This window comes from Cricetulus griseus, chromosome 6 (assembly GCF_003668045.3).
Source record: "Cricetulus griseus strain 17A/GY chromosome 6, alternate assembly CriGri-PICRH-1.0, whole genome shotgun sequence".
Lineage (NCBI taxonomy): Eukaryota > Metazoa > Chordata > Mammalia > Rodentia > Cricetidae > Cricetulus > Cricetulus griseus.
The window spans coordinates 103,247,393-103,306,038 of NC_048599.1; the positions used below are offsets into that span (position 1 = coordinate 103,247,393).

General features: G+C 41.9%; 1 protein-coding gene across 3 annotated transcripts; it reads right to left on the bottom strand.

Annotated features, from left to right (window-relative positions):
* Positions 1–24,209: 24,209 nt before the first annotated feature.
* On the bottom strand, positions 24,210–53,850 carry Pdk1 (pyruvate dehydrogenase kinase 1). Of its 3 annotated transcripts, none has more exons than XM_027420192.1 (11): positions 53,565–53,760; positions 51,844–51,985; positions 46,661–46,732; positions 43,838–44,022; positions 43,495–43,584; positions 41,633–41,710; positions 40,181–40,257; positions 38,592–38,690; positions 32,888–32,998; positions 30,745–30,858; positions 24,210–27,823 (listed from the first exon to the last, which is right to left on the bottom strand). In XM_027420192.1, exons 1-11 carry the CDS (start codon positions 53,758–53,760, stop codon positions 27,683–27,685), a joined length of 1,305 nt encoding a protein of 434 aa, XP_027275993.1. In that variant the 3' UTR covers positions 24,210–27,682. The 3 variants fall into 3 exon arrangements, with proteins under 3 accessions (XP_027275993.1, XP_027275994.1, XP_035302221.1); XM_027420193.2 differs by lacking the exon at positions 53,565–53,760 and adding an exon at positions 53,115–53,546 and having other exon boundaries at positions 27,683–27,823; XM_035446330.1 differs by having other exon boundaries at positions 27,687–27,823; positions 32,806–32,998; positions 53,565–53,850.
* Positions 53,851–58,646: the final 4,796 nt, after the last annotated feature.

Sequence of the window (58,646 nt, forward strand, 5' to 3'; positions counted from 1 at the left end):
CACCAGAGGCATGCATCCTCTCTGGGATCACATGCGACTCTCCTCTTTACTACATTTCTCAGAATCCTCCTCAACTCCTAGCCCTACCTATTTTGCTTCCCTATTGGCCAACAGTGCTTTATTTATTAACCAATAAGACAAACATATACACTGAAGGACTTCCCCCATTAGAAATTCCCAATAGAAATGGAGAAGATTGCCTTGGCAAATCTCCAATCTCAGTGGCTGTGATGACAACCCCTCTAGTAGCACTGTCCTCTCAAATGGTCTAAGCTGTTCTTCCTTGGGGTTCTGTGTGTATATCCATCCTCTCCTAGTAATGGAGTCCCACCATGCCTAAAACATGCTTCTGTGCATACTAAGGGCCATTAACAACTGCAAGTATTGAACAGCATCAGCTCTTATTATGGGCTGTGCAACGCTGTCTCTTAAATGTTTCTCTGTTTTAACCACAGCCATGTTGAAAATGGCCCTCTAGGAGAAAGGGGCCTGGTGTAATGATAAGTCCTTCCGCCAAGCTGCCTGAGCCCCGCTGCCATGTGGGCGCCCGAAATAACACACAGTCTTATATTAATTACAATGCTGCTGGCCAATGACTAGGATTTCTTATCTGCTCTCTCTGTCTTAAGTATCAACCATAATTATTAATCTATATGTTTTATAAAGACTTATCTGATCAAGGATTCTGGCAGCATACGTCCTCTCTTGTCGGGCTCCCATGGTGGCTCCCAGAGAAGAGAGGAGGAGGAAGAGAGCAATTTCCTGCTTGTCCCTGCTTATATTCTGAGTCTGCCTGCTATGTCACTTCCTGCCTGGATCACAAGACTGCTCTTTACCACATTTCCCAGAATCCTCTTTGACTCTTAGTCCCACCTAACTTGCTTCCCTATTGGCCAACAGTATTTTATTCAACAACCAATAAGATAAACATACACAGAAGAACTTCCCCCATCAAGCCTGATTTGTAATCATTGCTAATTTCTGTGCTATAAATGCTCCCATTGTGACTAACTTAAGGCTGTCCAGAGGTTTAATAGCTGGCTTTAACAGTTGCAACTCCCAGTATTACAAGCTGAGTCCCACATACCACCTAGTACCATTCTTACAGTTCATGGGCTCATGTATTATCATTGCCATGTCCATTTCACAGACAAGAAAAACCAAAGGCTAAGTGACCCAGGAAACTGTAGAGCCAGGTATTTAGGCCTGGGTTCTGTGTGACTAAAGCTCAGTTGAAACAGTAAATAAAACTTAAGTGTAACCAGTCAGAAACCCTCAGCTAACATCTCCCTGTGGATTTCCACTTTAACTGCTGTTGTGAATCAAACTCAGCACCTTGCACATCCTAGGTAAGCATTTTACTACCAACCCCCACACCCCAATTTCAAATACATATGTACACACACACACACACACACACACACACACACACACACACACTCATGAGCAAACACACACACACATCCACACACAGACACAAACATACACATGAACACATACATCATACACACATGCATGCATGCACACACATTGTTTTAACTTGCTTCTGCAAACACCTGTGAAAGTTTTCCTCTCCCCGAGCCCCAGCGGAACCCTGAGCCTCTTGTCATCGCCGCAGCCTACTTTGTGAATCACTTTCCACTCAAATAAATGCTTCAAAATTTAATGTGCCTAAATTTATTTCTTATTTATTTACGTTTTAATTAATCTTTAGTTAGTGTCTAACAGTCCCCTCACTGGTCCCCTTTCTTCCCTAAAACAATCCCCCTTCTGCCCTCTTGTCATATATATTTGGATCCTGCATTTTAGGGAAACAACATGCTTTGTCTTTCTTTTCTGCCATTACTCTCTTCTGTGTCCACTTACCCTTCCCTTTAAAACACCTCTCCCCACATATATAATATATAGTTCCCTTCCTACTTCTCTTTCTCTCTCTCTCTCTCTCTCTCTCTCTCTCTCTCTCTCTCTCTCACACACACACACACACACACACACACACACAGACACACACACACATACACACACTTTTTTTCACAAGAACCAATAAAATTTGCAGACATCTACTGAACACCTACAACAAGCAGGTACTTTCATTTTAAGTAAGTTCACAACCTCCCTGGAAAACAGATCCTGTTGGTATTCTCTCTTTACAGGCAAGAAACTCAGGCACAGACGTTACATTACTCAAAGGTTACACAACTTGTCCAATCTTAACTGCTGTGTTACCCCATACAGTCTCTACACTCCCCACACCACCACCATGCTGCCTGATTCAACAGTCAGCAGCTAACCTGTGTTGTCATTCTTGGAGTTTGTTTTTATTGTTGTTGTTGTTTGGGGTTTTCCTGGCACATTTTGTCTTTTCCTACCCTAACAACAATCTCTTGATTTGTCTTATCTAAAGAAGGGGTCTCTGTATTATCTCTGAGCTGATCCCCCAACCTTGCCTTGGCTGTAAAACTATCTGAAATGAACCACCCTTCATGGGTGACTCTCAGAGAACTGAATAATAGGACCTAAAGACTCCATTTCCATATAATTGGGAATAGAAAAGTTTCCCATGCATCTACGTGGGTGGCCAACTGGCCTCTAACATTTATGGAGCCTGGAGCAAGAATGCTAATGGAGGCTCACAAAATCGTTTGTCTACATGGAATTATAAATCAAAGCTAGTAAATGTTTGCAATAGAGTTTGTTTTTCCTACCTCATTTGGAGGCCAAGTTTGAATCTGGAATCATTGAACCCCTCAGAGTTCCTCTCAGTGAGGCAGGGAAAATTGGTCCAAACCTACCCATAGTCCCTTTCCTCTCACCCCTGCCGAGTCTAGTCTTTCCACGCATGAATGCAAACATTCCACCACAAACAGTCCCCCTCTCAAGCAAAAAGCTGCTCTAGCTACATCTTGGGTAGACACACAGGGGCCATAGCCTGTCCCTAGGAAGATAGACCTAAGGAGGAAGACTTCAAACCCTGCGTGTAAACTAGGTATTTAGGAAGGAAATTCCAGGGCTCAGAGGTGGGAAGGGATACCTTGAGACTGGAAGAGCATCATGGCCCAAGCCTCCAAAGCACAGAGCTTAACACCCAGGCCCATCTTGTACAATACTCCTGCCGTGGCCATGGCAGGCGCATAGCACCATGAGCACGCTCTCCCAGAGGAATAGCTTGGAACCTGTTCATTTGAGTTATTCAAGTATTTGACAAACAGTGAAAACTATATGATGCAGGCATCTCACATTAATGTTCTAATTACATCATTATGAGGTGATCGCTTCCTAATGGCTGAAAGTCACATGTTCAGACCCTGATGACTAGACTAGTGTGACAGCTAATGGAATCATTTGGCTAATGAGTTATAATAAATGTGACGTGATTCTCCAATGCTCTCCTATTTACGATCTGAGTTACCTGGAGCTTTTTCCTCCCATAGATTCAATCTTGAATATGCAAATTACTAGAATAATTTTCTTTATTTAGTTCACCGAGTGTGAAAGCAGATGATTTCCTAAAATTTAAGGTTTAACATTTCAACTTTCTAGATTCTGGCAGAAAAAGAAAGGGGAACAAGACAGTGACTTGGTACAGACATCAAGAGCCTGAGCAGAGAGCCCTAAGAGCTCAGGACACACCTAACCAGCCACTGTGCTGGGAGGACTCGGTGGGTACAGCAGGCCTGGCTTGCTTTCTCTAGTATGAAAGTTCTGGAATCTCCTAATGTGCCAACTCACCTGGAGGGCTTGTTTAAAAGACTACAGAATGCTGAATCTCCCATGGAGTTTCTTTTAGTAGGTCTGATTTGGGATCTGAGGCTGCATTTTTATACAGTTCCCAGAGGATGTCGATGCCACTAGTCTGTGGGATTTTGTTACTTTGGGAAGTTCTGCCTTAGGGTTCTCATAGTCATTCCTGCTGTATCCACAACTTAGCTCTAGTCCGTAAATGCTCGCCCTTCCACCTTCCTGAAAACATAATTGACAGCATGTTTCTGCACCATGAACCCACACTAGACATTAAAATCAATAGTAAAACTAAACTGTGCAAGGAGGGATAGAGGGAGGGAGGGTGAGAAGATACATGCACTTTCCCAAGGCAATGACACATTTCAAAGGTCTCAGATCCTAACATCTGCTTATCCTCCTCCTACAAACACCCTATCCACAGCCACCAGGTGTCTAGTTTGCACACAGTTCTAACTTCACTTGCTCTGGTTCTTATATGACCACTTCTCTTATTTCTACCCACTTAGTAGGAAACTGATGACCCAGTCACTTCACATTTGGCCTGAACTATTGAAAAAGAAGAGACCACTCCTGGTGTGGGAGCAGAGAGGCCAGGATGAAAGAAGAGATGGGAAGTGATAAGGATTGAGTTCATGGGGAGCACAGGAAATAAAATCATGTCATCTGTCCTCAGACAAGGTCTTTCCAATGTACAAATGAATGGCTGTAGGATGTACCTGACGTGAACAAAGGTGACTAGCAATAGTTTTATAAGTACATTACAGCTAGATATCAAAGTTTTATAGTAAGATTTGAGCATTAATATTGCTTAGTTTTGTGCTACATCTTGTACTGAACTCTTGTGGATAAAAATAGTCATTGCACAGATGTTGGTTCTATGATTTATTCCATCAAAGAAATAATATTTTTACATGTCAACATTTCTGATAAGATTCAGTAAGTGGTTTTTGTTGTTTAGAGACAGGGTCTCGTATGTAGCCATTGGTTGGGGTGGAACTCACAGAGATCCGCCTTCCTCTGCTTCTCAGGTGCTAGAATTAAAGGTGTGCAGCACCATACTGTCCTGGAATAATCTTTTTGTGTACACTGTGAAGATGTGTCACTCAGATTGGTTTAATAAAAGGCTAAATGTCCAATTAGCTAGGCAGATTTGGGGGGCACAGAGGAGGCTGGGAAGAAAGAAGGGCAGAGACGCACAGAGATGGAGAACAAGCAAGACAGGCAGGAGGAGAGGTAACAGCCATGATGCGGCAGCACACAGATTAATAGAAATGGGTTAATTGAAGTTATAAGAGCTAGTCGGGAACTAGCCTAGGCTATAGGCTGAGGTTTCATAATTAATATGTCTCCATGTCACTATTGGGGAGCCAGTGGTCCCTACGAAAAAGTTCCACTATAACTACACCAATTCAGTAAGTGATTTCTAGAAACAGTTTTTTCTCTTGTACTCACTCCATTGAAAGGAAACGATTATGTCTTTGGAAATACCTGTAAACAAGACTGTGAAGTGGCAGCAGGAAGTTTTTATTTATTTCATTATTTGTATATTTGGCTTTTATTTTTGGTTTATATAAGTGAGTAGCATCCCCCAAGGCAATCCATATGTGGTTATAAAATATTATTTTCTTCACAAATTAATGTTTCTAGTAAAAATGGTACTTTGGACCATGGCTATCTGTGGAATTTCTTCCTCTAGATCATGCTTAAAAGTTTTCACACAAGTTCCTTGCATGAAGGACTGTTTTGAAACAGAGTCTCATTATGCCACTCTCACTGGACACTGGCTATGTAGACCAGGCTAGCCTTGAAACTCACTTCTGAGTTTGAGTGCTGGGATTAGAGACATACACTACCACACCTGAAGCATGATTTTTCTTTTTATCCAATTAGCAATAGTGAAAACCAACCAAGCACAAGGAATCCTTTCCTATAACCTAATGTTGATTTCATCACCTTTCTGTCTTCTGTTTTAAAGAAAAATACCGACTATGCATATAGAAGCAAAAAAGAAAGCAGACCAGAAGTAAAGTACCAACTTGTAGATTTACTCATTAAAGTCTGTTAAATTATGTTTAAATTTAAATCTGTAGGAAAATATGAACTAAAGTGGATGAACACTGAAAATTGTCAACTGATACAAAGTTTCTAAGAACAATTAAGGAGTCCCTAGACCAAATGTCCCAACATTATTTATTTTTGACAAAAGGACAATTTTAAGTGGCTATGTCAGGCATGGGGTAACCTTTGGAAATGGTAAACACTGAACAACTATCTATGGATAGGAAATAGAACAAATGACCTGTGGAGGTGTGACCCTGGGGGAAAATCCCATCACAACAGTGAAAGACCCTTCATCAGCCAGTGTGCTCTGGGCAGAGCAACTGGTCACAGTAGGAACCAAGGGATGCCCGAAGACATCAGCAGAAGTTTCCTCTAGAGTTGTATTATGTAGAAATCTTTGAACTCAGGCCTAACTTGGATGTGTGAGCCCACCCTAAACTGTTCTGTCTCCAAATGGCCATGGGAGTCCTTCAGTGTCATTACAATTTCTATGCTATAGACTGAGCTGGTGCTTCCAGGAAACTGAAGGTCTGGAGTAGGAGGGAGACTTGCTTTTCATTATTTGTCTTTGGTTGCATTTGATTTTTGTGTGGGGGGATCATTTTTATTTGATAGGCTACAGTAGACTTTCTTCTGTGTGTCCCCTTTGTAGTGAAAGACCCCCGAAGGGATACTTTCGTAGAGGGAGACCCACACACCCAGGAATCAGCGAGGCCACGAACTGGATGCAAAAAACAAGAGGCTTTATTGGAGACGCGGGTACCCGGGGCGACTTAGCCTTTGTGTGGCTAAGCGCCCCGAGCCAAGGGAAAGGGGTCCTTATATAGGGAAAAAGGCACAAGCTAGGAGCAGGGATTCTATTGGATAATTCTAATGAGGCATTGTACAGAGCTATTCCCATTGGTCAATGTATATGAGACGCTATACAGGGTTATTCAAATAAGGCAAAGTACAGAGTTATTCAAATGAGGTGAAACACAGAGTCTTTCAAATGAGGCGAAATACAGAATTATTTCTATTGGATGGTTCAAATGAGACACAGAGTCATTCCAGATCAGCATATTCTCAAGGTCTGGTGTCTGGTACAGCAGACTCAATTCCCCCCCCCTTTCCTGATGGCTGACCTTGGGGGCGGAGACCTTGGGACGGAGTGTTTCTCTTCGGGCGGGGCGGGGGCTCAGGGGCAGAGCTCCAGGCCGGCTCACTCGGTGTTTGTTCTCGTGCTGACCCACCTGGTGCTCGCCCTCGTGCCAGCCCACCCGGTGCTCGTTCTCGGGCTGGCCCACCTGGTGCTCATTCTCGGGCCGGCCCCACCCGGTGCTTGTTCTCGGGCCGGCCCCACCCGGTGCTTGTTCTCGGGCCGGGCGGGGAAAGGCCACCGGGGGTGGGGATCGGGGAAGCCGCCGACAGGAGGAAGAGGAGACAAACTTGAGAAAGAAAGGGCTAAGGGACAGGGGTCTTTCATAGTCTCAGGATTTTTAATTACATAGGTGATAGAATGTTGACACAGAGAGGTCAAGGCCTTTGAAAGAAGAGTTTGTTACCCAGTTTTCCAAGCAAGGGTATGCCATATTATTAAGGATCAACAACTGTGGCGGTCATATTATAAAATCTGCCCCATAAGCTCGAGATTTGAACACTCAGTCCCCAGATGGAGGCACTGTTTAAGGGAGTTATGATAGGAACCTTTAAGAGCTGTACGTTGCTTGAGGAAGTATGTCACTGGAGGAGGGCGTTGAGGACCTATACTCTCACCTTACATCCAGTTCATTCTCTCCTTCCGATGTATGGGTGGAAATGTGACCACTAAGCTTCTTGCTCCTGCTACCGTGCCTCCCTCACCATTATAGATCCCTCTGTGGAAATGTAAGCCAAAATAAACTTTTCCATAGCTGTCTTTGAGCATGATGCTTTATTACAGCCACAAAAGAGGTAATTTATACAACAGGGAAACCCTGGGTTTGGTAAAAAAAATAATAAAATAAAATAAAAAAAAAAAGCAAGCAAGCTTGCCCCATGTCCTGTACAGTCTGAGTGGTTCTGAAAGGGCTCTGGTGGCCTCTCTTTGTCATGTACCTGCCTCTGACATGATCTAGGACAAGCAAGGATATGGGGTTGATGTGTGAGAATTAGATAAATGGAGATGGTTGGGTCATATACGAGGTGCTCACCATGTTGGAGCTAGTGAACGCTGGATGGGACAGTCTCTTCCTAGATCTACAAGGCCCTAAATATCAGGGCATGAAAACTATAGAAGGTAAGAAAATAAAGCCAATATAGTAACTAGCTCTGTGATAAATAGATGCCAAGTAGACTAATACAGGATCTGAAAAGGTACAGTTGAAATAGAAAGGTAATCATTTTTGGTTCAATTAAATATGCAAAATATGCAGTTTTGTAAATTCTACTCTGTTGCTATGGAAATGTGATGGGGGATGCCCAACTTTCAGCAACTGTATCCACGAAAATCTTGAGAGATCTTGGGAAGGGATTCTAAACACAAAAGAACAGAGGCAAGCATGGCTTCTTTGTAGCAGCATTTTCTTGGGTGTGCTCTGTTTGCTAGAAGCAAGCAAAGGTTCTCGGTTCCTTTAAGAGAGGATTCCTAACTCAGTGTTATTGGCAAAAACACCCCATGGCTCTTTTTAGAGGCCCTGCTACCAAACACTTAAACGGTATATATGAGCAGCTGGCAGCATGCTTCTTGGTAGTGGCATGGACCTAGAAACTCTGCAGTGTTGTGGCAATAAGCATGGCTGGCACCAGTACTCCACTATGAAGCTACTCTCAGAAAGACAAGGAATAAGGCTTGGCCAGCTGCCGCTTTCATCTTAGTCATGCTGTTTATCAGATTAAAAGCTCGTGTGGTCAGAAAAAGATAGAGACATATAGTAAAGACTGATTCAGATGAAGAAAAAGCCCTAAAGGGTTTACAGTATGTTTAAAAATATATGTAGGCTTGGAAGAGAAAAAGGATAGAGATAGTCCTTTAAAAAGAAAGAGTAGCTGGGTGTGGTGGCATATACATTTAATCCCAGCACTCGGGAGGCAGAGGCAGGCAGATCTCTATGATTTCAAGGCTAGCCTGGTCTACAAAAAGAGTTCAAGGACAGCCAAAGTTATACAGGGAAACCCTGTCTCAGAAAGCCAAAAAGAGTAAAAGAAATAGAGTAATAAAAAGGAAAAAACACATAAAGATGGAAAATACACAAAGAGTCTGGATACTGTATGCTGTTGTGTTGTCTTTGAATTGTTTGATTGCTGAGGAAAAAGCAACAGCTGCTAAAAGACATTTGATTATAAATGCAACCAGATTAATCCAACCTATATATTTTGAAAATGCCTTGACTTCAAAATTTAAGTCTAAGAACATGTTACTTTGGAAAAGATTCTGCTTTTGTTTCCACAGAAGGTGAAAAGCTGTGGATTCCTTCCAGACTAATATGGTTTGATCAAGCAAGCCCCCCCACAAGCAGTGGCCCAGGTGATCAAACACCCAATACAGCTGAGATGATGCAGCCTCAGACTAGTACAGCCAGGATTTGGACAGGATTCTGGGTTTTCTTGGGATCCCCTTCGTATTGACAGCACCCCCAAACAGCAGGAAGCAGCTTGAAGAGAATGATGCCCACATTCCCAAATATTTCACCTAAATGGGGTTGGTTATAAATGGTTAATGATCACAACCAATCTCTTTCTAAAGAAAAAAAAGGGAATATAAGATAGAAATGAATATTTTACATTGATATGGATTTTGGTTTATTGATACAAATTTAAGGTCATTTTTCTATATGTATATTGCTACTCTTGTTTAGATATTGTGTTTATACAGCTCATTTAAAAATGTAATGTACAATTAAAAATGCAAATTTATAGTCACCTATAACAGTCAAATTTTATAGTTATGTTAATTATGTTTTTTAGATATACACAGATATATTTCAAATAGATAGGTGTTCTTCAAAACCTTTCAAAGACACACAGAATATGGCACTTAAAATTGTTTATTATGGTTTTTCATAACAATTAGACACAACTGCTCCTGGCACCACCAATTACGTCACAGAGGAAGATGGGCATCGAAGAAACATGTTATGGAGTTTGCCTTCAACAGAGCAGGAATACCCATTTGGACAAGAAACTGCTCTTGCCTGGACTGCTTGACAGCATGCTGTCCAAACTGAACAAGTAGGTTACAAAGAAAAGTGACTGCTGAACTTGCCAAAAGACAGAATGGTCCTTCAAGATTCCTGCGTCACAGAAAAGTCTGTGAGACACTGGGCCTATAGGCTGAATATGGATACCCCAACATTACAGAGGAACTTTGAGTGACTGTCCAGGCAGTGAGATATCTGTTAATTCTAGAGTTTATATATTTTCCTTCTGAGGTCTTTGATGGAGTTGGAGACAGATAATTATGGTTATGGTTTTCCTTAGTTATGATAAAAAGATGTTACACATAAAACTTTACACTCACAAAAATGAATAGATGATAGAATATTTTCTTTAAATGTTGCCAAATGTTAATGGACTAAATATTGTAATTATAATTCTGGCTTGATAACTGTTTTGTTATATATAATTTTACTATGCTAAAGTTAAAAACCTTCCTTTTATTTAGACAGAAAAGAAGAGATGATGGGCGATGTCCTTCTGAATTATATATATATATATATATATATATATATATATATGTATAGATATATAGATATATACATTTCTCTTATGATGATGAATAAAGCTGTTTCAGCCAACGGACAGGCAGGATGTAGACAGGCAGGAAGTATAGGTGGGGCTACCAGATTAGGAGAAGGCTGAGAAGAGGAACGCAGAGACACCAGAGAGACACCATGTAATTGCTGAGGGAGCAAGAGGTCCAGGAATTCACTGGTAAGCCAAGACTACATGGAGATACACAGATTAATAGAAATGAGTTAATAATTAAGAGAGAGCTAGCCAATAACAAGACTGAGCCATTGGCTAAACAGTTTGTAATTAATATAAGCTTCTGTGTATGTATTTTAGACTAAACAGCTGTGAGACCAGGCAGAACAGAAACTTCTGTCGACAGAAATGGGTATAATATAAATGTTCAGATAAGCTCTACATTTACATGTTACATATTGAATATGTTGTGATATTACTGGCTTGAACAATTACAAGATTTCAATAGTTTTGATATTGCAGTTATCCAAGCCTACATTTGCCAAAGGAAATACATGACAAATGAGCGCAGAAGACAGTTTGCCAGAGTCAGTTTTCTCCCTCCATAATGTGAGTTTCAGGGATCAAACATGGGTTATCAGGTTTGGCAGCAAGCTCCTTTACCCACTCAGCCATCTCTTTGGCCCAGAAGTCACATCCTTTTTATAGCCCAGTTTCAGACACCCACATCATTATACTCCAGAAACTCAGAATTCACAAATTCCTGTCTGATCCAAAGACAGTGAATCAAGATCCTTCTTGACCAGAGGAATGTGAGCCCTACAACAAGCACATGGGAGCAATAAATCAGACGCACAGCCTGTCACAATCAGCAGCCTGCTTTCACTCATCAAATAAGCTCCAAGTCCAGCACAGATTTGGAGCTCAATACTCTCCTTCATAAGTTGTGGACCTGCTGGGGTTACTTTCATAAATAAATAAATAAATGCAATGAGTGGCTAAGTGTTTAGTGCCATCTAGGTTGGAAATAAAGACCTCCCCTGACTCGGGGCTCTTGCTCTTTGAAGGTAGTTATCCGAACATGTGCTAAGGATAAGCTACGTTTCTACTGCATAAAAGGAACTCTGGCATGGCTAATTAACCAGGACTCTGGGTTGTGAGCAGCAGACTGAACGAACTCACGCTAGCATAAGTAGACAAGAACTCATTGTTTCAGGAATCTGAAATGTCCAGGGCTTACAAGGGATCTGATTACAGTTAGATGCTGGCATTCAAATATGTCGTCAGGTCTCTGTCCTCCCTTCTCATCCCTTGTTTCTGTTTCCCTCTGCACTGGTGGAGTCCCAAGGATGTGCTTTCCCTGATGTTACAAGGAATGGATCCCCAGCTTTTCCATTCAAAAGGTGTGTCGCATTGTTTAAGCATCTCACTTATAAACTCAGAGTCACTACCATGCATTGTGACCAAAAAAAAAAAAAAAAAAAAAAAAAAAAAAAAAAATCAGAGACTTCCTCCTGGAGTGGATTAACCAAGAGCAAGCTAGAGATTGAATTCCCCACTTCTCTCCTGTGTCTTCCATCTGTCCTCTGTCTGTCATGGGAGTCTGAATCTGTGCCTGCCTGGATGCTGTCTTGTTTTCCTCTGTACTGTGTGTCCCTAACAAAGGGCCTTTTCTCTGTGTTTACCGAGCATCACAGAAAGCATCACATGGGAAAGAATGAGGGATAATTTAAAGAAATCTTCAGGAGTTTTACAAGGGATTAAGTGACTGGCTCAAACTGACCCCAACTGACCCAGATAACAAACAAGCAAGCAAACATTATCAAGCAGTATCCATATGTTGTTTTCAATATTTATGGCAGATAATTGTTTTATAAGGCAGCTTCACCCATTTGCTGTTTCTAGCAAATGATTCTCATAGTACACCTACAGACACATATGCATTGCCCGCTGGGTCAGGAGCATGGAAGAATGCATAATTTAAGATTAAAACTATGCATTAGTTTAAGTTGTAAACATTCATTAAAGGGGCAATCCAAGGCGTAGTAATATTGTTCTCTTAAAGGCAAGTTAAACAGGCTGAGTATAAGGCAGTATAGTGGTCCTAAGTGACCTCAAGAGGTGCTATTAGCTGGGCTGTGAGGTCCAGCAAAAGTTCCAGTCTCTTAGAATGTAAGAGATGTCTCCATGATACTACATCACCACTGTGTGTTGTTTGTGGGTACCAGGAAAGCACTACCTAACATTCCTCCTCAAATCCCTAATAATTCCTGAAAAATGATTCTGAACTCAGGGGGTCAGGTGCCCTCCTCATGCCCCTGGCCAGTCACTTCCCACTGAGGAACTGTGATTGGTCAGCCCTGAAGACAAGGACGATCAGACCATGATAGGCAGCTGTGGGCATGGGAGCACGGATCCCTGAGTGGAACACAGAGGGCTCCAGCGACAGAAGGCAGGGCAAGTGGCTGCAAAGCCACAGCCACACACAAAGCTAACACAAGTTTGCCTCATCAAAATCTTGGCCACAATCTTGGGAGAGTGAAAAGCAAGAGAAATTAATTGAACCTCAAATTAGAAGCACCTGGTGGGCAGCTTCTGCGCTCTTCTGCCACCAAGTAGGATGACACAACCCTTTCTTTTCTTTCTTTTCTTTTCGTCCTTTTCTTTTCTTTCTCTCTTTCTTCCTTCCTTCCTTCCTTTCTTATTTATTTATTTACTTATTTATTTTTCAGAAACAAGGTTCCTTTCTTTGTGTAGCTCTGGCTGTTGTGGAACTCCCTTCACAGACCTCAAACTCACAGAGATGCCTCTGCCTCTGCCTCCTCTGCCTCTGCCTCTCTGCCTCTGCCTCTCTGCCTCTGCCTCTCTGCCTCTGCCTCTCTGCCTCTGCCTCTCTGCCTCTGCCTCTGCCTCTGCCTCTGCCTCTGCCTCTGCCTCTGCCTCTGCCTCTGCCTCTCTGCCTCTGCCTCTCTGCCTCTGCCTCTCTGCCTCTGCCTCTCTGCCTCTGCCTCTGCCTCTGTCTCTGCCTCTGCCTCTGCCTCTGCCTTAGTGTGGGGATTAAAGGCGTGCGCCACCACTGCCTGTGACACAACCATTCCATCCAACATTTTATAAATGTTTACATTTATCTTGTGTGTGAGCATGTTTCGTGGTGCCTATGCAGAGGTCAGAGGACAGCTTGTTCTGCAGGTGGGACTCAGATCATCAGGCATGGAAGTAGACACCTTTACCTGATGAGCCAGCCATCTTGCCTGTCCTAGGATGTCAAATTTTAATGCCAGTGTGTTTGATGGTATGTTATCTTTGGCTGGCGTTGTTTCATCTTTGTCTTTAGCCTAAACTGAGGTCTACAGTCTCCTGGGTGACAGCTAAGTTTAAAGGTTACACTTTTTGTTCTAAGGCTGCTTTCTCTTAAGTCACACAAGAAAAGTTAACCTCCTTAGTAACTGTTAGAACATGATTTACGAGCCCTTGCTTCAGGCTTTTATTACTATAAAGGATACATTTTATTAACACTGTTTCCATTAATATTGTCAGCCATGAGCCATAAAATTGATTCTGAATATATTCACAGGCCTTTAAAAATTTTTTCTGAATCACTGGTTTTTCTCTAAATCATGTAAAACGTTTTAGTAACAGAAGTGACAACTGACTTGGGTTCAGCTTTTCACCTTCCTTTCCTGAAGATTAATTTTTATGGTCAACTTGATGGGACTTAGAATCAGCTGGGGGACATCCCTGTGAGGTGTCTGTGAAGACGTTTTCAGAGAGGTGTGGACATGGAAGGAAGATCCACCTTGCGTATGGGTGTCATCGTTCCATGGACTGGTGTCCCTGAGTGAATAAAAAGGGGAGAGTGAGCCGAGCACCAGTAAGCACTTGTCTCTCCATTTCCTGAGCACAGGTGTGACCAGCAGCCTCAAGCTGCAGCCCCCACCCCTTCCTACCCACCATTGTGGACTCCACCAGCCAGCTAAGACAAGCCTTTCCTCCCCTAAGCTCATCTGTCTGGTGTTTCATCATGGCAATGAGAAAAGCAATGAAAACACCTTTCCTAGGATTAGAATCACTGTTGCTCAGAGGCGTGAATGTTCTTAGAACTTGTCTCTTCTCACTCCCTTTCTGAGTGTCTACAAGAAATGAGTCTTAGGTCCTGTTAAAATTATTACTACACAAAGGACTGGAGGTATCTGTTTTTCAAACAAATTCTAATGATTGGAAATTATCCCAATTTTTTCCCTTTGATTTCCCTACAGAATTAGCCTAAATAAGGCAGGTACCAAACTTCCTTCCTCATTCCCATGGGTTTTCTGGGATCTTTCTTCTCCAGGCTTCATGCTCCCTGTCTGTCTGCCTCTCCCTGTACATCACTGTGCCTCCTCTGAACACTGCTTTGACCTAATTCCAGTTTTTTGGACTGTCCACTGAGACAGACAGCCTCTCTTCTGGTTGACATTTTTACACCTTATTTCTAACGCTCTCAGAAGACAGACAAGTGGTTTGCTGAAGTTCAGACACTGTTTTGTCACTAACTTTTGTCTAGAAAAGACAAACTACAAAAAAAAGGAAGCAAGATAAGCTTTTGGTAGAACTGTGCTTTGGGTGGTCTGCCTGAAATTGAGATAGATGTTATGTCTGACAAAGGACATGTCCCATACCCAGTGCTATAAAACAAAGGTGTGTAAGTGGGACTTTGGGCCATTGTTAAGTGGGGAGCTATAGAATTCCTGGAGCCCATGTGGCTTGTTAATTTTAAAAGCGTATGTAGGAAATTACATTATTAAATATTAGGGAATTAAAAGAGTGTCATTTTCATGAAATGTTAGTGTTTCCATTGTTGTTCATGAAGCACATTGGGTATATCTGAAATTCCTTCTTTAATTAAAAGAGTGAAATTCTTTGGAATTTGGGGTGTTGAGAGTGCTGTCTGCACAATCTTGAGGACCTGAGTTTGAATCCTTAGAACCCATATAAAAGCCAGGAGTGGTCACATGTGTGCTTGTAACCATGGAGACAAGAGGATTCCTGGGGCTGAAAGACACTGTCTCAAGGGAATGCAGAGAGGGAAAGATCAGGGCACACCCGACATCTTCTTCGGGTCTCTGTATGTGAATCAGCACATATACTTACACACAAATGATGTGCGTACACACTGTGCACATCACACACACACACACACATACACACACACACACACACACACACACACACACACACCTTTGTCCAAAAGTCCTGTGTGGCCTATGAAAGAAAGCAAGTGGCTCAGAGAGCCCACCCAACACTGGATTAGCAAGGCTGGAGTAAAGAGGTTCTGTCTTGTAGCATGAGCCTCACCATATGTGACTTCAACAGTGCAGAAAGTGACAAGGCAAAAGAAACAGGGACTCGGTGTTTAAAAAAAAAAATATTTTCCCTGATTGTGATCTCAGGAACAAGCCAATCCCAAATCGCCTTCTTGTGGAAAGGACACCAAGCCACTGTATTGCCACATTTGTGATCATGTACTATATATAGTGAGGCTCTCATATGACATCAGGCACTGAAGAGCAAGCCAGGACCAGCTGAAATACAGTAATGTGACAAGTGACGGGCAGAGCCTACGGCATGAGGAAGGGTTGGGCCAGAACAAACACAAGTCCGTGATACAAAGAAGGCAATTAAATGAATAGGGTAGTGTCATCAGACATGTCAAAGAAATCAAACTGCAGCTACTGATTCCTTGTTGGGTCCCACTCCCACGAGCTCCTGCAGTAGAGTTCCAGGTGTCTTCCAGAGGTTACTGTACTGCACATTTTCTAACCTTTTTGATTTCTGTTCCCCATTTTTGAGCCTTTTCCATAACAATATTTCAGGAGATACTCAGGTTACTTGTTAAACATCCAGATGCCTTATTTCAATAGCCTCTGTCTAAGACAAACTATATATGAAAAAAAAAAGGGGAGAGGCGAGTTTCTCTGGCGCTCTCCCTGCCTACAATTTGCAGGATCCTCTTCCTTTGTACTTGAAAAATGCTGACCCTGTCTTTGATCATCTACTCTTTTTCCATTTTCCATGAGCCATCAAAGACTATTACAAGATTTCATTGCGTTCACCCCCAGGTCCCGTTAGTGTCCTTGGATGTAACTGTGGGGGGATAATATTTTGAGATGCTATCTGAGATTCCTTCTCTGAATTTCTTTTGCTCTTTGTCCTCAATTCATTTAATCAGTGCATCCATTGCCTTGGGGAAGGATGTTAGAGTAGAAAAGCAAAGAAAATGATTTTTTAAACATCTGAAGCATGTAACTTAGGACATTAAAAAAATATAACTTAGGCCTGGAGGGAAGTCAGGTCATAAAAATTATATGAGGGATAAATGGCTCTGAGTAGCATTGTCTGTTCTCTCTGATCCTGTTGCACCCCTGCCTCCCTTCCTCTTTCAACTCTGAGCATGAAAATTTACTCCCCCCATGCTGGAGGGAGATGCTCTAAGTCTCTTCGGAAATCCAAGCACAGACAAGAGTGCTGCTGAGAAAGGGTCAAGTCAAGGATTCCCTCGTATTCAGAAAGAAGGACATTGTAGCAATGTAAAAGTCCAGCAGTCCGAGACATCCTCACCCATCCCTGCAGAACCCCTTCCCCAGAGCCCTATAGTAGCACAGGAGTGAGTGAGAGAAGCCATGCAAACACCCTCATATATCCCTGCATTCTCCCTTCTGGTCAACACTGGTACTTCATCCTTGGCCAATGCAGATAGCCCCTGCCTGCTGGGAACACATTTGGCCATCTTCTTCCAAACAACTAAAGAGAATGCTGTCCTTGTTTCGAGGGTATTTCAAAAGTCTCTCTTAATCTCAGGCTCTGACTTTTCTTTCCCAGGCTTATGTTTATAACCTTTGTATCTCATGATGCTGAGTGATTCCAGGGGCCAATCAGGTTCAGGAGCACTGCCTGAGTGCTCAGACATCTCACTTAAAAAAGAGCTGGGGAGGGGCTGGAAAGATGGCTCAGAGGTTAAGAGCACTGACTGCTCTTCCAGAGGTCCTGAGTTCAATTCTCAGCAACCACATGGTGGCTCACAACCATCTGTTACGAGATCTGGTGCCCTCTTGTGGTATGCAGATATACGTGGAAGCAGAATGTTGTATACATAATACATAATAAATAAAATCTTAAAAAAAGGGGGGGCTGGGGATTGGAGAATTAGCTCAGTAGTGGAGTTGTTCTTCGCATCTATGGGATCCTGGGTCCCATCCTGAGCCCCCCCACCCCGACAGGGGTACTTGGCACCTTCTGAATTTTGTCTCATTGCACAGGCAGCTTAAGGAAGGAGAATTTACTTGTAGTGGTATGAAAAAAATATGGTCCCCAAAGCCAGTGGCACTATTAGGATGTGTGGCCTTGTTAAAGGAAGTATGTCTGTGGGAGCAGGCTTTGAGGTCTCTTTTACTCAAGCTTCCCTCAATGTAAAAGTCAGTCAGCTTTCTGTTGCCTGCAAGGTGTAGCGCTCTTAGCTCCAGCACCACATCTGCCCACACACTGCCCTGTTCCCTGATATGATGATATTGGACTGAACCTCTGAAACTGGAAACAAGTCACCCTCAACTAAATGTTTTCTTTATGGTCATGGTGTCTCTTCACAGCAATAGGAGCCTAACTTCGACACCTGTGCTCATGTTTTGATGGGACAATCCATCTTGAGGGAAGGCTTGGCAGCAACAGCTTGAGGCAGCTGGTCCCATGGCTCCACATCCAGGAAGCAGGGAGGGGTGAACACCGGTACTCAGCTTCTTTTCTCCTTCTCATGAACCCAGACCTCAGCCCGTGGAATGCAGCTGCCCACGTTCAGGGTAGCTCTTCTCATCTAGGTTAGCTCAGGCTTGACACTCCCTCACAGACATGCCCAGGTGTCTGTCTCCTAGGTGATTCTAGATGGTGTCAAGTTGACCAACAGAATCAACCATCAGTGGGAAGGCCTATGCTAAAAAGTATGTATCGAACAGCACTTAGTGTCCTGTTATACCAGCAATAATCTTCATAATTGCTTTCAAGTGAATATATTAATTCAATGAGCATAGTTGATACAATGAAAAACTATGGGTCCACTAACAGTGTATTATGGATTCCGACATGAAAAATGTTATTGAAAGGAAAGAGAATAAAATGTTAAAGCATACTGATAGACAAACAGGTTTTATGTTTTAAATGTTATTTTGAGACAGGGTCTTATTGTATAGTTCTAGCTGGCCTGGAATTCTGTAGATTAGGCTGGCCTCAAACTCACCAAGATCTGCCTGCCTCTGCACCCTAAGTGCTGGGATTAAAGCCTATGTTTTTTGTTTTGTTTTGTTTTTTAGAAGACGTATACTTGATAGATCTATAGGTTGGTAGACGGTAGTAGGCTAAGGGGGGAATAATTTGTTTCTACTTAACTCTCAAGAGCTATCTGAATTTTTTAATAATAGGAAAACATTGTTTTTATAAATGAGAAAGAAATGCAACTGTTACATAATCTATGTGTTATTTTCATCTGTTTTTCTGCTTGCTTTAAAGTGTACTCTACATGAGCACTAACATGGGAGACAGAACACGTGAGTGCCACTGCTATGCTTACTGCTAAGTAATTAATCCAAGTGTAGGCTAGGCAAGTGCTAACCCTGAGCTACATCCACAGTCCTCCACAAGAACGTGCCGCTTTTTAAACCATCCCAAGAACGCAAATGCACTTACACATTAAAAAGAACATACACAAATAATCAGATTACACAGCATACTGAAATGACCCTGATATGCAGCAACAACCTTCTACCTTCTAGTAATAAACCTACATTGCTTTTCCCTATCTGACCCTGTAACCACTAACCTGAACCTCGCATTTATCATCATTCAGCTTTTTAAAAATATTTGGGGGTTTTGTTGTTGTTGTTGTTGTTCATTTTTTGTTTTTGTTTTTGTTTTTCTCAAGACTGGGTTTCTTTGGGTAGCTTTGGAGCCTGACCTGAAATTTGCTCCATAGACCAGGTTGGCCTCGAACTCACAGAGATCCACCTGGGTTTAAAAGCATGCCACACCACAGCCCAGCCAGATTTGTCTTATTTTAAATTGTGTGTGTCTGTGTGTCTGTGTGTCCATCCATGAGTGTGGGTGCCAGCTGAGGTCAGAAGACCCCCTGGAGGTGGACTTAACACATGTCTGAGTCACTTGACATGGGTGCTGGAACAGAGCTCAGGTCCTCTAGAAGAGCACAAAGACGTCCTTAACTGCTGAGCCATCTCTCCAGGCCCAGACACCAACTGGAAGTAATGTGCCATAAAGTTCACAGCATAGGATGTAAGGAAAAAGGCCCAACACAACCAGAAAGATGCAAATTACAAGGGAATGCTTATGGTGACTTGCACTCAACACAAGAAAAACATGGATTCTGTGCAGGGGCCACTAATTTGCTCAATGGATAATTTAGATTTAAGGACAATATTGCAAACGAAAACAGCAGGGTAATCGTGTCTTCCAATGATAATGAGCATTTAAGAAAATACATTACCCACTTTATAAACCTAGTATCTAGGAATGCCTCCTCTTGCTTCTTTGGGTTGTTTGTGATCTAGGAACTTTTTAGAACATTGCCTTTATTTAATAGAGTGCATCTCTCTGCGCTTGAAGCAGTAGTCCTGAAGCCACAGTAAGTCAGATCCACTTCACTTAAATGCTCCTGAAATTAGCTCATTGAAAAGGTATAAAGTCTTTGCTTCTTTTCCTAACAAAACAATAGAACAGAATTCCCAATAATGGAATCTTTGTTCAGTAAGAAATGAAACCACTTGTGATGCAAGCCATGCAAACACAGGCTAGAGAGACTGCTCATCTGCCCAGGGAGGATGCTAACATGCCCAGAAAACAAAAGGCTGGCAGCTTTATCAGGACAAAGAGAGAGCCACACACATCATGAAGAAAGCACATTCGCACTCTTGGTGCTGAGGGGGCGGCAGGGTAACCGGAGAGCAGCAGCAATTACTAAGGAAAGCTAGTCGTAATTCAGCAGTCCCCTGGCAGTTGCTGGGAAGGAAAAAGTAGTCTTAAAGAACAAAGCATGCTTTCTCTGTATGGGCCTAGCAGAGTCAACTGGGAAATTTTTGTTTGTAATGATTTATTTTTATGTGAATGTATATGTGAATATACACTCCACATGTGTGCCAGTTCCCAAGAAGTCCAGAAGACTGTACCTGATCTCGAGCTGTTGTTACAGGTGCTTGAGGGCCATCCACTAGATGTGGGTGTAAAGAACCCAACTTGGGTCTTTTGGAAGAGCAGAAAGTAGTCTTAACTGGAAAGCATCTCTCCAGCTCCACTTTTGTTTTTGAGGTGCCTTGTATTAATGTCGCTGCTTCAGAAAATGCAGGTGTTAAGATAACACGGACTCTGAAAGATAAAAGTTGCATGTTCTTTATCATATGAAGACCTAGCCTGTGTTTATATGGCCGTACATAGCTGTCTGTGAATGTACATGTAGGGTATGAAACTAGAAAGGGAACCATTAATCAAAGTGCTAAGTGGGGCAGAGGGCAGAGGGGTCAAGGACACAAGAAACATGAACATGAAAAGGTTATGGGTGGATAGGTGGAAGGGTACAAGGTAGGTCAGGGATGGAGAAGTAGGGAAGAGAATCAAAAACAAATCTTGTTTGAAAATGCTATGGTGAAAACTTATACTGATTTAAAAAAAAACAAAGTACATGTTCTGTGGCAAAAAAAAAAAGTCTTGACTAATTTTAAAAAGTAACAGTAATCATTATAGATTTGGGACTTACATTTTGTTCATATAAATTTTGAATTATAAAATATGGTTATTAAAATATACAATTATCTCTGAGCCTCTGAATTTTCTAACTAAAAACAGAGCCCAACCAAGGAGAGACATTTAATCCCATAACTAGAAAAGCCATCTGAGTATGGGGCTTGCACACACACATGCATGTCAGTGTGTTTAACAGTGTGGTTTCACCCTTATGTTACCCTACTGTAGAAAAAGCCTGCAGTACTGTTTTCAGGACTAGGTCATGCTAGAAAACTGGCACGATAAAAAGAAAGAAAGAGACAAACAAAAAACCTGCTCAATGGTCCAGGGTTTACTTTGGGGGTGGGAAATGTTCTGGAAATAGGTAGAAGTACAGTTGTACTCCCTTGTGGATGTACTGGATGCTACCAAATCACACTTCAAACCACAGAAATCATCCCTGCAGGCCAGCCCGAGGGCTACAGGTAAAGGCACTTGCCACCAAACCTGAGAACTTGAGGTCAATCCTGGAACCCACAGTGGAGACAGAATTGACTCCTGAATGCTGTCTTCTGACCTCCACACACACGCCACGGCACGCATGCACATGCACCCAAATAAAATTAGATTGTAAACGATCCCTGAAAGTAGAATTTTTAAATTACACTTTTTGTTTGATTTGGATTACATTTTTAAGTAGTTGATTTCACATTATATAGGACTCATTTAGGGAAAAAAAGGGGGAACTACATCATCATCACCAACACCTGAACTCCATCCAGGACCAATGCTCCTCCTGTATCGGGAACCCTAAGCCTGCAACTGTACTGCCCCTGAAGTCAGAATTTCTAAAAGCACGGGAGTTTCCTTGTGCTGCCTGAGCAGATGTTTCTAATTGGCCACAGACAGGTTATTCTCTGTGCCCTAGAAGCCACCAAGCAGTCCCAGGGGAGCAAGACAGAGTTCTCTCAGACATCAAAGGCCCCTTGAAATATGTGAACCTCCTCAGGACAAGCATTCAGTCATTGGGAGGCATCGGGGATACTAAGACTGCGTGTACTGTGACTGCATGCGATTCCGTGTGTAGTGTGTGTATGTGGGTGTGCTCACCTGCGCATGCAAATATAGATGCCAGAAGTATCCTCCTCTATCACAGAGGTTCTCAACCTGTGGGCTGTGACCCCTTTGGGGTCACATATCAGATATTTACATTACAGTTCATAACAGTAGCAAAGTTACAGTTATGAGGTAGCAATGCAATAATTCTGTGGCTGAAGGTCACTACAACAGGAGGAACTGTATCAAAGGGTCGCAGCATTAGGAAGGCTGAGAACCACGGCTCTAGAACCTCCATTTTGTTTCTTGAGATGGTCTCTCACTGAACCTAGGGCTCTCAATCAGCTAGATGGAGTCAGCCCCAGGGATCCTCTGCATCTCTTCCCTCAGCACTGAGACTCCAGGGGTGCACTATGGCATGCAGCTTTCCTTTCTTTAAGGGCGAGTGCTGGGATACAAACTCAGGCTCTCACACTTGCACAGATGCACTCTACCCATCCACTCCCCGTGATTAAGTTCTAAGAGAGAAATCTTTGCACCTTTCACCACCCAGAAAGTGTGGGAGCAAGCTTGCATATTAACACATCCGATTCCTGCCATTGCTCATTAAACTCTAACACCCTCATTTCCAGCTGAAGGACACTAGGCCTGTGTTGTCTAATTGGCTGGCTTCCTCCTGAGCATCATATTCTAGTGGGATGTGACTAACCCTCAACTTGTCGAGTCTCAAGTACATGCTGTTCAAGAAGTGACCCCAAAATGTCATCCTTGGTGTTACCAGCAAAACAATATTTATACCTACATTTTCACCCAGCGAGTGTGTGCTTCTTTTGTACTGTGAAACATCTTCACAGCGCTGTCCACCACTCTTTTCATCTTCTTCGTATTTTATCTTTTCCTCATGTTGGTGACCATGCAGTTTGCTCTGCTTCCCAGCCCGTATTAAGGGATCTCTGAGAAAGGACAGTGCTATTACACACATTACCATTACATTACACACTGGGCAGATGTAAGTGCCTATCACAGACAAGGCATTCGGGGAGCCACAGAGAATAAAGACTTGACCAGTTCATATTAAACCAGTTATTTTCATGCTGTAATAGAAAAAAAAAAAACTTGCTTGCCTCTTCCATTCTACTTCGGATATAGTGTCATACTGCCTCAATTATAAAAATAAATTTTTGCACAAATAATTTCATCTGGTACTACAGTTACACACAGTCCGCTAGCTGCTAAACGCGTGGTATTCTTCCTATACACTGTTACAGTAAGAATGCCATCAGAGCATCCATCTCAGGCTCCTAGAACAAAACCAGAGAGAATACTGGACTGTTTTATGTTTGAGTCAAATTAAAATGTACTGTTCATATGCTATAAGGGAGCGATTCAATGTTTTTTAAACTTCTGATAAGCAAGTGGCAATATTTTGGCCACAGCTATAAATCCATCCACTGTCCCAGTAACAACTGCAGGAACTTCCAGAATCTTGGAAAGTAATTAGTGAGTATCCATTGCTAAGGTAAAACTCTCTCACTTAACAATGTAAAAGGCCAGTTGTCACTATTCACTGAGGTATTCCCATATAAGGTAGCAACTGCTTTTCTTTTCTTTTCTTTTCTTTTCTTTTGAGACGGGATCTCAAATATTCCAGATTGACCTGGAATTCATTATGTAGCCAAGGATGACCTTGAACTTCTGATCTTCTAGCTTCCACCTCCCCTGTAACCCAGATACTATAGGCACGTACCCCTGGGTTGCCAGCATATACCACCTATATGGCACTAGGGCTTAAATCCAGGGCCTTATGAATATAAGACAAGCACCTTATGTCCCTAGCGGAGTAAAAGCTTTAGAAAGCCAACAAAATAGACAATGTTGTCTTTTTCTATTAAAATCTATGATTAAAATTTGCTAAAGAAATATGAAGACTACAGAAAAAAAGTGGACAGTAAAATGTTTAATTCTTTCCAAACACAAAAGTAGAACAAATGATACAGTGGTTTATGAACGACGGGACTAAGTAAAATAGGAATGCATTCATTGCTGACATGAGAAAAACAACTTCACAAAGCATTAGTTGTATTATTTTTTGAGTGTCTTGGGTTTGACTGTGAGAAAATTAATAGTATTGAGACCAGATATTGATCAGCTATAATGAGTAGTTCCTCCAGTAAAAACCAAGTTTAACCCCAGCCACCTACCCTCTGAAGCTTCACATTCCTTTGTAAAACTAATGACATCAACTCAAAGTTTACTGGCTGGGGTTCCTCCCCAATTAACCAGAGCCACACAACTCTTTCCCTTCCCTCTGTAATTGTTATGGACTTTATTGGTTTTAAAACAAACAAAAACCACAGGGACTATGTAGCCCTGGCTGGCCCAAAACTCCCTATGCTGACCAGGCTGGCTCAAACTCATGTGAGTCACTTACAGGTGTGCCACCATCCTGGCTGGACCTTACTGATTTTAACAGTGACAGGAAGATGTGGTGCTTTTGTGCTATCAATGAAAAACAGAATGCGCTCTGCCTTGACTGTAAAAGTTCAGACACTCCATTATCATTAAGTAGAAGGTAGTGCTGGCTAAGCCCCTTCCTACAATTATTTCTACTGTGGAAGTTTATCCAAATTTATATATATAGCTTTGCAAAATTATACATCAGGTCTCCATCTATGCAGTACATTTCAATCATTGGCAGTGTATTAGATAATGAAAAACCTAGGGTAACTGAAACCACACAAACTTTACTTACTACCTGCTTCCCCGTTAGACTATACACATTGGAAACCTGCCTCAAACACCTCTATTAGAGATAGTTAAGAGAGTGCAAAATACCTAGCTATAACTGAAGTTTCGTTTTATTTTGTGTGGGGGATCCCACGTGCCAGTGCACATGTGGAGGTCCGAAGACAACTTATGGGGTAGTCGGTTCTTTCCTTCCGCCATGTGTGCTCTGAGGAAGGAACTAGGTTGCCAGGCTTGGTGGCCATTGCTTTTACCTGCTGGCACCTAGTTACAGTTCTTGAACGTTTATAGAATGTTGAATGTTGATGGTGAGACAGGCTGCTCTTTAAAAGACAGGAGTATATTTCTAAAATTCCTTAAGTGACTCAAGTTTATTTGAAAAGAGCTGATTCATGTTTCCAGTTTACTGTCACTGAGAAAACATCTTTTACTATGGTAGAATTCTGCTTCAATACATCCATGTAGAAACTGCACAGTGGAAGATATTGACCATTATTAAGTGTAAAGGCATCAAAACCAACTACCATTTTAAACTGCAGCTTGGGATATTCTTACAATCCCTTTCCTACAATGTACTGGCATACTCATTAACTGCCCAGGTTATGAAAACCACTTGCTATCCACTCCCTGACCATCAATCTATTTTTACACCCACACCACATAAAATAATTGCTGACAGACCAACCAGCTCATCTTGAGAATCTAAAAACCTTTTAGGTATCTTTAAAAGCAACTCTGAAAAAACTCCCCCCCCCCAATATTTTCACACACAATTTTCCATCCATTACCATGATAACAAAGCGAAAGGTGCTACACCTTAACAAGAGACTGAAGTAAAATAATTTTATTTTACTTCTTGTCTGAAAACATTTCTTAGCTCTTAAATGGGGGAGGGAGGAACTTCTAATTCTTTGGAGAAGGAAAAGTATTTCACAAGTAAAAATAGTACATTTATTGACAGTTGTACAAAAGATTCCAAAATATTTCATCATTGCAAGAAAATGTAATTTAAAGCTAATAAGTGTAATACACGGAATAAATGTCACTCATGAACATAGTCTATTATTTCTTACAAAGTCCTCAGTTAGGAACAGCGGGTATAAGGTATGTCTTTTCCAACATTTGGTTGTATTAGCTAAAAACCCTGGACCAACAGGACCTGAGTTTCAGGCCCCTCACCTCTCACATGAGGGTCCTGAATTGACCACCCTGGGCATCCTCAACCTACAAGTTTCTATCATTTGGTACAAGAATTCTATTTTGTACCACACTGCATGATTTGGATATATATATATATATATGGGATGAAGTAGTATTTGATAAATCCTATCAAGAGTGAGATGCTTTAACTCACAGCACTTTCCAAACCAAACCCCCAGATCCCTCCAGGTAAGTAGCCAAGCACATTTTCAAAGTATTTCTTCATCACTTAACAGATGCGGTAAGAACAACCATGACAGATGACAGTGATCAGCAGGGATAGCTCAGGCTATAGCTCCAAGTCTGTGTGACTTTGGGTTACTCAGAGTGAGAACCAAGGTTCCACAGCTCGTGTTTTGACACAAATAACGTCCTAATACCTCAAAGCATTTCCAAACTTTAAATTACCACACAGATACAAAGGGGTTTTGTAGCCAATCTAAGCTGACTTTTCTCTGATTTAGAAAAAGAAAAGAAATCTGGGTTTTAGAAAAATGCATGTTCCTCAGCCACCACTTAAAACCAAGGTGACTAAGGTCACCCTAGTCTCCCTGTTCCTGACTCTGCTTTCAATTGTACCAGGCCTGAGATTTAGATTATGTCTCCTAAAGTCTAGCAATCTGACCTGGAAACAGGAGAACCAAAACCTTCCTTCAGCCTCTGGATTCCTGGAGCAGGACCCAGAAAAACGAATTCTTTCAAAAGCTCCATCAGATAACCTTAACAGTCAGTCGGTTCAGTACGGGCACTTAGTGCTTTGCCCTGGTTCTTTCTCTGCTGCTACTTTGCTTGTTTGGGCATAAACATTTCTCTTATGCACCAGACACACCCTTCTCATTGCAGCACTCAGGATGCTAAGGATGGGTGTCGATTTCAAGGCCAGCTAGGGCTACAGAGAGACATTGTTCTTAAAGAAAATCCCTTGCACTGATCCTGAGTACACTACCTATGATGGGGACTTAGCTCAGCGGGAAATCAGACATTACAACCTTCTGCAATAAAAGAATGCCATGATAATTCATTTCAGCAGACAATGCGTGAAAGGTCCTATTGGTACCACTGGATTCTGCTTTCGTGGAAGATGAGAACACCATCTAATTAGCCGTTATCACCAACATGTGACAGAACTCCAAAAGCGAGCCACTAACCAGCTACTCCACATTCTTTATTTCCAGCAGAAATAAATGAGAACTTGAAAATCAATATTTAACTTCCTCCAGAAACCCAGAGACTTCACACTCAATAAATCTACCACACAGAGGGAAGTTGATACTATGAGTGTTTAAAAATATGTCCAATTAACCAAACATATCAGAATAAAGTTGGTATAATTGATCCTTTAGGAGCTTTAGCAACATGAATTGTGAAAATCACAAATGACATATTTGATATAATGTGGCTCCAAACACATCTCTTCCAAACTTAGCAAAACCACATTTGGATTTTCCAGGTGCCCCATGTGCATCTAAGAGCTTCGGAATGTGGTCATGTCTTTCGGCTCTCTGCTGGGGACACACCAGTCGTCAGCTTCATGGTTGGTTTTGTAATGCTTCCAGGCAGCTTTATTATACACGGGGAGTCTCTCGATGGATTCTGTTGACAGAGCCTGGGGTTGAAAAGAAGTTCTCTAAGTCAGGCATTTTAAGAATTCATTATCTGAGACAATATACGGTGGTAAACAATGACTACAGGTAAACAACATTCTACTGGCATCTTACCAATTAATTACTAACTGCATACTGTCTTCAGGGTGGACATATTTGAAACATGCTATTTACTGTATCTGTGGCACCAATGATACAGTGATTGGATTTGATGCTTCACATTCCCTAGCCAGCCAGTCTGGAAACATTTACCAAGGTAGAATAGACACTCTTGCAAAGTGCACGCCCAGCCAGGAGCAGCTACTTTAAAAAACTGGCTAAGTGTTAGAGCATAAAAATCAGGTATCTACCTTAATATAGTTTACAGATTTAATGAAAAGAAACCCAATCTTCTTCACTATGTAGTAACGTATTATTAAAAATGTTAATGCACAGGGATGGAGATGGCTCAGTGGTTAAAAGCACTTGTTCTTGTAGGGGACGGGGGTTCAGTTCCCAGCATCCACATGGTGGCTCACTACCATCTCTGACTCCAGTCCAAAATACCTGATGAGATCTGAGCTCCACATACATCAGGTAGGCATGTAGTACTCAGACATACATGTAGGCAAAACACTCATACACATAAAATAATCTTTTTAAAAAATTAAAAACTGAACATACCAATATTATCATCAATAAATATCAAGTTAAATCTAAGACATCTTGGCTTTTACATGAACAGTGCTTGCTCCTGTTTTTCCCCTCCCTGTGCCCAATGCTGGAGACTGAACACAGGTTCCGTGAAACAAGCTGTCTGTCACTGAGCAACATCCCAGCCCAAATTCTGGGCTTTCTTCTCCCACTATTAGAGTCAGTTTTGGTCACTGAACATTTATTTCTGTTTCCTGTACACAAACATTCATTCACCACTCTACAGCTTCCTGGAGACAACGGAAACCAGGGCTAACTACACTTCCTAGTACTGCCTTCACAGTAGGAATTTCCAGAATTTTGACAAAAGGCCACTGGTATTTCCCAAGAAATTGACAATCCAGAACCAGCAATTTCCTCCTGATGGTGCCGATAAGGTCTTTAATGTGACTAGGTGTGAAGACTCTATTAAAATGCTTGTATTCTAGCTTTTCCCAAATAGAAGAAATTTCTACCTGTGTGCTCTGAGTAGTCTAAACATATATCAAAATGTTATATTAGTGTTGAAAATACTGCACTGATATTGTCATATTTAAGTTCCTCACAATGACATGTTAAAAATACAAACAGGGCTATAAAGATTTAATCTTTTCAGGCCAACTTTTTTTTTTTTTTTTTTTCACAAAATTCTTACGCATAGCCTATAAAATAGGTGCCATCTAGTGGCCAGAACAAGAAACTAGAGCACCAACCATGTAACCTGTGCTTTTAAAATAGTATTACATTTATTTATTTGTGTATTTGTGTGGTTCAAGCAGGTAAAGATGCTTGCTATGAAGCCTAAAGACCTGGACTCCAGCAATGTCCTCTGACCTCCACACATGCGTGCCCACACACAACACACTATAAATAAATACATCCAAAGTTTTAAAAGAACTACTTTAGGTGGCCGGGGAGAAGGCTCAGCAGTTAAGAGCATTGACTGCTCTTACAGAAGTCCTGGGTTTTATTCCCAGCACCACATGGTGGCTCACAGTCATCTGTAACGCCCCTTCCAGAGGACCTGATACTGTCTTCTCCAGGAGCATCAGGCACATATGTGGTACACATACCTGCAGGCAAAACACTCATACAAATAAAACAATTTTTTTTTTTTAGAAAAAATTATTTACTGGCAGTTGGGGAGCACTAGCCTAACATGTGGAAGGCCACAAGTTCACACACACACAAAGGTTGGGTGTTGTTATTGCCTGGCAAAATGGCTTAGCAGTTAAAGGTGGTTGGCCCCTGGCCTGATGACCGTGGTCAATCTCCAGAACCCACACGGTGAAAGGGAAGAACTAATTCTGGAAAGTTGTTCTCTGACAACCATGCATGTGCACACACATGAACACACACACAATAAACAAACAAGTGTGGGCTTTTGTTTCTTTTTTAAAGAGCAGTGATGGGGGATGTCCTTCTGTATATGTTTCTCTTACTGGTTGATGAATAAAACCCTGTTTTGCAGAGGATGAGGAGACAAGAATTCTGGGAAAGGAAGGCAGAGCAAGACTGCAAAACAGACACCATGTAGGCCGCCAAAGGAATAACAGGTCTGGGCATTCTCTGGTAAGCCAAGACCACGTGGAAATACTTAGATTAATAGAAATGGTTTAATAATTAAGACAGAGCTAGCCAATAAGAAGCCCTAGTCATCAGCCAAAATTTAATAATTAATATAGCATCTCTGTGTTTATTTGGGGCTGAGAAGGGTGGCGGGGCCTGGCAGGACAAGAGAAAATAACAGCAACAGAGCAGATCAACAACTGGTCATGTGTTTCACATAAAAAATAAATTCACTTTTTTTTTTTTTTTTTTTTACAGTGCTTTGGGTGAACTCAGATCTGTCCCGTACACTTAGGATTCTCTATCTTAGCCTAATCTTCTTTCTTTCCCCACTGCCCTCAACTATCAAAATGGGTGCATTCCCATATAACCATCATTTCATTTCATGAGGTTTAATAAAATCTCATTATACTTTTTCATTGGTACCTTTTCTTACCATTAAAAAAAATCTGGGTAAGGGTTTGGAGACCTGGCTTAGTGGTCCAGAGCACTGGCTGCTCTTCCAGAGGACCCAGGTTCAGTTCCCAGCACCTACATGGTGGTTCATAACTACAGTTCCGGGGGATCCCATGCCTACTTTGATCTGTAAGGGTACCAGGCATATTCACTGTACACAAATATACTGTAAAAATTAAAAAAGATATATTTTTATACAGTTAAATCAGGAAGTTTCAGTTATTACCTTAATATAGATAACAGCGTCAGTCCCGTAGCCCTCCAAGGAGTACAGCTTTAGGTCCCCCTGGAAGTACTGTGCATAGAGGCGTGATATGGGCAATCCATAACCAAAACCAGCCTGTGCAACAAGAAAACAAAGCTCAGTTCAAAGACCCACATCCTGAAACACTTTTCTAACTAAGACAATGCCAAAGAACACCGAGGAGCCATCCACACAGGCATCCGAGAGAGGTTGTAAAACACTGTGTGGAAGGATTAAGCTGGAGTTAGGCTGAGCCCTTTAGTGTACCAATTCTGGACCTAAAGCCCTTTACTCTGTCTATAAAACAACAGCGGTAGTCTGGAGAAGGCATATTGCTTTTCTTTGCTGTCATGCCCCAGGGTTCGCCAATACCACTCTCAGCAATTTCATATAAAGCACACTGTTTTGTTTAGGAGCAAAACTAGAAAGAAAATGCTGGGTTGCAGCTTTACTAGCAATAGATAGGAATCTCAGGACTTGACACCACGGATGCCCAGCCTTTGTTCAGAACCTGGAGATAATCTGTAACAGTCCACTGTGTTAGTTCTCACTGACAGATCACCTCCCTGCTCCAAAGTCTTCAAAGCATCCCACCATCCCACCATCCCACTCCCTGCCCTAGGGACAAAAGCCAAGCTCCTGGAAAGTTTCCGAGTCAAGAGTGGGTCTCTGCCTCCTGGTCGTTCTCCTATCTAGCAGAACCAACCTCCTTCCCTGAGTTCCTTAAACACAGGGTTTTGGGGGCTTTGTTCAACCATTTCCAGTACCCGGTCCCTCTTTACCTGGATAACTCCACAAACACTTGGCTCAAGGTAAAAACGGCTCCCACCTCCCAAACATGCCTTCGGTGGCATTCCTCACAGCATGTTATTCAGTGTTTGTGTGAACATAAGTGTCCTGCACTAATAACATGCAGAGGTGCTGGCTTCTCCTACTGATTTTCTATATTACTATTATTTGTGTGTTTATGAGTGCAGACATACACAGATAACTTTGTACCTGTGGAGGTGAGGACAACTTCCAGGAGTTGGCTCTCTCCTGCCATGTGGGATCTGAGGATCAAATGATGGCATTGGGGTGGTAAGGCAAGCATGTTTCCCACTGAGCCATCCCACTAGTACTAACTATTTTTATGTTCTAAACTGTTACTGCGTGTCCCTCCAATCAATTTCCAACTTTCTCTGCCCCCACGACTGAGCTGTATTCCTGTTTTCAGTTCTCAGAGGGACCAGTGCTGGCAAACCCCAGGATGGAAGGGGAAGTCAAGGAATCACTCCCTGGTTCTTCCCTGTTAGGGTGCTTTGTTTAGGTGTAAACAGCACCTAAACAACTATAGCTTAAGGTTCAGATGGATGAACTTAAAAGATTAAAACCTGGAGCCTGGGGAGATAGCTCAGCAGTTAAGAGTGATCCAAGTGTGGTTCCCAGCACCCACATGCTGACTCACAAACATGTACAACTCCAGTTCCAGGGCATTCAACACCCTTTCTGGCCTCTGTGGGTACTGCACATGTGGTGTACCTACATACGTGCAACCAAAAACTCACATACAGACAATCAGAAAAATTAATTTTTTAAAAATGCAAAAATCTGGGTGGGCATGGTGGCATGTCTTTAGTCCCGGAACACTGGAGGCAAAGACAGGTAGGTGGCTGTGAACTGAAGGCCAGCCTGTGTTTCATAGTGAGACCATGTCTCAAATATATTACAAAGAGATCAGAATTTCAGTTGAGTCTATATAATGAGGTCTTTTTAAATACAAATACTTGAGGGGAAAACATCAATATTAAAGATTAAGTCAATGATGACCAGTTATTACTACAATCCCTAGTTTTTAGTCTTCATAAGGAAATAGACTGTCATATATGGTTTACCACAGACAAAACTACTATGAGGTCACTACCAAGAGTAGCAGGAAAACAACCCTTAAACTATAATCTGTCTTGTGCCTACTTCAATTAAAAATTAATCCCAGGGCTGCTTAAATTTAGACAGAAGTGTTTGTCTCTAAAGTTTCAAAGCATTTTCCTTCCTTGTGAGCACCTGTGAAATTGGCTTTACTGGTTTTGGGGATACCACAGCCTGATGATGGTTTATGGATACATGGCTCTTCTGCATCACATACCAGGGGCACTGCACGGGATGTCTCAAAACGAGGCCGGGGTGCAGTTGAGTACATGTAGTTGAAGAGTCTGTCAATCTTTCTCAGTGGAACACCACCTCCCCGGTCACTCATCTAAAAGGAGAAAGACCATACTGTGACCAAGTGCCACACATTACAGTATCACAACTTAACTATTTCAGAGAGAATGCTGCTTTTGGAAACTGCAGTCCAGGATACAAACACAAAAGCTGCCCTCAATGGTGTAGCTAACACTAAGTTAATCCTTCCTGGTGGCCAATATGATATGATAACCAGGATAAAAATAAATAAAAAAGGCAAGGGCATGCTACACAGCAATGTTACCTCCTAAAGTTTATCCTAAGAAACTAAAGCATGCAAAGTACACATGAGAGTATCCATAATAGTTTTTAAAAAAAATCAGAGTAGCCCACATAGGGAACTATATAAAGTAAATTTTAAACAAAATACTACATAGTTGTTTAAATAAGTTAGAATTCTATGTATTAGCAGGAGAGATCTCTACAAAAAAAAATAGGCAACAAAGAACAAGTTAGAAATGTTCACAATTCTAATTTTGTAAGTATATTATAAAACAGAAGTTTGAAATGGGCTGGAGAGATGATTTCACAGTTAAAGAGGAATGACGGCTCTCCCAGAGAACTTGGCTGGTTCCCAGCTCCTACATGGTGGTTCTAAACCATCAACAACTCCACTTCCAGGGAGTCCAGCACCTACTTCTGATCTCCATGGGCACTGCACTCATGTGCACATAACCTATAAGCACACACACACATAAAAACTAATTTTTTTTAAGGAATTGATCATGGTGCTACACACCTGCAATCTCAGCATGTAGGAGACTGAGGCAGAAGGACTGTCACAATTAGAGATCAATTGTGCTACAATGTAATATCCTATCTCAAAACAATAAAGGAAGGGCCAGTGAGATGGCTCAGTGGGTGAAGACACTTGCCATCAAGCTTGATGGCCTGAGTTCAATCCCTGGATGCACATGGTGGAATGAGAATCACCTCCTGCAAGTTGTCCTCTGACCTCCACACCTGTGTACTCAACATGCACAGACACAAATAAATAATTGCAACTTTGTAACACAGAATTCCAGACAACATTTAGTGTGTTAAAGGACACAGATCTTTGTACTATCCTATCATTCTTCAAGTCAAGTAAACATATTATAAATTGAATAAGTAATTAACTTACACATTATTTTTACCGTTTCCCTTTATAATTTTCCTAGCCTATATTTTAATTTACTATAAACATTCTCAAAAAACAAACAAACAAAGACAAAAAAGCTCCGGGATGAGCATTATTTTCAGAGGCTAATTCAATGTTTAGCAGTCCTTCACTGGTAAGAAGTGTGGGTGTACTGAAAGCCCTGAGTGAGTGGTACATCACAACAGACCTTAAGACAGGGGAAGTGCTGCAGAGATGGCTCAGAGACTAAGAGCATTTGTTGCTCTTACAGAGGACCCCAGTTTGGTTCCTAGTACACACATGGTGGCTCACAACCATCCATACTCAATTTTCAGGGGATCCAGTAGCCTCTTCTGATATCCAGGGGCACCAGGCATGCATGTAGTACAGATATACATGCAGGCAAAATACATATAGAATAAATCTAAAAATAGTATAGTAATAATAATAATAATAATAATAATAACAATAATAATAATAAAGATGAATGGGGAACTGCAGAGATGGCTCAGTGTGTAAAGCACTCCATGTACCAAGCATGAGGGTGAGTTTTAGTCCCCAGTCTGCACAAAACCCGGTACAGTGGCACATGCATGCAATCCCTGTACTTCTACAGCAAGGTGGGAAGAAAAGCCAGGACAACTAACTACAGGCTGGCTAGCCTGGCTCACACAGGAGCAAAATCAGAGAGACGCTGTCTCACACAAGGGATAAGGTAAAGACAGACACCCAAAGTCATCCTCTGTCCAGCAAATGAGCACACCTGCACTCAACTTACATACCACCCACCCATACACACATGCGCCCGCATGTGAGCACACACACATCATTAAAAGGTAGTTTTGAATAAATGTTTCCTGGTTTTCCTTTCTTCTAGCAAAGACTAACTTTCTAGACAAAGAGACCACACTACATGGCATGTACTAAAGAAGTGATTCCTGGCCACCTGAGGAAAGCATGTTTGTGAGATGAGCAGAAAGGACTATGGGGTTGTGAGAAGTGGCATATTTTACTAGAGGTCAACAGGCAATCTAAGCCAGGGAATGTGGTGAGGCCTAAACAACCTTTGCTTTGCAGCCAACATGGCAAACAACTGGTGGATTATACAAAGCACATAAAGTACTGGGAGCAGTTTAAAAGATTTTTAAAAGACAGAGCCCTTTGGGGAAAGGAGAGAGGGATGAGGGAGAGGTGTGTCTTGGTGTGTACATTTAGGCAAGAGGAATAACATCCTGGAAGCAACTACACTGAGAAAGATTTGAAAACAGAACAAGACAACACTGTTTGACACAAATGTGAACCTGAGCCTGTGCCAAGAAAAGATCATGAGAGAGATGAGAGATGTTGAGAGGAGGCTGGGGAAGCAAGGGGTGCCAGCTAATCCTCAGTGCAAACCACTTCTCAAAGCATCTAGCCTGGAGCTGCCACTCCCACCCCACCCCTCCCCACAACTACCACCCCACCCCACCTGCCTTCCTGTCCCCCAGCACTGACTCTCTGAGCTAATTCACGTGAATCCAGGCCTAGAGAAAAGGAACGCTTCCTGACTCTGGTTTGTTTATTTTAAAAATGAAGCTGGAGATGGCTTCACAGTCACGAGCACCGGCTGCTCTTGTAGAAGACTTAGGTTTGGTTCCCAGCACCCACACTGTGGTTCACAATTATCCACAATTCTAGTTCCAGGGGATGCAGCACCCTCTTCTGAACCCTGAGGGTACCAGGCACACACATGGTACAGAAATATACATACAAACAAAACATTCATGCATATAAAATAAAATATACAACCTGAAAATGATTTTAGTCTACACATTTCACACAACTCTTAAAGCAAATACATCAAATTGTTATATATTCATGAATAAATAATCAATAAAGATAAACAAAAACCCCAAAGAAGACAGTACATGGAGCAGAGAAAAAATAATGAGTAAATAAGTTGCAATTTTAAATAAATAATGGTAATTACTACCTTTGGGGTAACAAAGAAGCCAGAGCAGAACATTGTGATAAGGAATAAGCACAAATTAAATAAATAAATAAATAAATAAATAAATAAATAAATAAATATTCTTTAAAAATCTAAAGGATATTGGAAATAAAAATTCAATAGAACAAGGAGTCAGTAGTAGAAGGGACTGGTGAGATAGCTCAGTGGATAAAGGCACTGCTATCAAGCTTGCTGACCTGATTTCAATCCAAAAACCCACACTGCCAGGAGGAGAGAGCAGATTCCCAAGGAAACAGAAGGATGATGTTTAATACTGATCATCAACTGAATAGGATCTAGACTCACCTATAAGACAGTCTCTGGGCATGCCTGTGGGGGTATCTAGACTAAGTTCTTCTAGTCATGCCTGTGGGGGTATCTAGACTAAGTTCTTCTAGTCATGCCTGTGGGGGTATCTAGACTAGGTTCTCCTAGTCATGCTGGGGTGGGGGGTGGTAACCTAAATTAGGTATTTCTAGTCATGCACTGGGAGATTATCTAGATTAGATTACTTCTGGCAATACCAATGAGGGATTATCTTAAAATAACTGAGGTATAAAAGACTACTCCTTGGTCTTGGGCTTGCTTCCAAAGGAAAAGGCTAGTTGAGTACTAGTATTGTAGCTATTTCCTGACTATGGACGTGATGTGGCCTGTTACCTGTAGCTCCTCTGCCATTCCTTCCTCAACACAATGGACTGTGTACCCTTTGACTATCAGTCAAAACAAATCTTTCTCTTTCAAGTTGCCTTTCCCAAGAGATATTATCACAGCAACAGGGGAAGAAAATAAGACAAATGACTTCAGAGGTCCCAGAGAAAACAAAGGTCCACACTGACTCCAATCACAGGGAATTCCAGAATACAATCCAGAAAAAGATCTAGGAATTTTAGTTAAAACAAAACCAGATGCCTAAAACCATCATGCAAAGAAAGAGGAACTGCAGCAAATCTTCTGAACCTGAGGTTGTTCTCAGAAGGAATAACCTGGATGTCATCTGCAAAAACAGCAAAGACCCCAAAGTCACTCTTCCAACATAGCACCAAGAAAAAAGAAAAAGTGTAATTCTGTCAGGATTAGGAGCCTGAAGATGAACCCATGGAGAGGTGCTTGCTCATGGAAACACTGGACAGTAGCTCTGTGTAGTCCGGGCTTATTCTCATCTAGCCCTAGTCCTGGCCCCCACCCCACTGACAGGCCAGCAGTATGAAACTAGCCACTGACAGCCTTTATTTGCTCTGATTAGGTCCCCAGCACCCTGCCACTATTAAGTCTTAGGTCCCATTGGAAAAGTTGTCAGAAACAATTAGAAGTAATGGAATACTCTGAAGGCTTTGAGGACGTGGGCAAGCTAGAACAAGGAACAGGCTAACCAAAGAGTTTAGAAGGATATGGAGGGAATAAGATGGCCATAGGTTTTGAAAAGCTCAACCTTGGGAATCTAGAAGGCCAGACTCCGAGGGCTACGCTCCTATCCAGGACAGCCTCCAGAAGGCCTAAGCTCTCAAGACTACCTGACTGAGATCAGCCTGCACTAAGTTACTACATGTTGGGTAAACAGTGGTTTTTCAGGCTGAGCCTTACCTTGAGAGACTCCATTTTAAGGATGGAGGTGATGGACACCTGGGTGATATGTGAATAAGAACTCTGAAGATAATTGTTTGCATTGTTTTCCCAGTGTTGGTTGCATACATGGAATTGCAGGTTGCGGGTAACTATCGTCAGAGTCCTATAGGTACCTGGTGATCTTGTCAACTGGCACTTGGGGCTGGGTAGGGAAGGCACAAGCGTTCCACTGCTACATTCAAGAGAGCTAAGGCCTCTCTATCAACCACCACAGAAGGCCAGTGCATACTATTTACAGTGTATAATCCTCAGAATTAGCAATGCCAGAAGACTCCTCAGAAATGCAGTAAGCTCAGAACTGCTAAGACAAGCTGTGAGCAGTATGCGTGAATGGCCAGAAAGGGCAGCTGACTTTTATAATCTGTATGTCACCTGATGATTTAAAAAGGAGCACGATTAATCTAAGCAAACTGCTATCAGAGCAGGGAGACAGGAAGGCCGAGCAGTAGGCCAGAGAGCGGGATCTTAGGGCCTGCAGCTTTTATTCTCCATGTGACCCTAAACTCATCTCTGACCCTTAAGTTTCCCACAGCCATAAAACAAAGCTAAAATCACATGTGCTTCTGGGAAGCTGTGATGACCTGAAACAAAGCAGACAGAAAGCACTACTTAAAACTGAAGTGAGATTAACTTTCTCCATCACGCTGTAAGTGCCCTGTCTCCGGGTGTTCCTTTAGCCTGAATCACCTGATTAAGGATCAGAATAGAAACAGACTCAGAAGATAATTCGATAATTTGCCAGATAAACAAAGCAAAGTACTTATTATCTAGTTGACTGAAATTCTTTCCCTTGAGGATAAATTATGTATTATAGAAATAAGACCTATTATATTATTTTGGCATGCCTACATCTCCATTAAAAAAAATTACCTTCACAGTCAAATCCTCCTCACCCAGTGTGACATGAACTTGAATCGGGGGATAGACACCTTTGTCAGCATGGTGCTCCATGGTAGCCCTCATTGCATTCTGAAATACATCAGGGTTACATTAAAATATAGCTTTTTAAAAAGCAACCAACTACTTATAATTTTAAACATTATGTACACTATTTGAATTTTAAGTTTTCTTTGTCATTGGTTTGAAACTAAGGGAATTTACACCATAAAATGTTTTGACCAGTTTCTAAAAGACGTTGAGGCACACAGGCCAGCACTGTCTAAGCATGGAATAGTAACAGGACACAAGGCACTGGAGAAAAAACAATAAAGGCCAGAGGAAGCTTCTACTGACCGAGGAACTGAGAGAAAGAGCCCTGGCTACTAAGGACTGAGCAGACCTGAGGAGAGGAGACTGCACTGTTTCCACCAATCAGTTTAGTATTAGGTTCCAGACAAAAGCCACTGTCATGGGCATTATATAAATACGTCACAGCTTATATCAAGATTTATTGAGTATCATAGGGCAGGATCTTTACACAACTAAAATTTCAAGGGAAAACATGGTTCTAACGTTTTAAGGGCCAACTGTTTTAGTCATTGATAGATTTCGGTAGTTGTTAGGTGAATTCTTAATTTGTCAGAACAAAGTGCATTCTTCACCCTCACTTTCTTAGCTTCCTGTGTTTTAGTATGTTGCTCTTTCTTATTTTCTTTTTCTTTTGGATTCTCAGCCAGGTTCTTGCTATGCAGCTCAGGTTGGCCTGCTGCTTGCACCCTTCCTGTCTCCACTTCAAAACCACTGGGATTATGGAGTTACAGGTGTGTGCCACTACACCTGGCCAGCCTGTTGTTAGTTTGCATCATCCAACAGACAGCTACCTCTCTGCTCTTCTGGTCTATTGCTGGCCGAAGACTGGACAGCTAAAGTAGGAGGCAGTATAGGCCTGATCATTTTCAGCTGCAGGAACCAAGCACCATTATGAATCACTTTCTTTTAGCTAACAAGGTGGAGGGGTGGGGTATGACTCTCAACATGACCAGCATGCTTTTATCCAGTTTTCTGACCTGTTATAAACTGTTATAAACAGTTCACTGAGTCCAATATAAACAACTTTCCAAGGAAAAAAAACAGAACAAAGGCATATTATTGGGGCTGGCTCAATGGTAGAATGTTAGGAATTACTAACCAAATATTTTGGTCTATGAAAATATGAATATAATTTTACTAAGCATCTATTGCATGCTATGCTATTATGGCCATTCAGTACATCTTTCCCAGTCTTCACAAGTTTCCCTGGGGAATATCACCCTAGTTTCAAAGAGGACACCAAGGTTCAGAGAGGCTGAGTCATTTGCCCAAGGTCACATGGAGTCTTTTTGACTCCAGGGTCTGTGTGCTCTACTGTATGGCGGTACCCATCCGTATAGACACAAGGCCACTTCCAGCTAAGTGGCATGATATTGACATGAAATGCATATCTGAATGAAACACGAAGTCCAAGTGAATATGGTTCTTAGAACAGATTCCTAAGCTCAAGAAAGGACTGGTAAGAGTTTATGTAATACTATGTTACAAACCTTGAACAGTTCAAACACCATGTGATAGAGATGGGATGGTACATAAACCACTTGTATTGTCTGTCCTGGTGAAATCGCTATAGAGCAGAAGAGAAAAATATGAAAGTACAGAGAGATGCGCTTAGAGCATTCTTAAGAATAAACTGGAGTGATGTGCAGAAAACATTAGCTATGGAGGACGGTACTGGGGTGGGGGGTGGGGCTTTCACACCATTGCTTCACTGTCTCAGAGTTTGATGTGCAGAAAACATTACTTATGGAGGACCGTACTGTGGGAGGTGGGGGGGGGTGGCTTTCACACCATTCCTTCACTGTCTTAAGAGTCTGAGCCCTGTACTCACACTCATAGATGATGAGGACAAGAGTTCTGCTGCTATTCCTCAATCTGATGTAAGAAGTTAGCCACCGGTCCTTCTATGCTTTTCTATGACAGTAAATGTTAAAACAATTCAATCTTCAGGTAGGATTGTACTTCCTAAGATGTATATCTTAGGGAAAAAAATGTTTCATCTGAGTAGAACACCATCTATTTAATTTCAGATATTTCTGTGGATATGGCACTGGGTTAAATAAAAAAAATAAAAAAGCTACCATCATTTCTCAAGGGGTATGTGTATGCAACAGATCTCTGGGAGGACAGAGGGGTAAGACACCATACTTTGACTAATAAGTAACTGGACAATAAACCAAACTCTCTTCTAAAAACCTCCCACTTGGAAACATGAATGGGCTGTCTTGAAGTTGCCCATACAGCTCAAATTCTCACCTGTGTCACGAGATTCTTCCTTACTGGGTGGCACCCAGCAGAAAATCAGAATGGCAGGAAACCACAAGCGATTCTACCGCAACTGGGTAGCTACGCCACTACCCCTCTCAGAGGTCCAGAATGCAGCTTAGTTAAAGCCTATTAAAACATATTTCCTCCCATCACCTTCCCAAGGAGAGGTTTTCCTTGTTAAACTACCATCATCAGTCTCCTTCCAAAACCCTGAACCCTTTATCCAAAGCCAGGGTAGAGAGACCATCAGAGAGAAACGGACTCTCAAAACAGATGAGCGGCTTCCTTTGTCTCCACATGCCCAGTCCTCTGATTTCAACATAAAAATCAACTTACAATTCAGGAAGTAGAAAAAGGATCAACTTTGCTATGAGGTATACACAAAAATTAAATATAATTTTGTTGGTATTATTTTTTTCTCACTGTCTCTGAAAAAAATAGCAACAAATCAAAATTATCAGTTTAAAATAGAGCAAAAATAACACACCAAAATATCTGTCCTAAGAATCTGAACTGAACTGTGTGGTAAGTGTAGATGTGCACTGTACACATGTGTCTTCTGCCTTCACACTTAGTGAAGAAACTGAGTCCATTACTGTTCAAGCCAACCTCAACTTGCTCCTTGGTCGTCAGAACACCCATTACTGAGGATAGACGCCACCAGGCAGGCTTACCATTTAGTTCTTCAAGTTCTAGTTCAGGAGAGTTAACATAATACAAATCACAAAGCCGCCTAGCATTTTCATAGCCATCTAGTGTGAATCAAACAAAACAAAGAAGCATTAAATAAATTTACTTCCATCTTATGCAACAAGAGGCCAACAGCAATGACAAATGAAAACTTAAAATTCTCTGCAGAAGAAAATATACTTTAATCATCTTAGTGAGGGGAAAGTCTTTTATGTGACAAAGCCCTCTGAGCTGTAAGAAAATAATGACAGAAAGGGCCACAAAACTTTAAAATGTCAGCATGGAAAAACATACCATAAACAAAGCAAAAGAAAAACAACAGGCTAAAGAGATTATTTATACATTAACTATATATATATATATTTACATTAGACATTTTGTTTTTGAGGCATCCCAAAAACAGTTGGTGAGGGTTTAAGAAGTTGACACCTTTATTATCTGTTACCTTTTTAGAGAAGCACTAAAAGTGTAAATGCATAAAAATGTTTTTAATTTTAGGATTTATTATTATTGTTGTTGTTGTTATTGAGGTAATGGTCTTACTGTGTAACCACACCTAGTTTAATCTCAAATTCCCTGGCTGGCTCTGAACTCACAGAGACCAATGTGCCTCTGCTTCCTGAGTGCTGTGATTAAGGGTATGCAACACCATTCCTGGCAAAGTCTAAGATTCTTGACTTATACTAGCAAATCACTATATATTTAAGGATGCTTACTATAGATACTGTAACAGAAAGGAAAAAATGAAAACAACCTAAGTATATATTACAAGAACGATAGGTTATAGCACTGCACTATGTTACATTTTACAGAGCCACTCAAATGTAGGCTATGTCCATGTGGCTGTGAGTTTGCAGCAAAATGTTTGAAGCATTCTATTTTCTAAAAGCAACAAACATTGTGGCTGGAGAGATGACTCACAGGCTACTAGCCAGGGGTGGTGGTGCATGCCTTTAAAACCATCGTTCAGGGGGCAAAAGCAGTTGGATCTCTGAGTTCCAGGTCAGCCTGGTCTACAGAGTAAGTTCCAGGACAGTTGGGGATACACAGAGAAACCCTGTCTCAAGGGGGAACCCAGAGGACCTAGGTTCAATTCCCAGTATCCACATGGCAGCACATAACCGTGTGGATCCAAGTCACACTGCTTCTTCTGGCCTCCCAGAGCATCCGCCATGCACACCATGCACAGACATAACTGGAGGCAAAACATCCATATACTTAAAATTGTTTTCCAAAACGTAAATACAAAAACCATAAAACAACTTATACATAGATATGCATGTGATGTCAATAAAAAAAATGCTTGATAAAATGTAAATTATACTGCTATGAACTTTCACTTCTAGCACTGGAACTAGAAAAGCCAGTCAGAACCTGAATATTTCATTGCATTGATTTTCTGTGTATGTGTGTACATCTGTGGGTATGTACATGCCAAGGGGCACATACAGAGGTCAGAGGGGCAACTTTGAGGAGTTAGTTCTCTCCTTACAACTATGAGTTCTTGGGATCAAATCCAGGCTTTAAGGCTTGGCAGCAAGTGTGTCTTTACACACAGAGCCATCTCAGTGGCCCTTTTTCAGGGGGGATTGGGGAGAGATTTGAATTTTCTGAAGCAAAACAGATAAATACACTTACTAATATCACCAAACTTTACTAGCAGAAAATTCTAACTAGAGGGCATTACCTCATACATTGCATAATTCATGTCATGAAGTGATTTCCAAACCTAATGTTTGTTTCTAACAGTTTTCTCTCATGACACAAGCAGTAGTTATAAGGGAAAGAACAATATTCAGCACTTTGGTGATTTTCATATCCTTCTAGGAAGGACAAATATACTTACCTTTAATGACTTCGACTACATCGCAGTTTGGATTTATGCTTCCAATGTGTTTTCGATGAGATGGGCTTCCTTTTCCACCAAACAATAAAGCTATCAAAAGCGAAAAGCCAAACAAAGTAAGCGCATTTACCTAACACCCCTTTCCAGATCCAAAGGATGTTTCTCTAAATGGTACCAATAGTCGAACAAATATTTTCCTTAAGCGTAAAGATGATATTTTAAAATCAGTAAAACGCCTTCTTTGTATAGCAGTAATGGTCACTTTAAAGGGACATTTTTCTAAATAAATTTAAGAGTGCTACACACATTAAATAGCTACTTCTTTCAATTTTGGGACACTTACAGTGCTGGTTGAGTAACATTCTAATTGAAATGCGACTCATGTAGAATCGATCCAAAAAGTACTGGACATTTTGGCTGGTGACAGGATCCACCCCGAAGCTCTCCTTGTATTCGGTCACACCCTGGGCCATGGTTGGAATGACATCATTGTGCCGGTTTCTGATCCTTATCACTGTGTCTGTGAATCTAAACAAACCTCTGTGTCAAAACATCCAAATATTTTGACAAGAAGTGATGTTAAGATACAAGCTGAAGCTACAGAAAGCACTAGTTCAGAGAAAGGAGCACCAGTGGTCAGTGAAGGCTTTCCCACACTTGTTTAAATACATTTCAGGTCATAAAATACACTGAATCTACACGTACAAGGATCTCCAAATAGAAAACTTTCAGAATTTTTGGATTCCAATAGGGCTGCCACACTACACTGAGCAGTGTTAAGGGTTTCCCTTGTCCATTGTTATCTAAACATCTGAGGGCACTAAGGACAGCATTCCAGAGACACACTGCCAATGAAAGGGCCCTTGCTTCTAGGGAAAAGCTCCACAGTGAGTCAAGATGCATAAGCCAAAAAAGTGGGCTGTGGATCTTCTCCCTAGAGTTCAAACAGAGAAGAAACCACTAGGAACAGAAAGGCAAAAAAAAAAAAAAAAAAAAAGAATCCTGAATTCATCCACCCTGAACTTACAAAGTGGGATACAGAAGTCTTAATTGTGATGTAACAAAACCAGTCTCCTAACCTAGCCATTACTAAATTCACACTTCCAAATGAGTGCTTTCCCAAGACATCAGCTTAATTAAGTACTGTTTAATTTAGTCCAATGGTTTTCTCACTGCTTAAAACACTTTTGGAATTCTTAGTTGGTAACAAACTTCAAAAGCAAGCTATTAAGGAAAATAAAAATTATAAAAAATTCCTCAAAAACAACCATCACCTGGAAATTACAATCTCCTCCTTATTTGTTTCTCTCTTTAAAATAAAAACTTTTGAGCAGGATAGAGTAATTCACCTGCAATCCCAGACAGACTGAAGCAGGCAAATCACTGTGGACTAGAAGCCAGGCTGGGCTACTCAGTGATTTCCAAGAAAGACTGGGCCACATATAAGACTCTGTCTCAGAATACAAAAACTGGCCTGCTGAGACAGCTAAGTTGGTAAGGTGCTTGTTACACAAGCATAATGACCTCAGTTGAATCCACACAAACTCTTGTAAAATTGCCAAGCACAGTGGCACACGTTTGTAATCCCAGTCCTGGAGAAAAAGATTCCTGCCTGGAGTTCACTGACCAACCAATCTAGCCTAATTGACTCTCTAAGCCAAGAGATCTCATTTCAGAGTAGGCAGTTGGCAAGCACTCTAGATACCGACACTGGAGATTGCACTCTGGCCTCCACACATGCACAGGGCCTGCATATGCATGAACATGCACAGGCAATCATAATTTTTAAAAGAATATAAGCCAGGCAGTGATGGCGCACAACTTTAACCCCAGCACTCAGGAGGCAGAGGCAGGTGGATCTCTGTGAGTTAAAGGCCAGACTGGTCTCCAGAGTGAGCTCGAGGACAGCCAGAGCTGCAACACACAGAAACCCTGTCTTGAAACCCGCTCTCCCCCCAATATAGATGATGGATATTTTCAAAAGGTTCTACAGTAGCAGTAGCATTTATAGAATATTTTATCATTTACGTTTTTGCTTTGTTCCTAGTCCCACCATTTACTAGCTACAAGACCCCAAGCCACAACCCTCTTTGTGCATAAACACACTATCTCAGTAGACTTGTTTTAAATACTAATAGAGAGTGATCTGATGAATATTATTTTCAAACCAGAAACATGTTAAAAAATGCAGTAGTGACATTCCTTAAAAAAAAAAAAAAAAAAAAAAGGTCCAAAACAAAAAGTATGACAGATTCTGAGGACAGTGGTCTTAATACTCTAATAATATTCATTACAAGCAAATAACTGCTATGTAACCAGCTGGGCTGATCAACTCTGGCATCTAGGCTATGAAATTGAGCATAGGATTTACATTATCCTATAAATCACAGACCACAGAAACCCAGAGCTATTTCTTTAAGATTTTCTAGACAGGATTTCTCTGTGTAGCCCTGGCTGTTCTAGAACTCACTCTGTAGACCAGGCTGGTCTCAAACTCAGAGAATCACCTGCCTCTGCCTCCCTCCTGAGTGCTGGGATTAAAGGTGTCTACACCACCAACCCAGAGCTATTTCTTAATAGCCGTTCTAGATAACAAAAAAACATAAGCAGTAGCCATGTTTCAAAATTAGAGATCTTTAAAAACAGAAAATTTCTGATTATCCTGGTGGCATTTGCACACATCAATGAGCAGTGGGAGCAGAGGGCAGCTGTCCCTTTGGAAGTGGCATGCCCTCCCCAGGAGGTCACATCTATGTTTTCACTCATCGTCACATCGGAATTGCCTCTTCTTACAGAAAAAGGGGATGTGGAATGTGTTTTACATCCATGCCATCTCTGTGGTTTTTACTGTCTTGCTGTCCTCAGTACCTGTGTGGGCTGCTATAAATGAATACTGTAACTATGCTTTAAGTAAAGAAGGCTCGATGTTAATCAGTTTCCTTAAAGTAGGCCAACACTTTAATATGGTGTTTAAAGAATATAAAATCTGGACAGAGGCGGGTGCATCTCTGTGAGTTCTCTGTGAGTTCAAGGCCAGCCTGGTCTACAGAATGAGTTCCAGGACAGCCAGGGCTACAAAGGAAAACCCTATCTCAAAAACAAAAACAAAAACAAAAACAAAAACAAAAAAATCCTATTCAGAATAGGATTACACAATTATACTTACTCATAAATAGTTTTAGCATCTTCAGCACTTTTGTCCTTAAAATCAAGCAGCTCCTGAAGACTCTGTATATACCTAAAACACAAATCAGAGAGCTGAGTTTATTCATATTGTGAAATTAGCAAAAAGAATATTTTTAATATTTTATAATTTTAAATTTAGAATATGCCTATAAATTATGTTTGAAGTATGATTGTTGTTGTTTTTTTTCTTTCTTTCTTTCTTTTTTTGTTTTTTGAGACAGGGTAAAATGCAGGCCAGGCATATACCACCAAGCCCTGCTTCAAGTGGTACCGGGAATCAAATCTAGGCTTTGTGCATGCAGAGCAAGTGCTCTATTAGCTGAGCTACATGCCAGTCCTGAAATAGGATTTTTATAGCCATTAGCATTTGAGAGATGGCTCAGTGGTTAAGAACACTTTCTGTTCTTCCAGACAACACAAGTTCAGTTCCCAGCACCCACAGAAGACAGATTATAACCATCAGTGCCTCTAGCTCCAGGTGACCCAATACCCTCTTCTGGTCTCTGTGGGCATCCACACACATTGCATACAATCATGTAGACATAGATAGACAGACACAAACACACACACACACACACACACACACACACACACACACACACACACACACAAATCTCAAAAAAAAGAAAACTGCACACATATTTTTACCATTGAAATCACAGATAAGGGCCAGGCATGGTAGTACATGCCTTTTGCCCCAGCATTTGGGAAGCAAATAGACCTCTCTGAATTCAAAGCCAGACTGGTCCACATAGCAAGTTCTAGGACAGCCTGAGCTAAACAGTGTGATCCTGTCCCAAAAACAAAAACCAAAAAACAGCTGTTGTAGAATATTTGTTTACACTGTAAAGATGTGTCTCTGCCTAAGGCACCTTCTGATTAGTTTAATAAAGAGCCACATAGCCAATACCTAGGCAGAAAGAACAGGCAGGACTTCCAGGCAGAGAGAAAAACTGGGAGAGGGAATCTAGCTGCACAGAGTCAGCAGAAGACACAGGAAGAAAGGGACGTACAGTATGACGCACATGGCAGAATGTAGATCAATATAAATAGGTTAATTTAAATTATAAGAGCAGGTTGAAAACAAGCCTAAACCAAAGCTGAGCTTTCATAATTAATAAGTCTCTGTGTTGTTATTTGTGAGCTGGTGGCCCAAAGAGAAATCCAATACAACTAATAAGGAGTGTGTGGTGTCCTTTGGTGGTAAAGTATTTGCCTAGTATTTGCCCCTCATCACACACAAAAGCATAGGTCAGTAGGCCAAATTTGAGTTAAGAGTTAAAGATTTACATTCTAAACCCTACAAGTTTTTTAATCTTTCACATCACACTGCATATTAGATTACAAATACTGCATCATGAGAACTGAACTGTCACTACTAACAATGATCATGGATAAAAATGCTTGTCTTAGTCACAGCAAAATGAGGGGTATACCTTGCTCTAAGAGTCTAACTTAAGTGTAAGCGTTTGTTTTTAAGACTTTAATTATACCATGAGTGTAAAGCCAACCTGGTCTACAAAGTGAATTCCAAGACATGCTCCAAAGCTACAGAGAAACCCCACCTCAAAAAACAAAAACAAAAACAAAACAAAACAAAAAACCCTTAAATGTTTAGGTCCTGTCAACAAGTACTTACTGAAAGCCTACAATATATCATATAGAAAACACAAAGGCAATTAAAATGTAAGTTTTTAATTTACCCAACAATCCAAGGTAGGTGAGCACTTTAAGACAAAACAAGAAAGACCAAATGACTTTCTCAACATCATACAGCTAAATATAAGGGTACCACAGGGCCAGGGCTGAAAACACCTCCACAGCCATTAGGTTATCTTTACAGTATAAATCCCGCATGATGTGCCTGGAAGCACTTCACACAGCCCCTACTTTGCAGGGATAGGGCAAGGAAAGTGCCTCTAACATCTGACAGTCCCTGTGCTAGCCTGACACTGGACCTTGCTGCATTAAAAAGCCCAGTGATTCCCATAGCTGCTTTGGCCCTGAAACTTCTCTGCATTGGTAAGAAAAAAAGCCTTTTAGACCAAGAAAATGGTCTTTAGGAGACATTTAAATCTCTCCCCATTAGGAGACAAAATCAGATTTGAAAAAGCAGGATAATCTAGTTTTCATGAACTGTAAAGAATGGGAAAGTCTTCCTTAGAAGATTAAATTTTCTCCTGTGTATCCCATGATAGTCTCTGAACCACTTTCTCACTTAACTACATGAACTAGCTAACCTCTGGGGACCAACATGCAGCAGTTATTCTTTTGCTTATTTCGTATTCTGTCTCTCTCTGTCTCTCTCTCTCTCTGAGTGTGTGTGTGTGTGTGTGTGTGTGTGTGTGTGTGTGTGTGTGTGTGTGTGTGTTCCTTCAGGCCAGAAGAGCTTGACACACCCTTCAGAGCTGAAGTTAAAGGCAGTTATAAGTGGCCTGACCTTGGTCCTCTGGAAGAGCAATAAACACTTTTAAACACTGAGCCAACTTTCCAGACCCTTGTTTATCTTCTTTTGATAATGACTTATTTTTAATTATGTGTACAAATATGTTGGGGGAATATGTGCACATGTAAGTACACGAGTTCTCAGAGTCCAGAAGGTGTTAGATCCCTTGCAGCTGACGTTACAGGTGATTGGGAAATCTTCAATGTGGGTACTGGGAGTAGAATTATAATTCTTACAAATAGAAAATTAGCCTTTCCATTAATCATAATTGGGAAATGTTTTGCAGTTACTTCTCCCCACACACACACTTAATACTTGACTCTGGACACATATACAAACAAAAATTTTGCTTAATATTTTTCTCCCTAGCATGGCACCTCATGATTTTAATTCCAGTACTGGGAAGGCATAGGCAGGAGGATATCTGTGAGTTCAAGGTCAGCCTGGTCTAGTATATACAGTGAGTTCCAGGCTAGCCAGAATACACAGAAACCCATCTCAAAATAACAAAAGAAATTGGCTTGTAGCTGGACATGGTAGCATACACCTGTAATCCCAATTCCAAGGAGGTAGAGGCAAGAAAATCTCTGCATGTTCAATGTCAGCCAGTTATGTACCATGAGCTCCAGGCTGCCCAGGACAGTCTCCCAAAATAACAACAAGGACCAAGAACCAAAAAGATGGCTCAGTAGGTAAAGGTACTAGCACTTAAGCCTGGCTAACAAAAAATTTGATACCTGGGACCCACATGGTAGAAGGAGAGAACTGATTTATGCAAGTTGTTCTCCAACCTCCACAGGAATTTGAGCACATGGGCTTGTTCTCTCTCTCTCTAACTCTCTCTCTCAAACATACACACACACACACACACACACACACACAAACACACACACACACACACACACACACACAAAAACCACACACACACACAGAGAGAGAGAATGCTTAAAATATAATTTAAAACAAGTTAAAACACTTTAAAATTAACAACTAGGCTGTGGTGATACATGCCTATAATCCCAGGTTTAGGGAGGTGAAGACAGGAAGATCTCAAAATAAATATTAAAAATAAAGGTTTGGGACAGGAGGCCACATAAAAAACGTATATAAAACTTCTACTAACAGGCTAGAGAAATGGCTTCAATGGTCAAGAGAACTCCCTGTTCTTCCAATGGACCTGGGTTAGGTTTTCAGCACCCACATCGCAGCTCACAAGCATCTATAATTCCAATCCAGGGGATCCAATGCCCTCTTCTGGCCTCCACAGGCACCAGACACACCTTTGATGCACAGATGTACATCTAGGCAAAAACACCCATACACTTTTTTTTTTTAATTTAAAAACCTTTTATTATCATTTTTGGGATACTGGAAGGGAGGAAGTGATCAATGCACACACTACACCACCACAATGAACTCATTAATACAGATGTTAATAAAAAGCAGAATAAGAGTTGTAACTTTTGTGATTTTTTATTATTTGAAACAGAATCTCACTTAGTTTGAGTCTGGCCTAGAACCTGCTGTGGAACCAAGCTTGACCTTGAACTTCTGATCCTTCTGCCTCCACTTCCCAAGAATGCTGCCGTTACAGGTTCTCACCACTTCCTCTGGTTTATGCAGTGCTGGGGTTGAGGCCAGGACCCAGTGCATGTCAGAAATTACTCTATCAACTACACCACATCGACATCCCCTAGCCTTATAATTTACAAAAAGATGTACTTCACCAAAACAAACTGGCTTTATAATAAAATAATGCAGCTCTGAATACATGTCATCATTCAGAAGACACCATGACATAGCAGCAGCAGACAAATCCAGACTTGAAACCCAGGACTCCACTCTCTGTGCTTATACCCAAAGGACTGTATAGTATCTTAGCTTCCCCACCAGTAAAGGGAGTGGATCACACCTACCAGGCATAGTTAAAAGACTAAAAAGAAATGTATATACGTATACAGTCACCAGCAAAGGCTGGGCATTTTTCTCATTAGAATAATACTCCTGCAGAGACATAAATCTTAAACTTAGTATTTCTGTGCGGGCCTAATTGGTTTTCTCAAAACTCAAGTACAGTGTTGAGAAGACAAGATACACAGAGAGCAGAGGATTGCCTTGATTGCTTTTTGCTTTAAGATTCTACTGAAGAGCATGTGCAGGGCAAGAGAGGTGACCCAACAGTTAGGAGCACCTGCTGCTCTAGGGGAGGACCCACACAGGGGCAGCTCAACTGCCATAACTCTAGTTCCTGGGGATCTTGTGCCCTCTTCTGGCTGCACATATGTGGTACATCTATACACACACACACACACACACACACACACACCAAAACAAACAAACAAACAAACAAACAAATAAATAAATAAAGGCAGGGCATGGTGGTACAAACCTTTAATCCCAGCACTTGGAAGGAAAAATCAAGCAGATGTTTTTAAGTTTGAGACTAGCCCGGTCTACATAAAGTTCCAGGCCATCTGGTACTACATATTGGGACCCTATCTCAAATAAATAAATTAATCTACAACACTTGGAAGACAGAGACAAGTGGACCTCTCTGAATTTGAGGCCATCCTAGTTTACATGGTGAGTTCCAGTCCAGGAGGAGCTATATGAGACCCCATCTCAAATAAATAAACAAATAAAGTAATAAGAAAAAGTATTTTCTTTAACCTTGAACCTAGTCCACTGAAACTGTAAACACAGGGTGGGACTCTTACCAACTTTGTACCAACTGTACTGATGGCGTCCTGAGAAGATTGTCTGGAAGAAGGCTTATTTCTTTCATTATATTTGCCAATCTAACAGGCAACTCTTGTCGAAGAAACATAAATGAGGTCTTTTCACAAGCATTTACTGATCCTGAAACCAAGCACAGTGGAAAAAGTAGTAAGTAGAAGGTACAAGCTATGAGGATCCAGGAAGTGAGGGGAAAGGGGAGTCACTTGGCAAGGCCATGATGGTAGAATTACCATAGTGAGAAGAAGGGGCTGGGAAGCAAAGATATATCCAGGCAAGGTTGAGCTAACTGGTCTACAAAGAAACCCTGACTCCAGACTGACATTCTAATTTCTGATATTCCAACCATTCAGTAGGTACTTTGTTAAACTTTGCACTTACTATCCATTTAGGTATTAAGATAAATTGAATATGACTGCTTTAAGGCTTGGGGCTTATGAGTAGAGGTGAGAAAAGCCCATTCTATGTGCCCACTGCTGCTACCCTTTAGAAATTCTGATCCCTGACTCTGAGTAAATTTTGACCAGGTATTTCAAGATTGACTAGACACAAATACCAATCACCAGAATAGAATCAGTACAAACAAGGTTTTCAGGCAACAGAAGGCAAAGACCACCAGCACCAGTCAGCAACCATCAAGTAGAACCTACTCAACTGTCTGATCCCTGGGAAATTCACCTGCCCTTCTCCACTCTTGTATCCAGATGTTTGGCAGTATAGTTAATGAGTATTCATCCCGTGGCAAGCTGCTTCACTTAAACTAAAGTCTTATTTCAGCACTCCTTTTGAAACTAATTCAGTCTTGCAGATGAAACCCTAGCAGAAACTATCTTGTCAACAGTAGGAGTATTATTAAGGAAAACATCTTGCAAAAGTTTAATAGCATATCCATGAACAAGGTGAACAAGGTACTGCACCACAGTACAGGCATTTAAAAATAACAGCAAAAAAAAAACACTGGACTTTGGCGTACTCCCTTGAAAAACAAATACAAGAAAACCACCTGTCACTGCAAACCACAATTTTAAGATAAAGCATCCAGCCATGCCTCTTATCTCTTATGCCTGCCAACCATGTTATAACGTGACAATATGACATAGAGATAACTTTTTTTCTACTGCAGAACTTTTGGATTTCAATGTAAGAATTTGCATTAAGCATTCCCCCCTCCCCATTACTCCTGAAGAGAACTCAAAGGCCTAATTCTACAGGTCCTTCTGCAATTCTGTATCACACAGACAAGATCACGCACTTTACACGTGCTTGGGGCTGACTGCTGACGAAACGAACTTGCTCTCGGTGGAAACAGTGGCGAGGAAAGAACTGGGCCAGTAGTAACTTGTTTTCCTGCCATCACGCCACTCTAGACGATCATCGATGTGCTGGCACTCATCTTGCCTCTGCAGAACGCCACCCTCGAAGCCGTGTGCGCTCTGGCCTTGAACCTGAGCAAGGCTCCCCGGAAGACACCGGTCCCGAGCTCGTACCTGCGCACGTGCGCGGAAGGTTGCAGCCCGCGGGGGGCCCCTGCTTTGTTTCTCTCGCTTACTACGGTCTCAAGCCCCGGTTACGTGCCCGGCCTGCCAGCGCCCGCACCCTCCGGGGAGGAAGGAAGCACCTAAGACACAGGGGAGGCGACAAGAGGGAGGAGGGGTGTGCTTGGGAGGACCCGGCCCGCACACGAAGGCCGGGCCGCCCTCACCGAAGTCCAGGAACTGCTTCATGGAGAGCGGCGACGGAGAGAAGCGCGCGTAGAAGTCCACCTGGCCCGGAACGCCGCGCTCCGACTCCGGCCCGGGGCCCGAGGCCGAGGCCGAGGCCAGACTGCGGCTGGCACTGGGGACCTCGCGGCGCGGCCTGATGCCCCGGCCGCCTCGGAGCAGCCTCGCCAGCCTCATACCGAACCCTGCCGGAGGAGCCGAGCCCCCGGCGCCAGCCTGCCGCTCTGTGCCGCAGCCGGGGCGCTACGTGCGGGACGTGGCGGGCCGCGGGGGCGGGGAGCTGCTGTCAGCGCCACGGCCACCGCCCCCCTCGCTAGAGCCACGCCCTCGTAGGCGGAGCCCCGAGAGGATGGAGGCGGGAGAGGAAAAACAGGGAGCGCCAGCCACAGCCCCTCTGGGCTGATCCCCGGGAGGACGGAGGCGGAGTAAAGGAAAGGGAGAACGCAGCTCAAACCAGCGGGGTGGGGCCGCCGAAACCACCCGGAGCCAGCGACCACGATCTCGGCTGGCACTCTGGAAGACAGGGCTCGGTGAAGATTTTGCTAATTCCCAGGGAGTCCGAGGGTGTCTAACCGGATCTGACGGTCTTGTTCGCACTTTGCTGCACCCCTTCGCACACCCACTTTCCTACTTCTCTTCCCTCCCAGCCGAAAGATGCAAGGACCTGCGTGGTCGCTGGCAGTGAGCCTGTTCCAGAAATGTCCCTGAATCATGCAAGCTTCACGATTTACATGTGAAGACTCGGAGAGCTCTCGCTAGCCAGTGACAGAAGAGTTGAACTTGGGGATATGGCTCTAAATAATATCACAAGGACTACAGTCCTCCAAAGAGCGCATAGACAGCCCACCTTGAAGCACTTTCTGCGAGCAATCTTGCACAGTACTTTAAACCTCTCTCCACTCTCTGTCTTTCGGTTAATTCATTATCTTAAAGTCACAATGTGTCTGCTCCACCTTTTCAATATCTAGAAAGTGAAATAGGATTAGAGCATATTTAATATATAAGTCCAACAGAACTGCATAGTCTGCAGTTACTCCTTTAAAAAAAAGTCACTTGTCTTCTCCACTGCTACTTCCCCATACAACACACCAACACCTGCTGTGTCTTAAGTACAAGAAAATTATTCTGTTGTGAGTGTATGTTGTAGGAATTTAGCAGAGTCGCTGTATCTGGGATAGACATTAGAATGAATAGCTGTTTTCTGGAAGTACTTTGGCCTTGAAGAATCCTTGTGAAAAACAGTAAAGAATCTTTGTGGAAAACAGTAATTGTTTTCCGTGATTTATAGAATTATCTGAAGAGGCATTGCAGCCTTCCCATGACTTTGATTAGAAGATGCCTCTGACAACCTGGGGCTCTTGGATTATTGTGTATTGCAAATGACACACAATAAAGGACTAAAGTCATGAGGGCGGGCGATGCTCTCCTTTTAAGAAACATATAGATTAGATAGGACATTGGTATGAGGAAATACTTTACCTCAAAACCAACTTTGTATAATAATCAATAAATACATCTTTGTACAGCTGTTTGGGGTTCAGTCCATCAGAGAGGCTGGACCTTCCTGCTATCACATTGGCCCTAAAACTTCATCTTGGAGTTCCTTCTTCCCTCAACTGACCTATGACACACAAAACACCCCAATAGGTATGAAGCTAATTGATTATGTAAAGTACATATAGAGAGACTAACACTTCATAACTGTAGCACAAAAAAATAAAAGACCCAGAGACAGATATTGGGGTTCAAGCTTCAAGCTGAAGTTCAGAAAAGCAAAGCAGCTGGCCACTAGTTCTTACCTCTACCTCAGCTCAGACCAAACGGGCGAACCTCAAACTGCTTCCAACTTCACTGCTCCCCAGATTCACTCAGACTATCTCTTTGTGGCTAGAGATATCAATGTCTTCCTATCCTCAATGTGTCTGGAAAATGAATGCTAGCTCCGAGATTCTGTTCCTGTCTTAAATACCTCTCATGAGTCCTGGGATTAAAGGTGTGAGTTCTGTTATTCTTTTACACTGATTCAATATTGTGTAGGCTTGGGTGGCCTTGAACTCAAATCCATCTGACTTTGTCTCCTGAGTCCTGGAATTAAAGTTGTGTGCCACCACTACTAACCTCTATAAGCTTGTGGCTGACTTTGTTTTCTGAATTCTCAAGCAAACTTTAATAAATCATAAATAATATACCACCACACATAACTCTATGCTTGTCAATCTTGGGTTTTGTAAAAACAAATAATGAAGACTGGGGTTGTAGCTCAATTGGTACAATGCTTGTCGAGCATGTACAAAGCCCTGGGTTTCATCCCCAGCACCACAAGGAAGAAAAGAAAACCGCAAACATTATGTATTGGTTATGTGCCCTTGTGTAAGTGTCTCAATCTAGTTACCTAGGAAAGGTACAACATATGTCTTCCTAAGTTACTACAGCATAAATAGTATACCTATATATGTTAATACAATGCCCAGGACTTATTAAATGGCTGATACATGGCATCTCATTATTAGGATTTTATGAGAACCATTCACATATATGGTGTGCTTGCTGTAGACTTTTCCAGAAGTTTAGGAGAAAATATAAAGTTGAATATTAGACATCATTTAGTTGGCTTCCTATGTTTCTTTTTCTTTTCCTTCTTTGGATTATTTTATTATGTGCATGGGTGTTTTGCCTGTGTCTATGTATGTGCACCATGTGTGTACTGTGGATGTCAGATGGGGGCATCAAATCCATGGAAATGAAATTCTGTGTGAGACTCCATGTGGGTGCTGGGATAAAACCCAGGTTCACTACAAGAGCAGCAAGTGCTCTTAGCCATTGAGCCATCTCTCCAACTCCTCTCTTATCCATTTCTATTAATCTTTATTTTTTTTTAAGACAGGGTCTCACTATATAGCTATGGCAGGTCTGGAATTCAATATACAGTCCCCATTGGCCTCGAATTCACAGAGCTCTGCCTGCTTCTGCCTCCCAAGCGCTGGCACTAAAGGTATGTGCTACTATGCCTGGCCATTTCTGCTACTCTAACTTCAGCTTCTCCTGCTGCCTTCTTTCTTCTTTCTAGATCATTCCCTGAGCTCCCGATTCTTCTATTAGATGGAGTACAGCATCATTCAGGTCCCTCAACCTGTCAGCAGTAGTGGGGCCTGGGCTGGAGACAGGACTCCCTCCATATTGCCTGCTGTAGTAGCCAGAAAGTTCTCCTCCAAGAATGCTACTTAAGTGGGGATTCTTGACTTTGCTGCAGGGAAAGAATTGCAGACCAGACCAGAATGAAGCAGAGTTGAAGTTTATTTATTAGAGAGATGCTCAGGGAATGGTTGAGACATATGGAGGTTTGGGCATGGACTTCTCAAAGTAGTAACCAAATAGAGGATTTGGTGGCTCTTAAGTTACATCTTAAGAGTTGCTAAGAAATTCCCCTCCCCCCACTCTGTTTTGATGAATCAGCAAGTGAGAAACTTCAACTACACTTCATGATAAAGGTCCCTGTCCTTTCTATGTTCCCTTACTTTTCTCTATCTTCCCTGTTTCAAGCCCACTTACATCTCTGCTGCTACTGAGTAAGTACATCAAGATGCCGAAATGACATTAACTTGTGTGAGAGCACAATGGAATAGCAGAAACAATCATCTTTGATGTTGTTTGTTTTATGTTTGTGATATATGTTCGCATGTGTGTCTGTGTGCACATGTGCACACATGTGTGCCTGCGGAATGCAGATGTCAGCCTTGGATATTATTTTCTATTGCTCTCAACCTTATTTTTTGAGACATAGTATGGTGACTATATTATTTATGATTTAATAAAGATTGCCTGAAGGATCAGAATGCAAAGCGGTCTATAATAGCTAGCTACAGAAGCTAAGCAGTGGTGGAACACACCTTTAATCCCAGGACTCAGGAGACAGGTAGATGGATCTCTGTAAGTTCAAGGCCACATTAAGCTGGATGAAAAGGATCCAGTATAAAAGAGAAACTTCTCACACAAAAGAGATCTCAGCACTTGGGATCCCATGCCTTTGATCCCAAGATTTTAGAGGTATAAAATGTAGAGGCATTCAGTCTGAGAATTAGTCTTTAGGCATGTCGAGGAGAGCATAGCAGTCTGATTGAATCTGAGGAGCAGTGAAGTCGGGAGCAGTCTGAGGATCACCCCTTTGGTCAGTGGCTGGCTGCTTTGCTTCTCTTATCTTCAGTTTGAAGCTTGGACCCCAATATCAATCAGTCTCTGTGTCTTTTAAAAATCTTGTTACAAGCATGGTCTCACACCAAACTTGGAGCTTACCAATTCGGCTACACTAGCTGGCCAGCAAGCCCCAGTGATCCTCCTGTCTCTGATCCCTAGAGCTAGAATTACAAGCACACTCAGCTGTAAATACCTTTTTATGTGGGTTCTGGGGATCCGAACTCTGATCCTTATGCTTGGATGGTACACCCTTTGCCAACTGAGACATCTCCCCAGGCCCAATTACCTGTTTGGGGGCTTTATTGTTAAATACTATATAAAACATTATTATTATACATTATTTATTTTAGTGTGTACCCTTGGAGAGAGGGTCAGGAGGGTGGTAATAAGGGTACATAGAAAGGGTGCCATGGCACATTTGTAGAAGTTAAGAGGACAGTTTGCAGGGATGGCTTCTTCTAGTGTGTGAGTTCCAAAGATCAAACTCAGGGCACTAGATTTGGCAGCAAGCACCCTTACCCACTCACCATCTCACCAGCTCCATCTCCTGTTTTATATAAGTGGTTTTTCTCTTCTCCAAAGTATGTTCTCTATGCTTCCACCCGATACATAGAAAATGAGCATGTAAGGTCAAACATAGTATGTCAAACTTTCTCTCCTTCCTTCTCCCTTCTCCCTTATCTTAACTTTTGCTTCTTATTCAAGAAGCTGTCCTGAAGCTGGAGATGGACGTCACACAAGTGCTGTATTACCTATCCATATGGGAGGTTTTATATCATCATTCTTTGAAGTTCTACATTTTTTTTCTTTTTGAGTCAGGGTCTCACTTTGGATGAGGCTCAATAAATAGATTCACCTACCACAATGCCCAG

Bases quoted from the DNA above. Each gene is read 5' to 3' on its own strand.
- Pdk1 (XM_027420192.1), bottom strand. From the start codon at position 53,760: ATGAGGCTGGCGAGGCTGCTCCGAGGCGGCCGGGGCATCAGGCCGCGC. The intron at 46,733-51,843 runs GTAAGAGTCCCA...TTTGTGTTTTAG, and splicing joins GTACAGTTGGTACAAAGTTG to GTATATACAGAGTCTTCAGG. The intron at 30,859-32,887 runs GTATGTGATGCA...CTTGTTGCACAG, and splicing joins CATCCCGTGCAGTGCCCCTG to GCTGGTTTTGGTTATGGATT.